At 38.4% G+C, this 65,458-nt stretch overlaps 3 protein-coding genes across 3 annotated transcripts; 2 read left to right on the top strand and 1 right to left on the bottom strand.

Annotated features, from left to right (window-relative positions):
- Nucleotides 1-5,306: 5,306 nt before the first annotated feature.
- On the bottom strand, nt 5,307-16,489 carry serinc2l (serine incorporator 2, like). Its single transcript, XM_026914023.3, has 10 exons — nt 16,332-16,489; nt 15,311-15,472; nt 15,041-15,228; nt 14,822-14,901; nt 12,514-12,651; nt 12,255-12,424; nt 11,544-11,634; nt 9,910-10,066; nt 8,591-8,800; nt 5,307-7,307 (listed from the first exon to the last, which is right to left on the bottom strand). Exons 1-10 carry the CDS (start codon nt 16,368-16,370, stop codon nt 7,169-7,171), a joined length of 1,374 nt encoding a protein of 457 aa, XP_026769824.1. The 5' UTR covers nt 16,371-16,489; the 3' UTR covers nt 5,307-7,168.
- Nucleotides 16,490-40,604: 24,115 nt separating this feature from the next.
- Nucleotides 40,605-45,876, top strand: stmn1b (stathmin 1b). The gene is made up of 5 exons (XM_026914367.3): nt 40,605-40,714; nt 43,316-43,361; nt 43,475-43,647; nt 43,874-44,065; nt 44,150-45,876. Exons 2-5 carry the CDS (start codon nt 43,346-43,348, stop codon nt 44,216-44,218), a joined length of 450 nt encoding a protein of 149 aa, XP_026770168.1. The 5' UTR covers nt 40,605-40,714; nt 43,316-43,345; the 3' UTR covers nt 44,219-45,876.
- Nucleotides 45,877-46,014: 138 nt separating this feature from the next.
- On the top strand, nt 46,015-54,622 carry paqr7b (progestin and adipoQ receptor family member VII, b). The gene is made up of 2 exons (XM_026914130.3): nt 46,015-47,075; nt 49,676-54,622. The coding sequence occupies exon 2, from the start codon at nt 49,709-49,711 to the stop codon at nt 50,774-50,776; it is 1,068 nt and encodes a 355-aa protein (XP_026769931.1). The 5' UTR covers nt 46,015-47,075; nt 49,676-49,708; the 3' UTR covers nt 50,777-54,622.
- The last annotated feature ends 10,836 nt before the right edge of the window (nt 54,623-65,458 follow it).

Below are 65,458 nucleotides of genomic sequence, written 5' to 3'. Positions count from 1 at the left end.
GCACTGTTTAGCTTCCTCAGTTGGAGATAAGGCTATTTAATGCAGCCCTACGTGATAAATAGCCCACATGGGAACTATTATATGGCATACCTTTTGTTTCAGTTAGCCCTGTATATGAATCGTTAATAAGTGGGGGATTTAGATGAGAGGATGATCTGAGGTACTTCAGTTACAATGAATATATGTCTCATTCCTTTCATCGAAATCCTCCATTTAATATGACATTAATGTTAACAAAGCATCCCTTAAAGACCCAGCTGTGTTAAGCACACTATTCATTCTTACTGATTCATGTAAACTATAATAGCGTGAAGAATTGAATGTCTTGTGTGATATTCTCTATACAATGTTGTTGCTTTTGATATTCTTGTATAGCAATGCTCTGTAGATCTAGGAATGGATAGTGATGATGATGATGATGGTGATCTAGTATTTTATATCCCATGTGCAGATCTATAAAAATGGATTTTTTTTTAAGGTTGGAAGACATAAATTGAGCAACACTCAAAGCAGGCTGAAGCAGTGAATTAATTACCTGTCATCTAAAACCTAAAGCCAAGCCAGTTCTACTGGGCCAACTGGTTGGGTGTCTTGTCATTTCAGGAGGTCAGATTTGTCTCTTCTGCTCTCAAATTATGCAGCATGGAGCCTGTCAGTTTACTTTGGCAGCATTGTACAGACACGACTGTTTCCTCTTTCTCTCTTGCTCTCCCATGGTCTGTTTGAGATGGAATTACTCACGCCCACACTCCCACTGTTTGGCATGGAGTTACTCACTCTGCCTGTAACACTCTCCAGAGACCCCTTTCCTCTCCACATATAACCTACTGTGAGACATCGGCCTGTTTAAATTGTTAAATGTAATAAAATACATAACTGTAGCACAGTCCATGATATACAGTATTTATAAGCAGGTTCTGAGGTTGTGTGTGTGTGTGTTTTTTTTTTTATTTTGTCAGTGACATCATGACGGTATTTATGACATGTGTCACACTCAAGTAGTATAACTGTGAGCAATGAGAGTTACTGGTTAAATTCAGCCAATTCAATTGAATATTCAAACATTATCATTGTAAGCTGCATCAGATTCATTTCTTATGGTGCTGAGATCATTTGGTTAGAGGGCAAACGTGCACATAAAGGATTCCTCATTGCTCACAGAGCAGAAAAATCATTGCATATTCATTGTCAGGAAATATATGCAAATGTGCAGACTTTATAGTGAAAAAAATGGTAAAGCGGTCGATAAAAAGTCTGTGGTTGTGTATCACTTGGCACTCTGAGTTGAAAAAGAGGTGACAGGCTTCTGGAGCTCCTGCAGCGCACAGTAAAGTTCACCTGGCACTCAGGTGATGAGTCACAGCTCTCCGGGCTCTGGCCTTGTCATCGGATGCCAGCACTGCTCAGACTCCCTGCAGAGAATGAGGGGGCGGCGTGTCTATCGTCATGGCAGCCACGGCGCGAGGCTGACTCACACATGGTGCTGCATGGAGGGTAAAGTGTGTAGGGGGAGAAGGGGATGTTATCTAAAATAGCTGTTCTGTTAGGTTCATTTTCATCTGCACTCAAGTATGTGTGTGTGTGTGTGTGTGTGTGTACCACAGAAACTCTTTGTACTCTACATGTAGTTATATTCTCTTTGGAAGGCATCAGTGTTGCTGTTTTATGTTCATATCCAACATGGTAAGCTTTGTACCCTGAAGGGGTGAGTGAGAGAGAGAGAGAGAGAGAGAGAGAGAGAAAAAGAAGAATGGACAGAGCAGCAGAGGGATCAGTACAGTGTGAGAGCGCCACACATTGACAATATGATCCTTGCAGGCTTATGTAATCCTGCTACCTGCCTGCATCTCTTCAAGCAGACGACCAGCACAGTGAGTATTATATAACTACATTAGTCTCCCCTCAGAGGCCTGCTGCACTTGCGCAGTGTACACTAAAGGAATAGTGAGAGAGAAACAGAGAGACTGTACTGCAGGCTACTGTGACACTAACATATTCAATAATGCTGCAGAGGGAGAAGGAAAAATAAGGCAGATATTGTTGTCCTAAAAAATGATGTTGAATCTCTCTCTCTCTCTCTCTCTCTCTCTCTTTTAGAGAATATGTACAAACGACTTAATCTAATATGCATTCGTGTTAGAATAAAAGCAAATCAACAATGTGTATTTTAGCTCTAATACGCTTTAGACCGTATCCAGCTCTTATCAGGCTTTTAAATTCAATGAATACTGCTAATATATGCAGTGCCTCATCTACAATAAATGTCACACCATTACTACATTATCATTAACACTGTGATCCTAGTGCTGTGGCACTTTAATAAGCTATAAATGCTCCTGCTTATATTAAAAGAGTATATACAGTATGTGCATATGTACATGTACAGTATATGCTTCTTACTGAACACTGCTGAACTACTCCTATCCATCAGGTTCAGGCTAATCAGACTGCTCCAACCTTACAAACCCACACTGGCATGCAGGCTCCATGTCCTAAAGAAACTAATAGTGTGGTAATGTCGGGTAGATGTTCTCAGTGCACATGTGCCAGCAGTGCCCAAACTCAATTAGCTGTGCTCCATACTGCACTGTAATCCAATGTGTCTGGGTCCTACACTTAGAATGCAATTACACCTCTGACAGGCACGCTCAGTCATTTCACAATTAGGGCATGGTTTGTGCAGTCCTTCTCAAAATGAATATTTTTGATGAAAACCTACCCTGGCAGGATAAATGAGCTGGTTTGGCAAGTTTGGATTAAGAACAAAGAGAATTACCGAGTGCAAAGGAAGGTCGGTACAAAGAACATTCATCATAAGTTCTGTTTGTTCCCCAGCTTGATTATTATTTCCGCCCTATGATGAAAGAGAAAGCTCTGTAATTGTTCCAGGTTAATATTAATGACGTGGCTTCAATGAATGTGAATGCTTATGTAAAGTGGTTACCACATGTAATTTCTACAATCATGACAAATTTCCTGTCCACCCACCAGCGATTCAAGCTTCATAAGGACATCATCTTCATGAAAGAGCCTCTTAAATTTAGCATCAGGTAACCAAAAATGATGCATATTTGCATAATTAAATGGTACATGCAGGATTATTTACAGGATACATTATGACTTCTCTGATATCCCTGACTGTGAAATGAAAATAGTTGCATTCAACATTAGAGAAGGAGAGAGTAGCCCTGCATAACCCTGTTTCTCATATAACAATTTGTCACTGTAAGCAAATTTAAACAACAAGAGAAAAGCAATAGACTCTTAGCTTTAAGACAAGTGCAGACGCTTATCTTCAAGACGGTGTTATTTTTAAATGTCTCTATGTGAGTAAAGTGAGACAGAGTGAAAATATTTTTGAGATGTATCACCTAAAGAATCACCAGCCTCGAGATGCTGTCTTCCCTAAAACGCTGCACTTCAATAAAGGATGTTAATGAGCATTTGGTAACACTGTATTTGGACTGATGATGAAAAGCAGATAATTAGTGTGTTTCATGGAATCGCACTGATTAATAATGTGTTAGACTGATCAAGCAGTCGGCTGAGTTACTCTTCCCAAGACCTTCCACCAGACAGTGTGGTGTTGATTTTGGCAACGCTAATACATGTTCAACAGCTGCAATAGTCTTTGACCTCATCTGATCTTTTTTGTAGTCAGTGCCAAAAACCGTTGGTTTTGCTGCGTCGTCTGAGTTCTGGTTTATTGGGTCACAGCCCAGCATAGGTCTGAGCTTCCAGGAAGTATAAACCCGTGAGTACAAGAAAATGAGGATGGAAGCCAAATGTAATGAATATGCCAGGGTAACTTTATTCTTCACCTGAGTGTTTGGAGCAGACTGGTGCAGAAGGAGTTTTTTTCCCTCTTCTGAGCCAGACAAAAATGGAGTGTTCAGCTACTTGGCAGCAATGAACTACTGACTCCTCGTTGTTGATTTTCTTCATATACTGTACACTGTGTTAGACTAATGCTCATAATGACATGACACTCCTTCATTTCTTCTCTAATTTTAGGAACCCATTTGTATTTTTGAAAAAGCAACTTGTCTTTAATTACACTTGCTAAACAGTCTGCTGAAAAGAACAAATTAACTTTCAACATTTAAATTGGAATACGTTCACATAGCAAATGAATAGCAACACTGAGCATGTTAAATGTAATAATGGTGTTCTTGGCTATGGTAAATGTTCTGATAAGATTCAGTTGGTGTTCATCAATCCTGGTCCTGGAGTGCTACCATCTTGCACATTCTGGTGTTTTCCCTCCTTTAACTCACCCAGTCCAACCTAATTTAGGCTTATTAATTAGCTGATTGGTTAAATTTGGACCAGAGAAAAGTTCACAGTGGTGGTACTTCCAAGGCTGAGATTGAGAAACACAAGTCTAACTGCTCACACAGATTTGACAAGAACAATGTAGTAGAACAAGAACTCATCACATTACACACTGCTGTGTTTCCAAAACCAGAGGGATGGACTGTACCATTTCACATGTGATGGGGTGAAAGTACCTGCAAACATGGACACTGTATTACTGTTTGATAAAAATAAGCAACAATTTGTTCAGTTATGTGGTTTAAATGTACACAATTTCAGATTGCACATTTTAAAGCAGTGAATATGTTTAATATCCTCTTTGTGTTCTAGCCACCTAAAACAAGCCCAGTTCCAAGCCTGTGGAATTTACCAAACATAATTATATTTTGTCTCGCTGCTTTGAAACGGAACCATTCCTAAAATTTATACGCCTGTGTTTTTCTTAGCCATGGACGGTTCATTTCAGCTGTGTATCACGCCAAACGCCTCAGAAGTGTGAGAGCGGTAATTGCTTGTAAATGAAAAACGGTTTTATGCTCAGTGGGGCCAAAGTGAGGTCCTGAGACCGAAAACGGATGAAGCCTAACAGCTTAAACACAAAAACACATTTAAAAAGGGCAAAGAGGAAAAGTGATAAGAAAGATATGCTTGTACATGGAGAACCCATTGTACACACCATTTCGTTACAAAAAAAAATCCACCACACTCTCGTTTAAAGTTCATCCTTGATTATCAAGATCAATGAAAAGCTTATTTGCTCATTAATTGAGCACAGTAGGCATTTTAACTGTGCCTTCTCTGTATAAATAATCATCACAGTATCTTGGATATCTTGGATATTTTGTGAAATTCTTCTTCCAGCTTCCTAACAGATATGAGCAGTACCTCAGTTCCACCTAGTGGACACATCAAATCTCATCTCTCCAAACAGACATAATGCATCATACCTGCTACACATCACAGAGGGAGGACAGACAGAAACACATTCATTAGCTGTAGAGCGGTTTTATTGAAGTATTCAGAATTGCCACATGCAGATCAAACTACAATAAATCACTATGTTTGAACAATGTGCAATGCCATAACTGTTCCTTTTGGATGGTATAAATCAAGCAAGGCACTTGTGTCTTCAGGTCTGGGTCCAGGCCTGGACGTTGTTGATAAGCCAGGTTATCAATTAAGGCACTTTTAGTGTTTCGACACCACTGAAAACCTTGCAGGTTGCTTCTAAATAAATACCATGAGTGCACTAGGATGCTTGTGTTAACTGGCTACTCTGGGCAAAATATACCAGATGCATTTACATGCTTATTTATTAATATTGCATTCTTTCCAATGTGACCATGAGGACGGTTCTGAATGCATCAATACATCTCACCATTTACAATACTTATGTAAAGAAAAAGAAAAAAAAACACCCAGAACACTCTGAAGTTAAATCGAGTTCATAGGATACTCCACAGATTCATGACAAGAAACCTTCAGTCACTGGACAATAGGATTCAAAATCTACAATATTTAAATCTAAAAAGTGCCATCACTTTCAACCACCAATATGTACTTGAACGAAAAACAGTGTACATACAGTGCAAAATATGTTTAAAAAAAAAAGAGGAAGGCCTTTCCATAAGTAATGATAAAAAATTACATGAAATTTGAACAGGAAATGTTTAACAAAAACACTTAACAAAAATCATATATCCACACACCTATTTCACAATATCAAAAGCAAACAAGAAGAAATGAATTAAAAAAAAGTGACTGCTCAGCAAATCTATGCATTGTAGTACCAAACTTCTAGGATAAAAGATCAGAGCATCTTGTTTAGTTGCCGTCAACAATGAAACCTTGGATTTAGAAGTGAAATGTTTTAGTGCATGCATAGTTTTACATAGTTAACCTTTAGAAATGAAACTTTACCACTACAGTCCACTACAAACATGGCCTACCAGCACTGATATAATGTATGAGTTATTGCGTGACACTCTATAGCACAGTTTTTGTTTGCATGTTGGATTATCTGTCCAAGATCTACTGCAACACAGGGTGAAAAAGCACCACTATCACCACCATGTTTGTAATACAGATCAGTGTTTAATATTACAGTTCTGAGCAAGTGTGATGCAGTATGTGTTGCAATAGTGTAGGGTGTGCTTATCTCTCCCACACACTGCCTCCATGGGGCTCCAGTAAGGGCCGGAAATAAACAACCCCTTCTGACAGCCCCATGGCCATCAGCAAGTTCTGTATCACATGTTCTCATCCATGCTGAAACTGCTTCAGGACAAAGTGCTTGACTAATGTGAAATATTCAACCCCGACAGAGAAATGAGCCTCCAGTAAAGACTGTTTTCACTTTAGGTAGAGAAGGTTTGTAGCAGCAGTAACATGCAGACTCATATTCGTGGCTAGATCACTAAAGGAAATGGACTGTTGAACAGTACCGCACCATCACCTTTTGTCTCAGGAGGGGGTTTGAGTTGTCCCTTTAAGAATACAAGTAACAAGAATATAAAGATACGAGCATAAAATTGCACCAGTAAAGAGTTTTGTTTGTTTGTAATTTAACACCATGCCAGCTACTATGGCTATTTTCATGACGGGAAACAAGTTCACCAGGAGAGAGACTTCATGAAATGCACTTACAATCCTAATGAAATCTGAAACCAAGTTAGAGAAGACCTGTTGGGACACAGATATATGAAGAACACATACTTCAACCATTTATCCTATAAGTATATACACTCTCTGTGTTGACGGCTACAACTCCACAACATTAAGAAGAGAAGTAGCACGCTCCACTATGATATACATGCACACACACACCCCCAATGTAAGGAAGAAACATGGCTCAGCTGAAATCTCGGTTGGGGAGGAGGACTGGGGCCAGAAGAGTCCAAAGGTACAGAGCCAGTCCCAACCAGCTGGAGCAGATCTTCACCCACACTGCAGGCATGCTGCTCTGCATGGCCTGGGTGGTAGTGTCAGGCCTGCGAGAAGAAAAGAGAAAGAACGATAATACACGTGCTTAATGCGTTGGAGCCGTATAGCATTTGAACTTGGGTATTAAATCATGAAAACATTTAGCTACTTATACATAGGGCAGCTTTACTGCAGTTCACTATTAGCATTATTTAAAAAAACTACCAGGTCACAGACACCCTTCATCCAACTGCACTGGGATAGATATTTCCAGTTCAACAAAGCCATTTGATTCCTTAGTTCCTTCACAATTACTCATTTCCTGGAAAGCAGACATTTTATCTTGACTCACCAACTGGCACAGTTTCACTCCATTTCACACCTCAAAACTTCAACAGTCACTTTTCCACTGCCAAACCTGGTCCTGGCCACATCTCACCAAACATATTACACTTCTATTTTATGTGATGTTTGAATCCATGGCAGCAGTGTGAGATGTACAGCTGGAAAAATGCTCCTCCATCTGTCCTGCTGCATTTTTTAAATACACTGTAGGTAAATGTTCTCACTTGTGTACATGAGCATAAATCCTCACACACACACACCTCTAATTTTCTATTCACAGTAAACTTTATTTAGAATTGTGTGGGCTGGAGCTGTTCAGCAAAGTTTGTACAGTAATACTCATCACTCCAACATGGCGAACAAAGAGCATATTCTGGTTCTCCATCCACTGTCTCATATTTTTTTTATTTTTAAGATTTTTAAGTGGACTGTTTGTATTTACAGCTAGCGCGTTTGTTACTAACTCCTGTCAATATGTTGTTTACTCCTACTGATATAATGATACATTTAACCTTTCACCTAACACGTGCCAACATTAAATATGGAAAAAAGCTCATTTCTGCACATATACAGCCATTCAACAGGTTCCAAATTTTATAAAAGACTTTCTTAAGGTCAGCACACAAAGATATAAAGCTTTAATTTTATGATTTTGAAAATCTAGATATAAATGTCACGTTTTCATGGTTTCAGCTCTGACTTTGGTGAAAGAGTCATAATGAAGACACACCCTAGGAACTGTCGCCCTATTGTTTCAGTTACAAACCAGATTTCCAAGGCTTCCACTCATGGAATATTTGGAAAGATGACCGATTAGTCATGTGACTAATTTTAATGACATCATACACAGCTGTATAAACACCAGGGAATTTCCTACCATTCAGCCGTTGCTCCTAGAATGTCCTCAAGAGCACAACACCTTCATTTCCTGCTACTAGCCATTACAGAAGGAGAATCACCTTCAAGTCTTTATCCGATACAATACAAGTACAACAGACCCACTTACTTGTACCAGTTGGTGAGGGTCATCATGATGTAGAGTGAGGCCAGGAAGAGGTGAAAGTGAAAGAATGAGTAACTATAGGTGACGCCATCCTCCTCGTTATCCACCACTCGCCGCAGGCCATCCTCTCCCACCGGTCCCTCCACATCTGAGCCGCGACCCTCCTCTGTTTGCATCAGCCTGTTCACCTGAGCATTACTGGATGAGCGGATACTGTGCACAGACAGAAGGAGTGCTTGGTCAGGAAAATGTTGACAACAGCACACTCAACCATCTCTTACTTTACACCAAATTAGAGGAGACTCAGACTAGCTGATTTGCTGACCAGTACATATGCTACAGGGATACGGGGAGCTCTCGACTAGTCAGGGAGGTGGAAAAAACAAAACAAAACAGCGAGGCTGATGGTAAAGAAATAAAGGCAGACAGTAAAGAAAGCAGGCTAAATGTAGTTTGTTAGCCTAAATATTTCAGACTAGATAAAATAAATTCTGCAGTCACATGTATATTGTGTAAGACTACGATAGAAGTCTCTTTTCCCCCCTTTGCTTTAAGGGAATATTAACACTTCCATGTCACGTTGAAGTGGAGATGTGCGCACAGAGATTTTTTTTTTAATTCCTCCCAGTTATTTTGTTGTCCTTAATATTTTAATTAGCCCTTAAGCTATATAAAAGCATGAGTGGTGACTTGGTACCACTGATACACAATGATACACAGATTGATTATTCTGCATGTTGCACTACGTATTCATGTTTGTCATTAAGTGTAGACTTAAAAAAAAAAAAGCACTGAAGCTAAATGTGATTGTAATTTGTCTATGGCTGTTAAGTGAAAGGTTCTTAGATATAAAGCTGCTGTATATTCACATTTCACTGCACTAATAAAAAAAAAAGCCACAAAAATAGCACCTTCCTGAATCAGTTGCTTTAACTTTGGAGATGATGATTAGTAGACTACTTTTTGAATTACTGGACAACTAGTAAAATTTGAATAGTCTTGCAACCCCTATACCAAAGACTGGGAGAAAGGTTAAAGGTCCATATTAACTGGGTGAGAGAGGGGACTCCTCTCTCAGCAGCAGATAGAAACACACAGCTTTTAGCATTTTCTTTCGTCGACTCATATTGTCTTAGAACTTGTGAAACATCTAGAAACATATCTGAAACATTCCCAACCAAAGCCACATCTTTGCATCAGAGGAACGGCATCTTTACCACAGCATCATAATGTTCACAGTAAAGGTTAATCAAGTGAATATGTGACACTAATGCATCATTAGAGGATTTGATCACATTAATTGATTGACTGGCATGTTGTACCTGGCATAAAAAGTGCAAAAGAGGAAGATGACGAGCCCCACTATGCCCTGAGCGTCCCACCACTGCACGATGCCCGGGGCACTGGTTGGTGTGGGCTGTGTAGTGCTGATGCTCACATTGGACACCAGGCTCAACAGGCTGGGGTTACACTCCCGATCTAAGAGAAATTCACACACGTCCCAAATCAAGAGGAGGCATAGAAACCTACAGCATAATCTGTATTATATGAACAGGAATAATGCATATAATAACACTGCTACATTAGGTTAACACATTTTTTTAAATTGAGGCTATACTATAACTATATAAGTATCTTTAATGAATTTGGTTAACTGTCTGTTCCAAGCACCTAACGTGCCAAACAGGGATATATTTGTTGAGCTAGGAATTGTACAAAGTATTAATAGATGATACACAATTGTCACAGAATTGTCCTGAGAAGAACTCCGGCTAGAACAGCTTTTCTACCAGACAGCATGGCACAGCAAATATCAGTAGTATAGCGACTGTCTGACAATGCTTCTTTCTCTTCTCAAATTAAAAGCTATTTACTTAATAGTTATTTTAACTCTTCTTACTTATGTAAAAATCACCATCTTAAACTTCAGTCTAATCCCAAAATGGCTTCACATTCACTGTGTGTACTCACTACATGAGGTATAATTAAAAGGCATTATAAAACATGTATATAAAACAGATTCAGAGCAGTAACACTGGAAAAGCACTATGACAGAGTTCCTACAGGAGGTTTCCTTACAAAAGCACTCCATTATATGCATTATTCCTGTTACTGTAATAAGGCTACATAGAAGTTCATAAAACAGCTCCTCCCATATATTCAGTATGTACAGTACTGTCCAAAAGTCTTAGGCACATGAGAAGTGCAGTAAACCAAAGATGCGTTCACAAATAATGAAATTAAAGATCTTCTACATAAAAATCTACTATTAAGAGCAGTAAACTTTAATACATGGCACTATCTGGTGTACCGTTGCCTTGAAAAATGAATCCGTAGTCTCAGGTACACTTTGTGCACTTTTAGGAGAATATTGGCAGGTAAGTTCTTCGAAGCATCTTGGAAAACCTGCTACAGTTCCTCTAGAGACTTGGACTGTCACACTTGCTTGTTTTTTCAGGTAATCCCTGACAGTCTTCATTATGTTTTTTTCTCTGATAAGTGGTCTGTTATGTTATACGTTACTTTCTTTACTGATGTACAAAAGTGTTTGTAACATTTAATTTTTGTTGGAAAAGAAACCTGTCCCAATAATTCAGAAGTCATAACAAAAACACCCAAGACAAAATCTGCATGAATAAAATCATGTTGCGTAAAACTTTTGCACAGTATTGTATATAAATCCTGTAGGAAGTCTTTGCGCATATGTATATGCATATGTTTACTGGGGGATAGCTAGAGCAAACTAGATAAACAAGCCCTTCTCTCAAGGCCATAAATTAACAGGACGCAACAGGATACATCCGGGGATCAGATCACAAGCCTACTCTACAGCATGATACTCACGTTCCCAAATCCATTAACCTGAGGAAGTTAAAGATTATAATTTTATATATAATATAAACACAGAACTTAAACAACCATGAAAAACACTACTGGTATCTTGTGAAGAACTTACTAGGGTTGTTGGTCATGGCAGACCAGGTGACGTACATGGTGTACAAACTGATGAGCGATGACTGGAGCAGACCAGATTGTGGAGAGGCATCCTGTGACACACAAGGTAAAGAAAAACCGAGACTAAACTATTTGACACAGTAAGGGGTCCCTGACTGCAAATAGTTTGAGAACCTATGCTCTATTTCAGACCAAAAGCAGTAAATGCTACAGTTTAGTAATTGTTTTGTAACTATAAGGTGCACACAACAAACAGCTGTCAGTTTCATCAGTTGTTGCAACCCTTGACAAATATTAACTGCAGGATTATTTATTAAGATTTTGATCTATGCACAATATTCTGGAGACTACTGAATCAATCTTCAAATTTGCAAGGTGTCAAAGCTGTGATCGAGGTGACTATCAAGCCTTACTGGCAGGAGATTTTGTGCCAGTCACAAAACTTTTCATGAATTCTTAATAACACAGAGTGTCTACATTCAAGAAACATCAGCAATAACTTGTATTTAGCAAAGGCAAATCGTCGGCGTGAAAGTACACTGCACGTTCATGTTCAAGTGCAAACAGCATATTAATTACGTCCACTTCTCCAAGCTGAAACTGTGAGGAACATGAAAACGGCATTCCTTACTACATCAAAGCCCATCTCATTAAAATAGCAGGATGTACATCCGATAAGGCCAATAGCGAGTGTAGTGTCCTATGATCATACCTGTACTTTGGGCAAAATGGACACCACAGAGACGATGATACAGAAGATGAGGTTCAGGCTGATGAAGACCTTGTGCTCGGTGCAGCCGTCAGGTTTGGTGTAGTACAGATAGAAAAGCACCACAGCAGCAAAAGCCAGGGCATAGTGCAGGATGGTAAAGAATAAGAGGCCTATACACAAACAAACCGCATTCTCAGTTTACACCTCAGGTATGGATACACCCTAAGAAATGCCATCAAAAGGAAATTCCCAGCCGTACCGAAATACCAGCCTTTGCTGTTGCCCTCCTCGGCGTTCCTTACCCACACCTCATTCCACGAGTGGGCAAAGTCAATCAGCAGGATCAGCTGGATCAGGATGAACATGAAGGAGCCCACAATGCCAAAGTAGAACCACACTGTATACACACACAGCAAGAAGAAAGGTCAAGATATATAAAATGACTTGGGAACATTAGTTATAAACAATGATTAACTAGATTGGTGGATCTTGGACCACATGCTCTACACACTTCTGTGCTTTTTTACATCTCATACACTGCTTTATTTATTTATTTATTTATTTATTTATTATCAGATGTGTTATTCTACATAAACCATACTCACAGAGGAACAGAAATAAAAACGAGAGAATTATTTGCTGACCTCATAAACAATAACTCACCAAGTAAAGCACTAAAAAGTTGTCACTACGGTGTAGTTTATATTTGAAAAGCAGCCGCCAAGTAATAAAACCCAGCTCTGAATTCTCTATAATGCGCCTGAGTTTCTTTAATTTCCCTCAGGATGAGTCATTTGTGCGTGAAATAGCAGGTACTAATACAATGAGGCACACAATAACATCTTGTCCTATTTCTAGGACCATATCCACAAATCTCAAAAACCTCATTAAAAATGATTACCTCCTAGCCACCTGAAAACATTTTCAAATCAGTCAAAATGCAACACCACTTCTCCACAATGGTTACCTAGTCTGTGATTACTGCCTGCTGAAGTAATGCTGCCATCTCCTGTTTTGTCACGGCATGCAGAATTTAGGAATATACTTTTTAAATACAATGATATGCAATAACTACATCACAGAGCAACTTCAGCATACGATCAGTAAACAAAACAATGAATGGCATAAGTATTTAGACCACCCCAACCCCAAATCCTTCTATATCTATATCTTGTGTTACAACCTCAACCTTTAATGGACTTAATTGGGATTATATGCCATGAATCTACACCAAATAGGCCATATAGATACATATGCTGTAGGGCCAAAGGTATGTGAACACCTGACCATCGTACCCAGATGTGCTTGTTGAACATGCTATTCTAAAGTCGGTCCCCCTTTTTCTGCTACAACAGCCTCCACTCTTCTAGGAAGGCTTTCCACTACATTATGGAAGTGTGGCTCTGGGGTTTTGTGCTCATTCATCAACAGGAGCATCAGTATGTTGGGCACTGATGTTGGATAAGAAGGCCTGGCGCACAGTGATCCAGTTCAAACACCAAAGGAGTTCAGTGGGGTTGAGGTCAGGGCTCTGTGCAGGACACTCGAGTTCTTCCACTCCAACCTTCACACACCATGTCTTCATGGAGCTCGCTTTGCGCACAGGCGTACTGTCATGCTGGAACAGGTTTGGGCCTCTTAGTTCCAATGAAAGGAAATCTTAATGCTACAGCATATAAAGACATTATAGACAACTGTGTGTTTTCGGAAGGACCGCATATGGGTGTAATGGTCAGGTGTCCACATACTTTTGGCCATACAGTGCATTCAGAAAGTATTCAGACCCCTTTGTTTTTTCATATTTTGTTATGTTGCAGCCTTGTACTAAAATTTTTTTTAAATCTACACTCCATACCCCATAATGACAAAGTAATAACCAGATTTGTGATAACTTTGCAAATTAAATTAAAAAACAAAACAAAACTGAAATATCACATTGACATAAGTATTCAGACCCTTTGCTATGCTAGTGCGTCCTATTTCTCTGGATCATCTCTGAGATGTTTCTACACTTTGACTGGAGTCCACATGTGGCAAATTCAATTGATTGGACATGATTTGGAAAGGCACACACCGGTCTATGTAAGGTCTAACAGCTAAAATGCATATCAGAGCAAAAACCAAGTCATGAGGTCAAAGGAACTGCCTGCAGAGCTCAGAGACAGGAGGCACAGATCTGGGGAACGCTACAAAAAAATTCTGCTGCACTGAAGGTTCCCAAGAGCACAACGGCCTCCATAATTCTTAAATGGAAGAAGTTTGGAACAACAAGGACTCTTCCTAGAGTTGGCCGCCCCGCCAAACTGAGCAATCGGGGGAGAAGAGTCTTGGTAAGAGAGGTGACTAAGAACCAGATGGTCCCTCTTGAAATCTTCAACTTCTAAAAGATGAAGAAAAATTCCAGTTTTGAACGCTAAAAACTGTGGAAAAGTTCAAGGGTGGTGAATACTACAGGCGATATCCTCATAATGCAGTTTCTGGTTCTATACAAACTTTCATTTGCCGTCTGAAGCTGTTTTGTGATGTAGATAATCTACTTCACAATATTTACACTCCACTAGACCTACCATTATGAAATGTTCCATCAGGAATAAAGAAGGCTCCAACAGTGATCCCCACCAAGATTAGAAACTTGAAGAACCAGAATCTGTAAACATAAAACCAACAGTGTTGATAAATTTAGACTACAATACTACACGATTATGGGAAATATGAGACGCTGCACTTTTCCACAACGCAATCATCATCTCAGACATCATACAAGGTGCAGTAATTCTACAGCTCACCCGTTCTGAATAGCAGCCCGAGGATCTTTGCTGTTCCGTACACGAATCATGATGGCAGCAAAGAAGAAGAAGAAACAAGCCATGGCAAAGCACATGCGGTACACGGATTTGTAGCCCACAATCACATCACAGTTAAACTGGTTCTCGAGCCCTGGTATAGTACTCCCACCTTGACAGAAACCAGGAATCTGGAGGAATATCACAAAAATAAGTAGGAAATATAAAATACCACCGCATCAAAAAGCACAGATGGGATGATGCCGTTCTCACCTTACGAAGCTGAGTCTCCATGCCAGGAAGTATCATAATTATAGACACGAGCGTGCCCAGCAACAGGAAGAAGGAGAAGATCAGCCGCGTGACTGTAGAGTTGTTGGATGATGGACAGCACCCACAGAGAATACATGGGGCTGAGCCACACAAACATGATGCCTAGAGAATTATAGATAAAAAAATAATAATCACATTTCAATAAACTCACATCAGCATTCTCTAATGTTTACATGGACAACAATGACAAACAGGTCAGCCTACAATGAATCACTTCCTGACTCAGGAGGCAGAGGTGGAGGAGTGGAACAAAGTGCACTGTATTCTTAATCTACTGACACGGTTCACAGCAATTCTCACAAAATCTTCACCGTGCTGTATATAAATACGCTCTGAGATTTCATCTGGAGTGTAATTCACACGCCTGTCTGAGTTACAGGCCTGTCTTATGATAGCAAGAGGACAGTTTTATGCAGAAACCCAAAAGCAGCCATTCAGGATTGTCTCGGATTTACAGTGACAGTGAAAGAGATGTATAGCAATTAATTACAGAATATATATTTAACAAATAAAAATAGTTAACTGTGTATAAAGGGGTTGAAAAAAAATCAGTGGGGCTCTGTTCAAAATCTTTATAAACACAGAAGAAACAGGAGGAAAGCTGAATCCTAAATGGACACACACACACACACACACACACACATTTTATATATATATATATATATATATATATATATATATATATACCCCTTTTCTATAGAGCTATAAAGTAAACAGGAAGCCATTTCGGATGAACCCTCTAGCTAACCCTGTCACATGTAAACAAACTACTAATCATGCTAGAAATGTTACGCTGTTACACAGTAAACACTGTGTTTAACTAGTTAAACTCGTTAAAAGTTACATGAACCAGTTAAATTAAACCAAATACTAGCTAAGTCAGTAAACAATACATTTCTACAGAGCTGCCTCTTAGCAAAGCTAGTCAGCTACCTTCCGTCTGAGTAAACAAAACACTTACACAGCTTGCCAGTGAACATAACGCCATACAAGCCCCCATTTTCGAAACCAGAACCAGGTCTTTGTCACTTCAGTGTTCAGCCAACGCTAACTTATTAACTAACTAGCAGCTATCTGACGGTCCACAAGCTGAAGGGTGAAGCTGTGAAAAATAACCCACTCATACAAACCCATATAATAAAAGTCCAAGGCCAGGACGCTATACTCTACACTCTGTGCCAGCGGTTTTGGCAAGCCAGATCCATTCCCTAATAAATTCCACATTAATTCCTTAAATGTAATCATTTAATGGCAATTCAAATATTAGGAAAATATGGATCATCATATTTATTTACTGGTGCCATCAAAGCTTTTTATCTTCCATTCAAAACCCAAACCACTCACACTGAGTAACTGTTCTTGTGTTTGTAGAGTTTAAAAATAAAATTGTAACATAGTCCTATTAAAAGACCCATTCCTAAGTTTATTAAAATCACAATAATTCTTGTTGCTAAGAGCTTTTTATTAAGAACACAGACATGAAACATGAGTGTGTCTGGCACTGGTTTAATCACATTTATTTAAAGTGACCAGATATTATTTACTCATTACTTTTTAATAACAGCTTCATTTTCAGTAATCCAGGACAGGATTTCAGTGGATCATTGGATCAGTGTCAGTAACCACTTTATCCTGGACAGGGTTGCAGTGGATCATGTGATCAAGTTCAGTAACCACTTGATCCTGGACAGGATTGCAGAGGATCATGTGATCAAGTTCAGTAACCACTTTATCCTGGACTGGATTGCAGTGGATCATGTGATCAAGTTCAGTAACCACTTTATCCTGGACAGGGTTGCAGTGGATCATGTGATCAAGTTCAGTAACCACTTTATCCTGGATAAGATTGCAGAGGATCATGTGATCAAGTTCAGTAACCACTTTATCCTGGATAAGATTGCAGTGGATCATGTGATCAAGTTCAGTAACCACTTTATCCTGGACTGGATTGCAGTGGATCATGTGATCAAGTTCAGTAACCACTTTATCCTGGACAGGGTTGCAGTGGATCATGTGATCAAGTTCAGTAACCACTTTATCCTGGACTGGATTGCAGTGGATCATGTGATCAAGTTCAGTAACCACTTTATCCTGGACAGGGTTGCAGTGGATCATGTGATCAAGTTCAGTAACCACTTTATCTTAGACTGGGTTGCAGTGGATCATTGGATCAGTGTCAGTAACCACTTTATCCTGGACAGGTTTGCAGTTGATCATGTAATCAAGTTCAGTAACCACTTTATCCTGGACAGGATTGCAAAGGATCATGTGATCAAGTTCAGTAACCACTTTATCCTGGACAGGGTTGCAGTGGATCATTGGATCAGTGTCAGTAACCACTTTATCCTGGACTGGGTTGCAGAGGATCATGTGATCAAGTTCAGTAACCACTTTATCTTGGACAGGGTTGCAGTGGATCATGTAATAGAGAGTACTTTATTGATCCCTAAGGGGAAATTTGGTGTCACAACAGCCACAAAACAAGAGCGACAGTGAGGACTAAGACTTAACAGCTCATTATCACTAAAATTCTACAAAGCTTTGACACCTGCATAAATATATCTTATCAAACCAATGTGGAAATTTATTTCCCTCACCTTGTAAGCTGGGAAAAGCTCATGGCTCAAACTGAACCACTTTACTAAACGCAGCAGTAAATGTTCAGTCTGTCTGAACCCTTGCTAGATAAGTGTGATCTCCTCACACACTGAATGCCAGGCTTTAAGAAAGTTGTTGTATAAGCTATATGGCATATCCTGATCAATTGTGTTTGTAATCAGATCCTGAATCTTGAAATGTATGCAATGTTCCTGCACTGTCACCTCATCTACAAAACAGAGAAGAGAGCTCTGTACACTCTGTACAGATGACAGCGGAAAAAATTAGAAAATATTTAAATGACCTAATAAATGACATTAACAAAAAGATGTTTAGTCAACATAACAGAACTGACTGAAATAATCAGTGATTATTATAAATAGGAACAGAGATCAGTCAAGTGACTCAATGATGATAAGGGCCGTGTTTAAATGCCAGACTGCGGACAGTGCTGATAATCGACGCGATAACTCATTTCTCACACTAAACTTACAATTCTTTAAAATTTGTCAGTAATGTTGTAAGTAGATTAGGTTTTACATGTATATGTGAAGCATCTTTCAGTGAAATTCGATTGAAATCTGTAAATTAGATTTTCTCCTTTTTTACTTTTGAGGATGCGCAGATTTTAAAATGCTACAACTTTAAATATGGTAGTGATAGACACAAATAAGACACCAATTTCAGTTTCTCAATTTCAATTGCACACACCAATTTTCATTATCACTAACAGTAATCCGGATGTAGATTTATATTTACATCCCTAATGAGCAAGCCAAAGGTCATGGTGGCAAGGAAAAACTCCCTGAGACAATAACAGGAAGAAACCTTGAGAGGAACCGGACTCAAAAGGGAACCTCTTTTTTATATTACACTTAGCGGTGGTTCATTGTTATCACTTTAACCCTTTCTAGCAGTACATATACACTGGAAATTAACTTATCAGACATTTTCAATCAGTATAAATGAATTACTTTATCACCGCCAGTCTGTTATCAGATTAGTCAGGATACTGTTGGGTTTCTGTGTATAGAGTATCGTGACTGTGTTTAGCTGCTGGTGAACAGGGCGATGGGAAATGGGAGGGGTGTGAGCCCCCTGCTGGGCAAACAATTCACACCTCTCCACAATGACATGTGGTACAGAGATAAAACAGGCAGCACAACTAAAGCCTGTTTTCGTAGTAAAAAGTTGTATACACCTGCCACAATAAAATTCTAACATTTAAACCTAGTAAATCCTAGTAAAACATGCAAATTCCTAAAGCCCTTTCATGAAAGCTACTTTCCTGTGAGCCATTAACCACATTAACCACTACTGTGGAGTGTGACATCTCAAATAAATTCAATATGAACACAAACACAACCAGGTGGAAATTCCATTTTTTTGGCCTCGGATCCTTGCTGAAAAAAACAGTAGAAACCCTTATAGAATTTGTAATGGTTTTAATGGTTATAATGGGGATTGTATTATTTCTAATGGTCCCTGTGGGTCTCTACTGGTAATTTGTTGCCTCCTATTGGTGACATGTTCTGTCTAGTGGATACCATTAAGGTATATTAAACTGATAATGGTAAAGGTTTTAATGGTTAGCTGATGGTTTGTACTGGTATTTGTAGTGGAAACCATTAGAATTTCTGCGATTGTTTTTTTTTCAGCAGGTGTAAAAGGTGTTAAAATCAGTGCACAGGATTTTGGATTGGATCTTGTGGTTTGGTGTTGGTATTACTGAGCTGCTTTTGGGTTGATTTTGTGCGCATACTTGGCAACCTCGCTCCTAGACCTCTGTATTGTTTGACTGGAAGCGCCAACCTAATGAAGGCATCCTCCCTTTTCTCACACCCAGGTTCCTGTATGTAATGGTACAGTCCTGTTTGCTTGGCAGGGTCTATATCTATACACACCCCCTCACTCGCAGTGTGCTAGCTCGCGACTGAGAGAGAGAGAGAGAGAGAGAGAGAGAGGTGAAATCATATCACACATCAGAGGCAGGTGGTCCTTTAACACCATGTCTGTCATCAGTGTGTGTGTGTTGTAGGGGACACGTAGCTCCTGAATACCTCCCTCACCGGTAAGCTGGTCTCCTGTCTCTTTTTCTTCGTTTCCCCAGGATGTTTCAGTGCTAGCTTGCTTTAATTAGGCCTGCGCTCTGTATTCCGACATATTACACACCATTACACGACACGGGCTCAACGGATTGCAGAATGATACCAAACACAGCCGTTATGTAAGAGATCGAGTACAGCCTGCTGGTCAGTTCTGCCCTGACAGCCTGGGGCATTTAAATAGACTACTGCTCTTGCATCGTCTTATACAGGTCTATTTATATTAATAACAGACAAGTAGAAGTCGTGTAATAATGCACTATACTGTAAGCAGATAATAAGATACATTAATAACATTAATAACGAGTAAAAGTCGTGTAATAATGCACTATACTGTAAACTGTAAGCAGATAATAAGATACATTAATAACATTAATAACAAGAAGAAGTCGTGTAATAATGGACTACACTGTAAGCAGACAATAAGATACAATAACATTAATAACAAATAAAAGTTGTGTAATAATGCACTATACTGTAAACTGTAAGCAGTCAATAATAGATACAATAACATTAATAACAAATAAAAGTCGTGTAATAATGGACTCTACTGTAAGCAGATAATAAGATACATTAATAACATTAATAACGAGTAAAAGTCGTGTAATAATGCACTATACTGTAAACTGTAAACAGACAATAATAGAGACAATAACATTAATAACAAGTAAAACTCGTGTACTGTAATAAGATACAATAACATTAATAACAAATAAAAGTTGTGTAATAATGCACTATACTGTAAGCAGATAATAAGATACATTAATAACATTAATAACGAGTAGAAGTCGTGTAATAATGCACTATACTGTAAACTGCAAACAGATAATAAGATACAATAACATTAATAACAAGTAAAATTTGTGTAATAATGGACTCTACTGTAAACTGTAAGCAGATAATAAGATACAATAACATTAATAACAAGAAGAAGTCGTGTAATAATGGACTACACTGTAAGCAGATAATAAGATACATTAATAACATTAATAACAAGAAGAAGTCGTGTAATAATGGACTATACTGTAAGCAGATAATAAGATACAATAACATTAATAACAAGTAAAAGTCGTGTAATAATGGACTATACTGTAAACTGTAAACAGACAATAATAGATACAATAACATTAATAACAAGTAAAAGTCGTGTAATAATGGACTCTACTGTAAGCAGATAATAACAGATACAGTAACGTTAATAACAAGTAAAAGTCGTGTAGTAATGGACTATAAGTGTATAAGACTGAATATCTCTAGTTATTCTGTGTTACTCCACCACAATCAGAAAACAAAATGCACTTGTGATCCTAACAAAAGCGATGTTATTTTGTACTAAAATTGTTTCCAATGTGAACAGATCAGAACTGAGAAACGCCGCTGGCCGTGTGTTTTGAACAAGGCTGAGGTCTTCTACTGCTTCACACACTGCATACTTTTTAGGTGTTGTATTACATTAATACTAAAAGCCAACCAACACAAATCTGAAATGACTTTTTACTCTGTTGTATTTGATGTACTAATGGCGGTCAGCTTTCAGGCAATTTAATCAGTTTCTCTTCTAAGGAATTTGTTGGACACAGACATTGTAACACTGTTACATGAATAGGGCAAGTATGAAAAATCAGAGTACAAAATACAAAATGTACAGTTTGTACTGATTGTACTGATAGTATTGTAAGAATAAAATACTTAGAAAAAAGGAGCGTACACCTCACAGCACTTAATAGCTTGTACAGGACTCAGCAAGCTTAGTATATTAAATATCTAATAATAGTAACACTTGAGTAAATGAATACATGCTTTGCCTGTGGTGCAGTGCTGTACTCCAGTGATTGAAGTACCTCTGCTTTCAGTGTCGCTACCAGTTAAGGGACATACGTTATTAAGATTGTGTGCTGTCCTTGATTGATGATTGATAATGAAAGGAAGGCCACAGTGGATTTGTGATGGTCAAGCGAGGACACTTGAAGAGATCTGGCTCCTGAGGCCTCTGTGCTCTGTGTTTACTTCCACCGTGTCATCTAGGGTTTGTCACATCCCTTACATCTTATGCAACACACTCCCTGAGCCTGTGTGGACACACTCTGACACAGATGATGAGCATCAAGTGTTTTTGCTCGTTAAGCAGAGAATGATAGATCTCAATGAAACAAAAACACTCTCAGTGTGTTGTAAGAGCAGATACTATCCATTGTTATTTCTGAGCCCTTTCAAGGCATGGCCCAGCATCTGTACCTGACATCTGTGTTTATCTAAGTGATGGAGACTAATCTTTCTGTAGCCTGTATGTGTGTTGTCTTGGAAAACCCTTCACATGTTGAAATTTTGATATTTTCTACTATACACTGTTCTAAAAACTCCAGGCATCTCTAAACTGAAATATCATTCTCTTTTGCTTGTATCTCAATCACAAGTCAAGTTATAGCATTTTAAATTTTGATTACCTGCAAAAGTGGAAAAGGAGAAAGTGGCATTTAAAGATTTAATTCCGACTGTCAGGATCATTGCAGACAATTTGACAGTCGGGATCTGATTATAAACTGAATTGCTTAGCCTTATGTCCATTTCACTATGGCATGTAGCTATCCAACAACTGGCTCAAAGCATGACGTTGAAGTATGAGGAAATCACATTTAGCTATGAAGGATTTAGACATCATTAACCAGACTGACTGTTTTTACCACCTCGCTCCTTACACATGATCTAAACATGAACTTTGCAAGAGGATAGCCAGGGAAAAGTTAGAAAGTAAATAAATACATTTTATTTACATAATTATGGTAAAATATATGTATGGTTTCTTAAAGTCGAGATGTCAAAATATATCATAGGCAGGAAAAAAAATTAGCCGAAACCCTGTTTTCTCTCTTTTCTGGATATTTTTAGCCACAGCGATATCCGTTGGGTTTTTCCACTCCACCTTACATTTTTTTTTGTCGAAACAGATATCTGTTATATGTGTATTAAGTGTCCTTTGGCTGATATGACAGATGTATGCTCTATAAGGTAGGTGAACATATATATGAATATATTTGTATAGAGTTTTTTCTAAGATTGCTATATTATATTGGCGCATCGTTTAGCTTCACCTTTGTCACAATTTACTGTTTAGACATTACAAAGAAATAAGACATTAGGCATGACATAAGGGAGCCAGTTTAGCGTACTCCAGCTTGTGGATTGGGCATTATACCCTTTAGCGTTCTGACAAACATGCTGTGCATGATATAAGTGATGGATATAATTTTTTTGTATGAGGTGTGGGTGACACAGTGGTGCAACAGGTAGCATTGTCACTTCTCAGTTCCAGGGTTCTGGGTCCAATCCTGTCTGTACAGAGGTCACTGTTGGTTCACTAAAATGGAGAAGTGGTGGCTCAGTAGTTAATGCTTTGGGCTACTGATCAGAAAGTTGTGAGTTCAAATCCGAGCACCACCAAGCTGCCACTGCTGAGTCCTTGAGCAAGACTCTTAACGCTCAGTTGTAACTCACTTTTGGCCAAAAGCATCCACCAAATGAGTAACAGTAAATGTAAATGTCAAAGTTTGACAATGTGGGTTTTCTCCAGGTTCTCTAATTTCCTCCCAATAACATGCCGATAGGTGGACTGGCTACACAGAATTGCCCCTAGGCCCCTGTGAGTGTGTGTGAATATGTGTGCATGGTAGACAAACATATCACGCTTTTATAAAGGATTCCTCTTATGCTATATTCTAAATAGAGTGTACCATCATGATAGTGGAACCCAAAATACCGAGGTTATACTGATAATCTGTCAGTGTGTGATTCCTACAGGTCAGGGTTTCTTCACATACAGCATATATAAGGCTGATACAAAAATACATTTATCAGTTCACATAGTTTTCTTCAGGTTTTACAAGAAACACTCTTTTCAGCAGTCAGTCATGACAACCTGCCTCCAGAAACATATTCTCTCAGGGGTTGTTACTCAGCGGAGCAGTACATTCACACACATGGGGAAGTCATAGTGCTGGTTGTTATCAGACGAGCTCAGTTTGAGCTGGGTCCTGTTCAGGGAAGAATCCGAATTTAATAGCATGCGTTTTGGGAATGTTTAAATATTATACTGCAGATAGTAGCATACTTGTAATATGTATTTGTAATGTTGCATCTAGGTTACGACATTGCAATGGTTTGGTAATAACATATTCACCTAACACAGCCTCTGTCTCTTGTGGTTTCAGGACGGTCCCTACAGAGTGTTTCCCTTTGTGTTAACTCATTGTAACTTTCTAGCTATTTGGGAACAATAAAGTCCATGAAGCCAATATTTTCATAATTAAATGATTACTTTCGTTAGAACATCAAGTGCAATTCAACCAGTGGGACGTACTTTTCAGAATGAAAATCAATGAATAACAGGATTATGAGGTGGAATACAAGACTTTGCTCACCTACTGTAGTTTAGTAAACACTTAATATAGACTAACACATAGGATGAGAAAAATATTTGTTAGTTTTTGATGTATAATCTGTGTGCCTTATAGTTTATTGCTGACAATATTCTAGTTTTTTTTTTTTACTTGACTCACCAGTATATCATCTCAGATACTCTGATTACTTGCCCATTTATCAATCGTACTTTAATCTTTTTTCTTTACCTTAATTTTTAGTCAGGAGCAGCTGTGCTTGTTTTAGTGCTGGTTTATGGATACCTCTGTTTGCATAGGACAGACACGCCTGGTATACATTTCTAACAATTTAAGGGTAAATCATATCTTTTTGATGTACTAGAGGAAAGGAAGGAATTATGAGGAGTCTCAGTCTCTTCTACAGAGCAGGGGATGCACTCTGCAACATCGTCTGCTCCATAATCCTCCAGCTTCATACAAAATGGATTAGAAAGCTTCCTGAATCACAGCAAGACAGCAGGCAGGCTGGAGGAAAAGAGATTTTGGGAGGAGAAACAGAAATGAGAATAGAAAAAGCCATGATGATGAGGGCAAATGTTAATTGTGCTAGTACTGAATTATTCATCATGTGATACAGTGACCTGATAAATGAATGTATTAAAAGTATATGGGGAAGTGGCACAAAGCAAGGGTTTAACCTGAAAAGAGGTAGTTTAGGACGTACTGTTAATTCTGTTCAAACACTTGATTTGCCGTTAGTTTTACTAAAGAAGACGTTCACGTTCGTATTTCAAAGTCAGTTTTTTTTCATTTATGTAATCAGTGTGTGCAATCTGACTATATTGGAAGAGGTTATAAGTTTTAAGTTATGAATTTTACATGAAATTCATATTAACGGATGAGGGAGCACTAGTGGAAGATGTAAACATGTTAGAGTTTAACTAACAGAAATAGAAACCCGAATTAATGAAAAGAGAATATAGACATAGAATATAGACAGAATATAGAAAAGAGAATATATCTATAGAGAACAGATATACAGTTTGTGTACTAGTCAATATATTATATACTGTACTCTACTGAAACCTCATAGACTGTAGTTAATGTTCGGTTATAATCGTACAGGGATGAAACTGCAGGAAAGGTCAGAGAGAAAGAAGGGAAGGAATGATGATGTGAGAGCTGTTGATGAGATGGACACACACACACCTCATATTGCATATTTTGTAATTGGCACTGTCTAAACGTAGTGAAAGAGATTTAGTGATGCACCTTATTAAAAATGCTTATATAGTGTATGAAGAAGATACCGATTGGTCCATATGGTAGGTATGGATACAAATACTAATTCTTATAGGGGCTTTTTTATATAGCTCAACTTCCTAAATAGCTCTTACATGACAGGGGCAAGGAAGAATTTTATCTCACAATTAAATCTCACAATACTTAATCCTCTTTCTCCATAGTTTCCAGTTTTGTGCAAAACAAAAAGCTTAGTCCTTAAGGACTCCAAGACGGTACACGTTTTTCCCCTCTAAGCCGCCTCACCCACCTGAACCAAGTAAATACCAGATACAGCTTTGGTGGCCACATCTACCAATCAGCACTAACATGTCAACCATGCATTATTAATGGAATGAAGCATAAATTTAGACTGTCTGACCCCTGTATTGGGAAACACTGGAATAACATGATTAACTGAGCAATTAATTATAAATTATTACAACGTTCTATTTATGTTTGCCTTCACCCAATGTCCATGTTTGGTTTTAGTGAGTATTTGGTTGCTGTTTCTGGCTGCACCTTAGGATGAGAGTGTACTAAGTGAACCATGAACATATTACACAGTGTCTGGGATTTATTTTTGATGACTGCACTGGGAAAGCAGTGATTATTTTAATGACCTGTAGCAGAAACAGGGCACACAGACTGTAGTCCAGACATTTCTGCTAAAACGACAAAAATAAAACACAGCCAATGGAGAAAATGGAATCAAACTGCAACCTGGGAGCAATTTGTCAAAAGAGATTACCTGTTGCCATGCAGTAGCTGATAGGTGATTCCATGTTGTTGCCATGGTTACTGCTGGCTGACAGAGACAGAAAGCAGAGGGTGATTAGATACATTAAGCTACGTTATACTATATTATAAAAGACCTGTTTAGTGAGCTGCGTTATGCAATATTTTAATAGGACCTTATCCTAGGCCTGTTTAAACAGGGAAAGACATTAGCATGGGTCAAGCAAAAAAGGAATGCTACTGTATGTGACAGGATGTGTAACAATTCAAGTGCTCTGTCTCCCTCTGGTGACTGGCTAGGTGTGCTGATTACTGTGACTGGGATAAACACAGGAAAATGTGCCATGTACTGGCAATGCATTTTGTCCTTGTAATATTTCTGTAATGATTTTCTTCTGTTCTCTCTCTCTCTCTCTCTCTCTCTCTCTCTGTGTTAGAGATGACAGAGCTGGAGCCAGTGTTGGACTTCGCCTCATCAGGCCGATCTGGCCGCCGCAATGCACTGCCTGATATCTTGGGTTCTCCTGCTGGAGTCCCCCCTGACCTGTCACTCAAACTGGCTGAACTGTCCCTCACTGGTAATATCAATGAATCTAAAGCAAGAGATAAATAAGTAGTAACACTATCAGCGTTGTAGTCACCTATCTTTCTTTCAGTTTTTGCAGTAGTGTTTTTTTTGTCATATCCATTTGCAAAAGACTAGTAGCTTTGAGGTTAAACATAAAGGGACATGTACTGTATATTTTAATTTAAAGCTGATTTCTTCTTGCTGATTTCTTCTTGCAAAAACTAATTTAAAATTTTTCAGCACCCTTACAATAAATATTTTATGATGCCTGCTCTGGAGAGAATAACATCACCGAGGCCGTTCCTGTAATGTAACAAAGCTGAAGCACTTGTTTCACTCCTCCATGCAGAATATTTAAGCTCATTTATATTCTTTTGTGTGTGTGGTCTTATTCTGCTACCAGAACATTTTTCTTTTTTCTAGAAATAAATGCTTAAAATAGTACACCTCTCCCATTCTATTCCTTTTTCTCTTTCTAAGATGGGCCAGCAGGAGCTCAGTCTCCCAGCACGGATGAGCCGCCTACACCCACAGAGAGTCCAGAGGGAAAGGAGGGCTCATAGACGAGAGCAGTGTGTGTCAAGCCTTTAGCTCAGAGATGGAGCTGTGGCATCACTGCTGTCCTCCCTGCACGAATGCAGATTTCTTCCACTGGGCTTAAGAGTCTTCAGACTGTTACGGCATGGAAAGTAAGCAGTGGACAGGAGAAAGGACGTGAAAACCAGGTCTTGTAGGGGACAGTGCAATGAGTATGTCCAAAGATAGGAGCTGAACTTTGAAAGAGGGCAAACTCCAAAGAGCAACTCTGAAATTTTACCAATAGACACACCAAATCACGGGAGGACACCACTAACGAGTGCTTTAATGAATTTTACCTGTTGTTTGACCTGATGCTGTTCTTTTATGAGTTTTGTATATTCCAACACCTATTGTGAAGAGTGGATTTGTATTGTGTGATAGTAGTGTACATAAAAAAATCAGCTTGAAAAGAGATTTCATATGTCTTTGTTATAATGTGTATGTTTATGAAAGAGAGGCAGAAAGTATGTGTGTGTGTGTGTGTGTGTATATGTGTGTGTTTCAGAGAGAGAGAGAGAGAGAGAGAGAGAGAGAGAGAGAGAGATAGTAAAACACACACATCAGAGCATTATGTAGCATTATCCTGTATCCAGCATTCTAAAGCCATGAAATTCACAAAATGTTAAAAAAAAAAAATCACTTGTCAGTTAATAAATGAACTAAATCCAGCACTACATTGATAATCTTCTATGCATAAAGTCAAGACACTGAGCCAATTAGATTAGGTAATGTACTGTAAAACACTTCAGAGGCTCAGATTGCTTGCCAGACGTCGATTAGGAAAAAATTAGTAAAGGTACTTAACACACTAGCCAATAAAGTTGGCTTATAGTATTATCAATTCTCCATCTTCCTGTTATCGAGTTTAAAAACTGTTTAATGACTTTTACTATTAACACAGGGAAATGCAGTAAGCCAGCAACTGTTCAGCAACGAGGGGAAAAGATCTTTTTCTCTATACTCTTTCTCTGCTTGAGAGTTATTGTGTTCATATTTTGTGAGTATTCCTATTTTTTATGTCAAATTCAAGTTTGATTATTTAAGCAATTCAATCTGTCTCGGCTTTATCAAAGCCATAGTCTTTTTGTGGTATGCCATATTAACAATGTTCAGGGGGTATATTCCTGGTTTTGAAAGAAGAACATGTCACTGATAAGACTGTTGATGTTAATCATGATGTATTATGGATATTATCCATTTCCTCCCTTTATAATTGTCCTAAGAATTTTGCAGTGCTGTCTTACTTACAGTATACAATAAATTGTTAAATGTATGTGTATAAAAATATTATCAATGCCAACTGGATATACACATTATTTTTAAAATGGCAATAACCCACATTACGATAAATGTGAGTGTAAGTGGAAGTGCACATCAATAAAGCCATAGAGTATGTGGATTATATTGTATTCTGTTCAGTAACACTAAGATGCCAATCTGTCAAACATGACAATGTCAACATCAACATCAGTAAAGTTTAGTGTTTATTATAAATGCAGTATATCATGCACATACTGGATATATCTTATCCACTGCTTCTTCTAAAACAATGTGTGTTGTTTATAAGATATGATTTAGTTGTGTTGACGCTCTGCTCTGACACACTGGATTAGAAATGAAAAAACTATGAGATTAAAACAGATTAATACCAATTTTAATTCAAGGCTTTTTGTTTTTATAAGACTGACTTATAGACATTGTTTATTTTCAAATCCATTGTGCTGGAAAAACGTCACTATCTAATTACTTATGAACAGAACTGTAATACTGCCGTGTTGTGGCAGTATGGAGTAAAAGGAGGAATCCTCCCTGAAAAAATTTAATCTTAATAATTAAAATTTGTGATCTTCAGTGTATAATTAACTTGTGATCTATTTTTTAAAGAAATTCTGAGTTCTAGTAGTTAAACATTGTTTAATAATTTCCTATATTACCCACAATATCATTCAACTTCCTTCTGATAGCAGTGCCAGAAGGATGTAGTCCTAGCTTCATCTCTACCTGAAGAGACTGATGCAGCAGCGCTTTAATCTTTTAGTCTGTGAAGCTCTCTGTCCTCATCTGTGCACTCTGCTCACACTGATCAAGTTCCACAGCTTCAACATTCATGCTAATACTGCCATCAACGCCGTTGTGCATGTCATCTCGTAGATCACTAACTATGTGCGCCGGGTCTCTGCTGTAACTCAGTGCAACTGCATCATGTATCTGCATTTGCTGTCTCCTCTACTTCTACGCTGAATTTCACATTAATATGACATTGAACTTCTCTGGAAAATGTGAAGTAAAGAAGCTCTTGCCCTTGTTTAGGAGCCTACAGAGAAATCTGATTATCTGTTAAGTTTCAGATGTTTGAAATTGTTTCCGCTGTAAAACACCATCGTACATGTGCCAGTGTACCTCAGCATAGCAGGCACCTGCTAATTTCTCAGAGCAGTACCAAAAATACAGCACTACCCAACAAATAAGCACCAGAATTGTTAAGCGTATCACAATTACTTCAACATAAATATATTTAATATGTTTCAGAGTGGAGTTTTCCTTAAGGACAATGATCGCCTTAGGATATGGTTTATGTTTCTATTAAATCTTACCACCAGATGGAGCTAAGAGTCCCAGCAATGTAGCTTTTTTACTTTCCAACCCAAGACAAAGAAAAGACAATAATGAAGTGGATCTCTACTAAATGGATTATATAGGCTATGCTTTATCCATAACAGCAACCTCACAATGTCTTAAAATAGTTTCAATCTAGTTTCTCATTCATTCATTCATTCATTCATTCACCTAGTCTTCACTCACTCACTTTCAGTAACTGCTTTATCCTGGTCAGGGTTGCTGTGGGTCCGGAGCCTGTCCCAGAAACACTGGGCATGAGGTGGGAATACACCCTGGATGAGAAGTACATGCTAACATTCTCTCACTCATTCACACCTAGAGACAATTTAATCACAGCCAGTCCACCTATCAGCATGTTTTGGGGAGGTGGAAGGAAACCAGAGAAGCTTGAGTAAACCAACAAGGACATGGGAGATAATGTGAAACTCCACACAGGCAGAAACTCGAGGATCAAACCGGGGACCCTGAAACTGTGAGGCAGCAGTGCTACTAGTCTTGTTTACTGTAATATGGTGAAAAACAGGAGAGATGAATTATAACAGCACACTGATATTTGGTGCCATTTACCTTTTTTAAAGTTCTTTTCCTGATGACAGATCTGAAGACCGGCATGTTCATCATTCTGTTAAAGTCCTTCACCCATTTTCTCAGGCTGTTTGCTCCTGTTTAACATGCATGGCCATGTGTGTCATATCTCAAGTTCTACAGCTAGTTCACAGTTTTTAACACTCTGTAGCATGAAATACTTATTAATACATATTTTTCACATTCCGGACTTACAGATTCATTTCTTTTTCATTTATTTTCAGTCCTCATTCATTTTTTAAACCAACTCCCATTAAACGTGTGTTTCCTTTTCACAGAACAATTTGTTACGCCTCCATCTGTCACACTGACTTGGTAAGATTAGAGGGACTTTAATCATGTTAAGACCAATTCTTTAACATCTGCTCAGCTCACCTTCATACCCTAGTTTTCAACTCCCCAGAAAACTGCACTGCTTTGGCCGGCTTTGATCAAATACTCTGTGTTCTTTATGTGACTCTTATTCACAAATAGGAGCATAATTCATGGCACTGTCAAGCATATGCTTCCTGTACTCAGTTTCTCATTGTTATCTGAATCTGCATTCAATTCCAAGCAAACTCCTAACTGTTTCCCTCCTGCCTTGCCCATATTCTGCAACTTCCAATTCAAGCTGCCTGTGTAGTATTATAATGAAACTTGACCTCCTGTTCCAGCTGGACTGCAGGCAGCCAGGAACTCAGGCTGCTTGCATCCATCACATCACAACAATGCACAAAGAAACTTGAACCAAACTGCACTGTATTTATCTTAATGTGGATTCTTAAAGATTCCCAGAATCATATTTTAAAATGTTCTATTTCTTGATACCTCCTTGTTCTTTATTAATAAATTATTAGAAAAGCATCGGTTGTACTGGACCCTGTGTAAGATTTATTTGACTGCTCTGGAAAGGCCCTGCTGCCTCTGAAACAATCCTGACTGTTTAACAGACACATCATGCATTGTTTTTTTTTTTTTCTCCATCATGGTAAAAAAAGTTGCTTGAACTTCATAACTAATCAGTTGACTTGATATATAATACAGATGAGATATGCTTTATTGTGGATCAGCTACATGGACATGTCTGTAAAAACAAAGCAGCTACACAGCAGCTCCACATCTCCTACCATACAGTATTACCTACTAGGCTAATACATTACCAATATCTTTTGCTCAGACTTGGGACCAAATATTTGTGAAACATAATGAAAATAAACGCCTAATAAAAAGCCTAATTAGCTAAACTTTAGGAAATCTAGCTACCTAGCTAAGTCGCAAGGCTAATCCTAAATGGCTTCCTCTTGGCCTCATAGTGTAATGACTGTTTGATAATAATACCTGCTAGCTAGCATTAACCTACCAGATGACACGCCACCAAATTACTAATTTTAATTTGCTGTATTCTGATGTATGCCTTGTGATAAATGCACTTACTAGAGTATTGTTGTATATATCTCTATGAGGGAGCTGCTGCATGCTGGATACACAGTTGTAGCTGTGTGATGTTTTTTTTAGCCACCGCAGTGAATAACTTTCCTGTAGCCAACACACATCAGAGAAGGAGAAAGGTTTTGGGAAGCCAGTGGTAGATTCGTAAAGTGATATCTGGTGTTCCATTCAAGAGAGAAATCATAGAAAATGAATGCATTCGTGTTTGCGAAATTTAAAATGGGGAAATTTGAGTATAAAAACTGAAGCCTTTAGTCTTCACCCAAATGAGGATGGTTCCCTTTTGAGTCTGGTTCCTCTCAAGGTTTCTTCCTCATATCATCTAAGGGAGTTTTTCCTCTCCACAGTCGCCTCAGGCTTGCTCACTAGGGATAATTTTGTCTAACATCTAGGACTGTTTGCATGCTTTTTGTTTCTTATGTTCTGTAAAGCTGCTTTGAGACAATGTTCATTGTTAAAAGCGCTATACGAATTTAATTAAACTATTCAATTTTAATGGATGGAAATTCCTGTAGTAAAATTACACTAAAGCTAAAAAGTACAAAATGACTAATATTTGATTAAAACTTCTGTTTAGACTAAAACTAAATCCAAATTAGCTGTCAGAATTAACAGAGACATAATGCAACATTTAATAGCATTTTATAAACTGTGTAATTCAAGTGAATTTCTTTTTTCTCATTATAGGAAATCATAGAGCACCACAGAGCTCCATTTCAAACCCCAGAGCCCTCTAAATAAGATCAATAACAAATTCTGATTCATTTTCACATAACGATTTGAAATCCACTACTGCTCTAATCTAAAAATGAGGAATGTTTTCTGCCCCTTCACTCCATTCGACTGATGCTAGGCTTGCACAGCATGTTGCCATAGATACCGAGTACAGTGTCGGCCCAAATGTTTCCACCCAAAAGTCATAGTAGCATGTTTGGCCCTCCCCAAACCTCACACTCCAGGAAGGGAACTACTGATGCTATTGCCATAGTAACATGTTGCTGAGGAAACCATCGTCGATGAAACACATTGCTGAAAATACTTTTATCAGCGTTATGAAATCTTGAATATTTTATGCGGAAGAATGCCTTTAGCTAAACTATCTGCTATGGGTGAAAGATTTTACAGCATAATCATCAAGGAATAGCAGGAATCAGGAATGTAACGGTTGTATTAACAGTATCACAGCTGTGATATTTGCAGAAAGTCAGAGAGTGCATGGAGAGGGGCAGGGGAGTGGAGGCAGGAGGGTGGGTGATGCATGAAGCAAGGCTAAAAATATGAAAGCATCATCCTCACAGTAAGAAACTAGTCACTGTCTAGTCACACACATAAGGGAAACTACGTGGCCACATTTCATCAGTCAATATCTGCATCTCACATCAAAACATGGCTGGTCCAAGACCCTGAAGCGGTGAGCATGCGCTACAGCTCACTCAGATCTAACATGGCCATAAAAACCAGTAAGCCAACAACTTAATCTGATGGTTGACCTTTGGTGAGTGTCACCCGGTGGTTTCAGAACGCAATGAGTGTTGGCATGTGTAACATTATTTCAGAGCGCCATTATATTCAATGTTCCTGAAAGCTCAGCTCCACTGGGGCAGAAGTGCTGGCTGCCCCACAATGGTGTAGCAAATGATATGCATCGAGCCGTGCCAATAAAATGTAATTAGAATGGTGCTGGTGTGCTTCAGGAAAGGGAGGGGTGGGAGTGAGCAGTGCACACGGCATTTAACATGCCACTCGGCCAGCTTGCCTTCCACTGAGAGAGAAAGAGAGAGAGAGAGAGAGAGAGAGAGAGAGAGAGAGACCAAAACACAAGGGTCCTCAAACTTTTTTTGCAGCCAGATTCCCCTTTAAATGCAAAATAAATTTCACAGACCCCCTCAGCTGTGAACTTTAAACGAACACAGTCCAACATTAGGCTCATTATGTCTCAATGGTTCCAATAATATTTTGTCTATTTAAAACTATTTATTCCTGAACTTTCCATTGAAGTTCCGTTGAAGTAATATCTATAAGATATTACTTGTAGATGAATATAATAGCTTTGATAATGGTGGAGTGCATTTCCACACGGTAACAAAATAAAAAATATCACAGACCCCTGGAGGTCCCCAGACTCCACTTTGAGAACCACTGCCATAACAACTGATTCCTCTGAGTATCACCACAGTGAACTTCTTCTAATACAGTTATTATAATATGAGCTGTAATAGAAGTTAGAAATGACACAGATAGAAACTTTCACAGAGAAAAGACCTCACAGAACATGCAGTAGAAACAGAACATAAAAAAGACTGGAATCTCAGGAGTCCTCCTATAGTATAATAACAATAATACTAAAATAGTATAGCTTATGTAAAGCGAAAATTTTATTCAGAGTGTAAAACAGTGGTGTGTAGTGCTTGAGTATGGTGAGATGAGCCCCAAAATGTCTTATGCTGCAAAAAAAGCCCAATTAAAAATAGCAATTAGAGATCTGGAGGCTAAAATTTGCGGATTTGCAGAGCCCAAGCAGGACAACTCCTACAGCATGCCATCCAGAGTGCACAGAGATGTTTGATGGGAAATGGGGAAGAGGCATGATGTATCACTGATGATCTAATCCTGAAGATGATGATGATGATGATGATGATGATTACATTTATATATGATTAAACCTATAAAATCTGACTCCAGTTATTGTGATCCTGATTGATTTGAGACTGGACATGCTCGATCATCGATTTGTTGGTCAGTCACTGATGTTTTGATGGACAGAAAGCAAAAAACAAACAACAACAACAACAAAAAAAAAACCCAACAAAACAACGTGTCACCCTTATGGAAAAATCACATACATTTTACACGAGATCAAACACAAATATAATAGTGAGTCATATCTGATCACCTGTGAAAAACATATGAAGGTGTTATATCCTGCTCATACGAACTCAAGCAAATGCATGTGACATCGTTTGAGTAATACGTAATAAAGCCACACGTGAAAAACTACCATGTCGAAATAAATGAATTGTGTTTAAAAAAAAATCACATAAGAATAATGTCTGAATTATTTGTAAACAATCACATGTGTAGATGAATGAATTATGTGAAAATAAATTTATAATCTAAAACAATTACATGTGAAAATAAATCAATCCTGTGTAAATAAATCATGAAAATAAATTAAACATTTAAAAACTCATATGTGAAGCATGTGCAAAAAAAAAATCATGTATAAATAAATGAATCATCTGTAAAAAAAAAATCATGCGGTAAAATCCCACATGAATTACACGTGAAAATTCACATGTGAAAATACGTGAAACTAAAAATATTTCGACGTTGTGTAGAACCCAGTGACCCTTCTTGAGAGTCTGGTTAGAAAACATTTGGTGTCATTACTCACTGGGATGAAAGGCAAGGGGACAGATTTAACCGAAATGTCCCCCTCTCCTGTGAGCCACTGGGTGCTTATTCAGTCCGATTCAGCCCATTATAATCAGATCTTTTGTTTAGATGTTGGTGGGTTCCTCTGGCCGGGAGAGGCCTGGGCAGCTGATATCTGCCTCTCCATTGTACTGTTTGCACGAGGCTGCTGCCAGGATTACAACTTATACTGGCGCAACCGTCACTCTTTCAGTCCTCCCTCCAAGGAGACGCTGGTATTTTTCCACTTGAGTGCCGTTGAGAGATTCAAATAAAGCGCTGCAGCGAGAGAGAGGAAAGAAAGCATGGTAAGGGGATAATTATACACACTAGAGGCAAACAGGAAATGGCACTAACACTTAGTGAATATACCAAGCAAACTTGCACTTTTTAGCACCATTACAAGCAAATTATAATTTGCCTCCACCCACATTTTGCAGACTAGACAAGTCTAGACAGAGGTCACATATCAGTCTGGAAATTGTCTACATGAGTGTTGCTTCTGTTTACTGCAGAAGGAATGTGGATTTAATATATCATTGTAGTGTGCAGCTCTGTGGTGCAAATACAGATTAAAATACATGGTGATCATACAAAACCCATACCACGTTTTTAAAAAAACAGTGACTCTGTATTCTCTTACCAACATTTGTTGGCAAAAAATGCTGTAAAGTCATACGTGTGCTATCTGGCCAGACGCGGTGTTGAGATTAGCCAAGTCATGAATGTTTGCTAATGAGAATGAAAGTGTAAAGATGTATGTCGTGCCTGAATTAATTCCCTTTCCACTATATAGTGCACTATTTGAGATGCAGCCATTTTTTTGCGTCCATTTTGTTTAAATAAGACAAAAAAAAAAAAAAAACAGAAATGTCAAAGTCCTCTGTCCTGAAGACTCTCCTGTGGTGGAAAACTTACTAAAGTGCTGACACTTGATCAAGGATTCAAAGGATCCAGTGGATCCTCGAGAGACTCCATCAATAAACGTCATATAAACTCTTAATTGAAAGGTTCATGTTTATATTTATTTATTTATTTATTTGTTCATTTGTTCGTTAGTTTATTGTTGTTGTTGCTGTTGTTATGTCGAGCATCTGCCATACAAGTCCCTGTGAACTAGTTGTTGCTATAGATGTGCTATATACTCAATTTAAACCTGTGATTTGAGTTACAGCTGGCACTACTACAGAGCCGTGATGTTATAGAAAACTAATCAACACCTTCTTAACAATCAGATTCAAAAGAGCACTGTCACACATATTGCTTTACATCAGATCTTAGAATGCTTTCAGTGGTTTTGAACACAAAGAACAAATCCATTCGTACAGAACAGAACATATTTTGCTAATGAACTGTATGATGATATGACGTTCAGAATCACATGATCATGTTATGTAGGTCTTGCTCAGAATTATTGCTCCATCTCACATATAAATGAAGTACATGCTTCCAAGATAAACTCTGCTTCATATATGAGTCTGTATACAATTTAAAACTAATGGATGTTGGGGAGACTTTATAAATATAAATTATGTTTTGATGTTTTGATGGTAAACTCATGGTTTACACTACGTTAAAATTTCAATATCATCCCATGACCATAACACAGATTTTTTTTTTTTTTGGAGTGGTGAAGTGGAGTTTCTGACTTTTGCTGTTCTTTTTCCATGATTGTTCTTCATATGATGAAAACTGAGACATGCTTTTCCTAGGAACAATTGTCCTTAAAGAGTGGGAGAGAGAACGTTTTTAAGGAGAGAAGTAAGAAGAGGGAATGATGTATCATATAATGCAGCATGTACAGGACATGTGAATGTGTGTCATGCTTGGCAGGGTGGGGGAAGGGAACATTTCTTCTAAGGGAGGAAGAGAGGCTGCGTATTACATAACACCGTGATGTCACTCAGTATGATATCACCCAATGAACCAAATGAAGCTTCAAAGTGTACAAAGTGTTGAAGCGTCTATGTTAAATCTGCTTCCTCAGTTGAGTTTAGGAATTTAGGTGCTGCATGTGATTCACAATTACAGGAGCTTCAGATGGTCCTCTGTCCTATCATGCATTACAGCCTGCAAGTGGGTCATTTGCAAATGCTCATGGTACATACACTCATGTGTGTGTGTGTGTGTGTGTGTGTGTGTACCATGAGTATTTGCAAATGACCCACTTTGTGCCCAGGGACAGGGTGGCATTTGATCTAGAATCCAGCCTGCAAATTTGGGCATTTGTGCTTTCAATATCCACAATGCTCTTTTTGGCTGAGAACTGATTTTGTCTGTTTGAATTAAATCAAGAGTCAGCACAATATTTCCAGTACATTGTTATAGAGATTATCTGGAATAAAATAATGTAATCTTCTGGTTTAATCTTCAGATCTAAAAGGAAGACGACACTGCAGACTGAGTGACATCACGTCTCATTGTTATAGCTCACATGACCAGACATGTGCACTAGCATACAAAGCTAGATGCTGATTTCAGCTTCACACATCCGATTGTACCGCAAAATATTCACACCTGTGGACAACAGAGCTGTTGATAGTAATACTTAACAAAAATAATCATAAGAATATGAATGTGAATGCTCGTACATGTGAATTTGCTGCTACAAGTCTGAATCATTAGATGCAAATAATGACGTTTGACAAGAGAGTCTCTAAGTGTACGGCAAAGACCCTAGCTTTGTCTGAATGCTCCTTATTTTAAACAGATGACTTAATGATCTGGCACCGCAGGAAAACATTATGTCTGTTGGGGAGAGTACTAGACTCAGCAAGGAATATCTCTGTCTATGCTTTTTTCTTGTGTCTTTGAACATGCAGCAGTGACCCCAGGGGGGAGAATCAGCCTGTACCATCTGCTCTCCTCTCCTGGGATTGTCTGCTATTACTAAATCTAGCAAAAAACAATACCAGTCCCATCAGATACACTGCTTCAATGATACAGTAAAGTCATATACCTATTTTAGAGATTTTTTTTTTGACCATACTTCTCCAGGAATTTACATTGAGGGGAATGCTTTAAATGATTGGAGTTTAAAATTTTATTTACTGAACTTACGCTTATACTCTGCATGTTACCGCTCTAATATATGCTGAAATGTAAGCTTTCTGTGATAACAATAACAGCCAGAAGACCCTGTTAAATAATCAACAAATTAAATGCCAAGTGGATCTGGTTTGCCCAAGTTGCAATGTTGTTGCATGCAGCTTCTATCAGAAAAGTGTTCACACTTTGGCGTTGTCAGGATTTGAACTTCCGATCTCCTGACCCTGTGTCTCTAAAATACTCAGTGTGTCCTGATTAATATGATGAACAGAGGAATCTGCATTCATTATAAGAAAGTGCTATGACAATATAATATGTTAGACAGTTGTTTTGGGTGGGACGGTGGTGCAGCAGGTAGCATTGCCGTCTCACAGCTACAGGATACTGGCTCGATTCTTAACTTGGGTCTGTGTGGAGTTTCACATGTTCTTCCTGTGTATGCAGTGGTTTCCTCCAGGTTCTCCAGTTTTCCTCCCACCTCCCAAAAACATTCCAATAGGTGGATTGGCAATGCTAAACTTCCCCCTGTGTGTGAATGAGTGAATGAGTGTGTGAATTTATATCCGAATCCTGGGCGTTTTCCTGCCTCAAGCCCAGCGTTCCCTGGAAAAACTCTGAATTCTCCAGGGCCCTGACCCTGATAAAGCAGTTACTGAAGATTAGATGGATTGATGAAGAATTATTTCATCAGTGGAAAAGTCTTTATAAGAGTATAATTATAAATTCATGTCTAACTAAAGGAAAAGTGGCAAATGTCTATACTATTAGACAAAGAGTTGTTCTTTGAGGTTAGATTTGCGAACCTGGAAAAAGATTTATAGTATAATACATTAAAATAAAACAGTTCGTCTGTGATTCATAGCTGTAACAATACATATTATATTATATTATATTATATTATATTATATTATATTATATTATATTATATTATATTATATTATTAATATACTGTATATAAATCATGTATGAGTTCTGGCAATATTTTTGATAGATTATAAAGTTGTTTTTTACTTTGCAGCCACTGTTTAGTTGAATTTAATTGATAATTAGCTCAAAACAGGTTCATGCAATTGGTGTCAGTGTAATACGGGTGTATTTAAAGTTCAGGATGTACAAATCACAAGAATAAAATAAACGTACACTAACTGGCCACTTTACTTCTAACACCCGTATACCTGCTTATACAGTTGAAGATTTAAAAAAGACCAGTTAATATTTTTACAAACTTCAGCTGTCTATTTTCACTGAACCTGGGCCTCGATCCTGTCCTGTTCCTGACTGACAGGAGAGGAACCTAATCAGGTTTTCTGCTCTTGTAGCCCAGTGTTTGACATGTTGTGTGTTCTGAGATGCTTTTCTGCTTACCATGGTTGTAAAGAGTGGTTATTTAAGTTGCCACAGCCTTCCTGTCAGCTCAGGCCGCTCTGGCCACTCCCCTCTGACCTCTCTAATCAACAAAGTGCTTCCTCTTGCAGAGCTGCAGCTCACTGGATGGGTTTGTTTTTCGCATCATTCGGTGTAAATTCTACAGATTGTTGTATACGAAAATCCCAGGAGATCAGCTGTTTCTGAAACCACCAACATCCATGCCAAGTCCCTGAGATCACATTTTCCACCCATTCTGATGCTTGTATCTGTATGTAAACATATATATATATATATATATATATATATATATATATATATATAAGCATTTTAAGTAAGTAAGCATGTATTCTGCTTGGATGAAGTCCTTTAAAATCACTTTAAAATACAGATTTATCATAAACAACAAACCTTGAATTGATTATAAAGAAGTTATAGACGCATTAACTACATATCCCAAAATTCTCACAAACACGCCTGCTTTGTTCAAGCGTCCGGTTCAACCAATCAGGCTTGGCTTCGCCCGTGACGTCAGGCGCGTTGGTCCTTTTTTGCGCGAGCGAGCGCGCGGTGCTGATGCAGAGCGGAGCCTCAGCGCGTGAGGAGTCACACAGGAGCTGCTTTTCCTACAGCATCCAAGGTGGGTGTGTTATAGAGTTCTTGTGTTGCTTTGTTGTGTGTGCATTTGCTGCCATTATCTAAAAAAAAAACAAAACAAAAACACGTTGTTAAACCTGTTGCATGAAATGTGTTTCCATAAAACCCTAAAATGTGAATTTGTGTCCAAATCAAGCGTTAGAAGCAGACAATAGGCATGCATGCAGCATCGCTTACAGTGCTGCTGTAAAGAGAGCCTCCTGGGGGATTGCACTGCTAGTTATAAAGTTACTGCTTTATCGTTGAATGCTGTTATTAATTCAGGCTAGAGAGGCAATAGAGGCTTTGGATTTGTACAGGTTTTACCTTGATGTTGCAGGTTGGTGGCAGCGAATTCCACAGGTATGAATTGTCAGTCCAAACTTGCTAATTTATTAAAAGAATTTGTGTAAAAGATGGTAAATGAGAATAGATTTTGACGTGCTTGGTTAGGGGTCAGTCAGTCTTTCATTCATAGCTGGCCACGTTTTCAAAAAGGCTTGGCTGCTGAGTCTCTGGCAAAAGGAACAAATGTTGCTTTCACACGATCAGATGCCTTTATTAACACAAAATCAAGACTGATCTGATGATTTATCAAGCTGTTTCTGTGACGTCTCGAGCCATGGTCAGAGGAAGTCTGCTCACATGGCAGGCAGCAGTGTCTTTGTGTCTGCAGCCTTTCACTGAACACACTCCCTGTTCTCACAATAAACGCAATGGAGAGCTAGTAATAGCTGTTTAAGTCAAATAGTGTATCTCTTACAAGTTTATACTTTAGACATTTTGGAATTTTTAATGCCATTTTACATGCAACAGCATCGAGTGATACTGGGTGTGACAGCTTGTACCACGTGACACAGTATTTATCCGGACTGATTATGAAACACATTGTTATCCGTTTTGTTGGGAATGATGCATGGATTATTTTGCTGCAGTTGTAGAATTGGATTAATGAGCTCTACCTTGCAATTTATCACACACACTAATATCCTGTTTTTTTTTTTTTTTTTTTGCATTGTCTTTGCTCAGATTGTCTATTCATTAAAAATACTATTGTTATCATGTGACATGGCACACACAGATTCCCAGAGCTCATTCAGGGTTTTATATCAGATCCAGTCTGATCTTCAGTCGGTCATGCTGAGTGAGCTTGGACATGTGTGAAATGGACTGGAGGAGAACGCCGCCGTCGCCTTTGTTCCTTACAGACACAGAATCTCCTTTGTTTCCGTCCTTGAGCTGCCGCCCAGTTCACCTAACCCTGCTGAACAGGCTCGATGTTTATGAGCTGAGTTCAGTCCGACAGCTCTGATTTTAGCTCACACTCATTAGATCTAATGCCTCCTCTCAGTGCCGTTCGCATGTGATGGGGTGTTGAGCTTTACTTAATTCTCGTCTCTCACAGAACAGCAGGACAATCTCAATTTCAAGGAACAATACACACACCAGCTTACTGTCTTTTTTCTTTCTTGAGTGCCAACTTTATCAGTCAGTGTACACAATGTCTGTAAACATGTACACAATGTCAGTAAACATGTACACAATGTCAAAATAGCTGTGTTTGAAATAGAAACTGAAAAAAGATGCTAATCAGAAGCCACCACTCCCAAATCCCACTGACTCTATAGTCAAGGGACAGTATCACAGAAATACACATGTAATTGCACACACACACACACACACACACACACACACACACACACATAAATAACAACAACAACAATAATAATAATAATAATCATTTTTGTTTGTATGTGTGTGTCTGTGTGTGTGTGTGTGTGTGTGTGTAGCCAAGGGACAGTATCACAGAAATACACATGTAATTGCACACACACACATACACACACACACACACACACACACACATAAACAACAACAACAACAATAACAATAATAATAATAATTTTTTTTTTTGTGTATATGCATGCAATTACATGTGAATTTCTGTGATATTGTCCCTTGGCTATACAAACACACACACACACACACACACTCACAAATAATAATAATAATAATAATAATAATAATAATAATAATTTGTGTGTGTGTGTGTGTGTGCATGAACTTCTGTGATATTGTCTCTTGGATACACACACACACACACACAAACAAATAATAGTTTGTGTGTGTGTGTGTGTGTGTGCACGCAATTAGATGTGAATTTCTGTGATATTGTCCCTTGGCCCCACACACACACACACACACAAACACACACACACACAAATAATAATTTCATGAATTCCTTCTTTATACAGTTTTCCAGCATGCTAAGAGACGGAAACAGACAAAAGACACGAATAAATAGTATGAAATAGACAATAAAAAGAACACTGCAGTCGTGTCCCAGTTGTACTGCTGTATATTTACATCTGAAGCTTTGTTATAATAACAGAGTATTGAGGAGAACGTGCTGCTTGGGTAGGCGATGCTGTCAGACTGCTGTTGTTTACAGGAGAACAGGGCTGTTAAAGAACATGTTGTTCCTCTGTCATTGACAGACTGTTGGTTTGGGTTATACGGAGAGAAAGAAGTGGGCTTTCTGTCATGCAAGATGATGATGATGATATATTTTTTAACAAATTGTTTATTTGCATGTATTCTGTAGGTATTTGAAACCCTCAAGTTTAAGAGTGCAATGGCGTCCTCTGGAGGTAATCTGGAAAACTAACACAGACAGCATATTTTATTTCATCTTAATGAAGTCATTGTCCACATGGGACATCATACTGTATAGTTATTATTATCAGTGTCTTATCGTTCACAGACATGCACGTTAAGGAGCTGGACAAGCGTGCTTCTGGACAAGCATTTGAGGTCATTCTGAGTCCCTCGGCACCAGACGCCAAGGGAGAATTCCCTCTGTCCACCCCAAAAAAGAAGGAGGTGTCTTTGGATGAGATCCAAAAGAAACTGGATGCAGCAGAGGAGAGACGTAAAGTAATAACATGATTGTAAATACACAGTTATTTATGCATAAATATGGAGTTGCAGGAGAGAGAATTTAAATTAAATTAAATTTTAATTACTCTAATATTAGTCACATATAAATTTTCATATAACGTCTTCTTGAACAGTAGACTCTTATTGACTATTAAGAGTAGACTATTTAGCTAGTTTGGACATATGATGTAGTGATAATGATTATTTATACAATTCTCTTCAGAATCATGAGGCAGAGGTCCTGAAGCACTTGGCTGAAAAGCGAGAGCATGAGAAGGAGGTTCTCCAGAAAGCGATGGAGGAGAACAACAACTTCAGCAAGATGGCAGAGGAGAAACTCAACCAGAAAATGGAAGCAAACAAAGAAAACCGTACAAAACAGATGGCAGCGATGAATGAGAAATTTAAGGAGAAGGTAAGCCTTCATGGCTGAAATCTCTTATGTATAAGTCACAAAGCTTGGAATTAATCCTGTTAATCACTTTGAGTCTCATTTTAGGACAAGAAAATCGAAGAAGTCCGAAAGAACAAAGAAACAAAAGATGGAGGCGAGGGTGAAGAGAACTGAGGGTTTTTTTCTTTCTTCTTTTGTGCTACTCAGTTTTAGGGATGGTATATGTTTTTTTTTTTTTTGTTTTTTTTTTTACTTATCCAAAGATTTATTTTTGCTCCATTATATGGCCAGTATTATGTGTTTGTTTTGACACTTTTTAGCTAAAAGTTAGGGGAGAAGCAGGTGCATAATTATCTTTTTATCTTCCCGTGCTCAGACCTACTTTATATCTCCATCACCTGTAGAGTTGTCTACTTGCAGCTTTTGGCCTGTTAAATAAGCAGTCTTTTATCCTATTGGGAAGCATGCCTGTGTTACACATAGGTCTCTGGCTTTGTTTATTGCATTGTGCAAGTTGACCCGTACCTGTGTATGTCAAACCTGCAGTTCTTTGAGCTTAATAAAGTTGCACAGTTGCTTGTTATGTTTTAGACTTTAACAGTTTTAGATCTGCCCTTTTTGTAGATGTTCATTTATGAACAAATAATAATAATGATCTGTCTGCTTGTCTGTGTAACTCTCTTTCCATCTGGTTAACAAGCACATTCCTGCATTTACCTTGTCATTGGTAAACTTGTTAATATTTTTGGAGAAACACAGATCCGTACTAATATCACACTGCAGACAAATATGTGCATTGACAATATGACCTGTATTTGATATTGATAAACACACTGTCTGTATTGGATGTACTTTATCTCTAAAGAAGGGAACCAAAAAAGAGCATTCACTTACACATGCGTGAACATTTCCAGTAATGTTGAGCAGTGAGATCTAATCTGTTTTGTACGTGTTGCTGACAGAGTAAAGAACAAAGTGAATTGTCACCAGAGGATCTGTACATCTCAAAGGCTGTCATTTTTTTGCATGTTGCAGTGTTTTTCCTCATCTGTTTACCTGGTAAAGTGCATTAGCTAGAACATTCTCCAGTAATTCAGCCCGTATCTATAGCTTTCCTACTCGAGGGTGTGGAGAACCGTGGCCTGCTGTCGGATGCCGTTACTAAACGATTCAGAAAATATAACCTGTATTTGATATTCATAAACACACTTTCTATATTGGATGTACTTTATCTCTAAAGAGGGGAACCAAAAAAGAGCATTCACTTAAACATGTGTGAACATTTGCAGTAATGTCAGGCAGTAAGGTCTAGTCTGTTTTGTAGGTGTTGACACCTAGTGGCCCATTTGAAGGCATGGCACTTTTTCATTCTTGAAATTTTTTTCTAAGAGGTTGCTGGGAAAGACGTGATCTGCAACTGAAACATCAACTGAAAGAGGGTTTTTGATCAGCTTATACCCATGCAAAGCAAATCCGAGCTCATTTGACTGTCTTCAATAAAATAAGTTGTATGTTTCCACAATGTAAATACACTTTCATTTTTAAATACCATGCAATGAGATTTTTTTTTTTATTTTTATTTTTACAAACCCAACATTCCAAATCCAATTTCCAACACAATTAATCTTTACCTTGAATCTCTTGTTATGACTACAAAAATATTACATTTAATAAGGTTTTACATTACCACTTAGGCCTTTTTGTCTAAGTAGGACAATTTTTCAATTTAGTAACGTAAAATGACTTAATCCTTTTCCAATTTCATGTACTCCTTTCTAGCACTGTCCATTTCCAGCATGAAGAATTAAAAAATGATTATGTCTGTGCTTGAAGTGTTGACGTGTAAGTGTGGTTATTCAAATGTGGTGATGTTTTTGTTTCTGAACACATACTTCGTCCTGCTACGGATTTCAGTAATTTCCTCTTGCGAGATAAAGGCTTATTCTTATTCTGATCAGTGAAAGGGCCAGATCGCACAAGACATTTGTGGTCATTCGAATTATGTAAGATTGGCTATATTAGCACTAGCTTTTAGCCATAACCACAAAATCTGCCCACTTATGTCAAACCAACCTCCAGGTCAGCATGGCTGAAGATCCCATGCAGTACATATTACGATGTATCATAAATGGCACGGTTACAGAAGGAATAGAAAGTGGAGAAAGGCTTCATGGACTTGCTGTTTGTAAGATTTTGATGAAGGAGCTCTATTCACACACAGAGGCCTACAAAGCCACATTGTTAACATCATCCGCCTGTGTGTGGGCAAACAGCACATTTCCACACAAGCCCCAAACCAAGAGGGACAAAATACACCAGAGAAACACCTGCTCCTACTCTAGACCTACAAAAAGCAAGAAATAGACACATAAATAAATAAATAAATAAATAAAAATATGAATCTTCTAGAACACTGTCTGCATTTGAGCAAAAAAAAAAAAAAAGTAAATAATTAAACACTTGTGTAACTAACACTTTATACACACATCCATCCACTATCACTGCATAGGTCTATTCTGCATGTCACATATAAACACTTGATAGTGTGTTAGACTGAGACACATTTCACAATATCGTGTGAATATGACATAAATTCATATCATATCATGACCTATGGCAAGTTTTTGACGTTAATAAACGCACTTCCGCCCTGAATTCCGCATCTTTATTCCTGCTTGCTGCTACAAAGCGACGTTAATAGGAAGTGGGCGGGTCCTTTTCACCCTCTTCATACATTGTAGCCTAGACCTAAAGGCTGCAGTCTATTAAGCCTCTCTCCCATTGGTGGATTAGCACCGCACGCGCTTGCGTTAGACACAGCGCGCTGTTCTGATTGGCTGAGCCGCTTGTCTTTCTTTCAACGTTGTGGACGACTCGGCCGTCTGGTTCTGCAGGGCGCTGACAGGAGCCTCACCCGCTGGAAGATTTATCAACAAATATTTAGCTTTCATCATGTGTGTGTTTCAGGGCTTCAGCAGAACGTGTAGAAGGTCGTACATAAATCCGTTTTCGCTGATTGGCTCGTGAAAAGGTAAGTTTCCATCCATGCAGACGAGTGAGAGAAAATACCTAATGTTAATTATCCTTATTGTGTCTCATTAAGATGAAGCGCGTTTTTATTATTATTATTATTATTGCTATAATAAATGTTTTTCATGTAGCATGAAAGAGTAAGTGTCTGCTCCAAGGGTAAGGAACACACTGAATTGTCATCAGAGGAACTGTCATTTCCCCCTGATCTGTCAGTGTGCTGAAGTGCAGTAGCTAGAACATTCTGCACTCATTCAGCCTGGAGCTGCAGCTTTCCTGCTGGAGGCTGTGGAGAAGCCTGGCCTGCTGGTCTGCTGGTCTGCACACGCCAGCATTCAGAGCTTCACTGCTCATGGTGGCAGATTTTTAAACCTTACAGCTAATTTACACACACTTCACTTCTCTACTGCCTCTGACTCTCTAACAGGCGAATTTCACCACATTTAGTGCCAGCTTGTGACAAAACACAGTTCAGTGTTGAGAAATTACACACTTACCTTCACTCACATTAGCTATTTATCCTTTCTCCAAGGATTGTTCTACATATCTGTCTTATTTTATTCAGTTACTATTTACTAGTTTCTGCTTGGTAGTGTCATTTATCATTTATGACCGTCCAGATTGGAAGTATCAGCATAAAATTCGCTTAATCCAGGTTTACACAGTACGATTTTCAGATAGATTTTGCTGTTGCAGGTTGCCAACCTATCGCAGGGCACAATCTCTCTCTCTCTCACCTCTCTCTCTCTCTCTCACACACTCACTATGGACAATTTAGAAATACCAGTCAGCCTACAAAGCATGTCTTTGGACTGGGGGAGGAAACCACAGAAGCACAAGCAAGCTCCGCAAACACAGGGTGGAGGTGGGAATCAAACCCACAACCTCGGAGGTGTGAGGCAAGCGTGCTAAACACTAAGCCACCATGCCCCCAGACAGACGGGGGGGGAAAAAAAAAAAAAAAAAAAAAAAAAAACCTACATCTTAAAAGAATTCTTGGGTTGTGAGTTGAGCTGATTTAGTGCCAATGCAAACAAAGACAGCAGCTGACAACATTGTTCAGGCAGGGTCACAAGTTTTTGTTTAAAATCTCAGAACGTGACCGCTGTCACGATCTGAAAGCCACGAATAAGAGAGTAGCACGGGATCAGGCGAAATGTAGAGAACAGCTACGAACACGTTGGTGACACTGGACAATGAAAACATAAACGAAATACGTAAATGGACAAGTTATTATCTCAAGCTCACTTTGAAGAACATTTCTTTTTTCACGCTCTCTTTTTCTGCATGAGCCCAGATCGCACTTTGACTGATGACGTGAGCAGAATGTAGTCATTTGCTTCAATCACTGGTCTATCTTTAGTGGAGATTCATCATATAATACGACATGGAAAACACATGCTATCTCACGGTCTGTTATAGAATTCAGCCCAGGTTTTTACTGGGATTGGGATTGTAAGGTGTAACAAGTCATAGTCTTAAAAGAGTGCTGAAAAACAGGTTTACACTTGCAAATTTTCCATGACTAAATTTGTCTGAAAAGCTACAAAGATTATGTTTAGTGTTAGGGGCTTGGGTACTGCTTATTTCAACCGAGTCCAAACTTCTCATGAGATCAGATTTCATAACGACATGTTTTTGATAGATTTACTGAAAATGCTCACTCAAACCACTCCAGGATGTCTGACATGTACTTTACAGGCTGAGTTGTTCAAAGACCATTTTTGGCAGCTTGTAGAAGAAAGGAATGCTACGTCATAGGCAAGTCATTTTTAAGAAAATGACAGCAGAAAGGCAATTAGAATATCTCTAACTTTTATTGATCATGGCTTAGTTTCCCAAAAACCTGGCAGTACGAGTTCATTGTTACATGGTAGAGCGAGCATCATGCTGAACACTCTCTCTACCAGTTAGGGTTATATTAACTATGGATTAATTATATATTAACCCTGATATTAACTTGACAGTGCTTTTGGAAACGTCAACACAGTTGAGCCAAGTAATTAGGAAGCTGGAAAATAACTTACCAGCTGGCAAAGATGGCCTACCAGTTTGACCAGCATGGCCTGTCTTTTGACAACTGATCAGCCAGGTAGCAAGATGTTTTACATGTGTAAATGTCTACGTCTTTCCAAGCCACAGTTGACAATAAACGCCCCTCCTAATACATGAAGACATAATGAATGCGGTCCATGACTGCCTATGTTGAAGCTTTAAGGAGAAAAACCACATGCAAAATTGTAGTTTGTGATCTGAAAGCAGTCATTTGCATACAACAACTGGAAACGAGGTAACCGCAGGATGTTGGTGGTCACTTGTTATGGGCTGATTTTCATATTATATGGTACAGTAAACAGATTTCATCTGAACTAGATCTGCATTGGATTACAAGTGAATTGTACTGATAAGATTGTTAAAATCTTATCAGTATACAAGACCAGATCTAAACATCCTCACTGGCACGCACTTTTCTAAATCTGCTTTGTGTTAAAAGTGTTATACAAATAAAATTAAGTACATTGAACACTGGGCAATACTTCAAAGACCAACAGAACAAGAGTGATCGTTCACTATGATGTTTTTTGCTTTTACACACTACAGATCCCAGGGTGTGCAGCTTTATTCACCTTCACTATGGCGACCGTGGTGATGGAGCAGATTGGCCGTTTGTTTATAAATGTGCAGCAACTGCGTCAGATCCCCCAACTGCTCGAGTCTGCCTTTCCCACTCTGCCATGCACTGTGAGCATCAGCGATGTGCCCCGCGTCTTCAGGGAGTCGCACATCCTCACGGGCTACCGACCACCTGACCACAGCTGGCGCTATTACTTCCTCTCGCTCTTCCAGCGGCATAACGAGACGGTAAATGTGTGGACGCACTTGCTAGCCTCGCTTGTCATACTCGTCAAGTTCCAGGAAGTGTCAGAGACGGTGGACTTCCTGCGTGACCCACATGCGCAGCCGCTCTTCATCGGTCTCCTGACTGCGTTCACCTATCTGGCCTGCAGCACTCTCGCCCACCTGCTCTCTGCCAAGTCTGAGCTCTCCAATTACACTTTCTTCTTCCTGGACTATGTGGGCGTAGCCGTGTACCAGTATGGCAGCGCCCTGGTGCATTTCTACTATGCAGTGGAAGAAACGTGGCATGCTCACATTCGAGGCTTCTTCTTGCCCACTGCTGCTTTCATGGCATGGCTCTCGTGCGCTGGTTGCTGCTATGGCAAGTATGCCAGTCAGCGCCTGCCCAGGTTTGGCCACAAGTTCTGTCAGATGGTGCCCTCAGCCCTGGCGTACTGCCTAGATATCAGCCCAGTGGTGCATCGCATTTACACGTGCTACAGCTCACAGCAGGGTTGCACTGACCCAGCTGTAACTTTCCACTTTTATCAGATCCTCTTCTTTCTGGTCAGTGCCTTCTTCTTCTCTTACCCTCATCCAGAGTGCTGGTTCCCTGGGCGCTGCGACTTTATCGGCCAGGGCCACCAGATCTTTCACGTGTTTCTTGTGTTGTGCACCCTGATGCAGATTGAGGCTGTGCGCTTCGACTACACTGAGCGAAGGCCCTTGTATGAGCACCTGCACGGTGACACATTGGCTCATGATGCTGCGGCTCTCTTCGTCTTCACAACGTGCTGCAGTGCCCTCACCGCCTTCTACGTGCGGAAGCGAGTGAAAGCCTACCTTGAGGAGAAACAAGAATAACCTGCCACCATTAAAAAGCAGGAGTGAGGAGACTTGAGCAGGAGACCTGGAGCAAATGATCGCACTGGTATACTAGTTATGGATGTTATGCAGGTTATGGACCCTCTGTCATTTAATCACATTTTTGAGGGTGGGGAAAGGAATTGGAGTGTGAGCCTTGTATTGTTTGTTGGACTACCAAAATGTATTTTTAATCAGTGATGTACTGTACACAACATTTATTGTTTAAAACAAGAAACTAAAGGAAACGAGTAGAGAGATTTTACTCTGATAGAATCTACTCTAAAGGCTTCTGAAAGTCCCGTTTCATGAATGTGTGATCTGGTTTGTGGGTGCAAAGGCACTGTGGACTGAATTGCAAAAATGTTGATGGACTAAAATTCTGACCTCAGCTCAGATGGCGTACTATGCATATTTTATTGTGAGTAATGTGTTCACATTGTGAAACCTGAGATGTAGTAAACTGTTAATACCCTGCTAATGGACTACAACCTCTCAAAAAGGTGTGGGCACTTTTTGCCCACCAGGGGGTGCTGTAGTTTATGTTTTACTGAAAAGCAGACATAATTGAGAACACTGCTAAACACATACTTAAACGAGACATTTTGTTTTTTATACAAAAATTTAGCTGTTCTGGTGTAGTTTTAATGATGTGAGGTACTGCATGGCAAAGGCAGCCCTTACTGTCACATATACAAGTACAGTACAGTAAAATTCTTTCTTGCTAGGGACCTGGGGGCAGAGCGCAAGATCAGTCACTGATAAGACACCTCTGGAGCAGGCAGGGTTAAAGACCTTGCTCAAGGGCGAGGAGTGGGAGCTTGCCAGTGCTGGGATATGAAATCAGTACCTTCTTATCAGTTGGCCAGAACCTTAACCACTGAGCCACCACTGCCTCCACAAGTTAGTGTTTGACTTGAGATGTTATATCCTTGCAAAAATTAAGTACTACTTATGTAGTGTATAGTAGAGATGTTTGCAGGACATCTAAAACTCCCACCCTGCAGAAATGAACTAAGTTGTAGAACCTCCCATCCTGCTCTTGCAGAAAGTTTGACCAGTCCCGCCTGTTCCTGCGGTTTGTCTCTGCTTACTGTATTTACTAATGAACTTAGTTGCATATGTTTCCCAAATTGTAAATAAATAAGTAACTGGAACCACAGTACCCCTGGCCAGATAAAGCAGTTACAGCAAATGAATGACTGAACATGGTGAATGCATTACACGGTGTCCTGACGCACACCTCTAATGTATAGTGTATAGAACATATTGCATAGTACGCCATTCGAGACACAGCTCTAGTGTCAAAAAAGCCAATCAAATTTTGTACACCATCCATGTTCTTCTTGTAAAACATTCTCAGTGTAATGCTCCTGATCACGTTTGTACAGCAATAGGGAAGGAGCATGAGAAATGGGATCTGTAATGAGTTTGACTCAAAGAAAGTCACTTTATTGGTGCTTTAAAGGCATTTAGGGCATAGTTGCTAGAAGGGACTTTATAAATCAATTTTTACGTCCTTAGATTGGCAGAAAATAATGATACCATTCTGCTTTAGTGCATTATATATTTGTAAGCTACAAAACAGCTTGAAGCTGACTGGTGACTTGCCTTCATTCACCAACTGTTACTCATAAGTATCTCTAAACCAGGAAATGGTCCATAATTGTGTGAATGCAATCACTGAGAGTTATTTGTGTGTCTCTAAAAACTGCCACTTGATGTTGCCCTGACAGATTGAAATCAATATGCCTGTTCTTTTCAGAAGGCACGTGCCAACATGCTTTACACGGCTGACGGAGTTCTACTTCGCACTGCAGTAAACCAAGATAGTTTTCATAATGTATGTTTTTTTTTTGAGAATGAAAGAATTGAGAATGAAAGAATTGAAGAGAAAAAACATCACGTAAAGTTGAAAGTCCATCCAATGTTGATTGAATTGAATCAGTACTGATGTTTACTTTATGATGTCAATTATTAACATCTGTTCACAGGGGCTTTAGAGAGATGGATTGCATGCCCTTGATAAGTAAAGAAGTGATGCCTGCTTTTGTCTTCAAGATGTTAATTTGGAACCCAAAGGGCTACAGTGTTGAGTTTTGCCTTTTAACACTTCATGATGTCAATGCCATTGTGCATATTGTTACCTGGTTGAAGTGTTTAGTGTTGTAGTGTGTGTTAATGTGCCTGAATGTGTGCATGCATCTATGTGGGCCAGTGAACGTACAGGTGTGGTGAGTGTGTGCAGCTTCTAGCTTCTACACCACTTAGCTGCTTGTGATAAGAAATGGAGTATGAGTGCATAATGGTTATTAGAGACCTACCTTATTCCTACACTCATTGCCTTTTTGTTAATCACACTAGCCTGCACTTTGTAGATATACCACTGACTGAGGTGCATGTGTTTTTCAGTCTGACTCTACTGCTATCACTGGAAAGGGACCACAACAGGACCATGGACTTTCTTAGGCTAGACTAAATTTTATTTGGGTGCCAGATTATTCTCAGCACAGCAGGGGCACTGACATGTTGGTGGCACTGATATGAGTGTATAAGGGGCAGGAGTGTTGTGTTGAGAAAGGGCTTGATTCAGAAGACATTCTTCTACACTTGCAAGTGCATGTAGCTAATAAAATGGCCAGTGAGTGTAGTTACAATGTAGTTGCGCTTAATAAACTGGCAAGTACGTGCTAGAAGGCTTTTTACCTTAATTAGACTTAGTTTTGCTTTTAGTTTTAGCACAAAAAGTGTAAAAGTTTTTTTTTTTTGGTTGGCTTAGTCTCCCAAAGTTAGTTCCAAAAAAAAAAAAAAAAATCGTAGCACAAAGAAGTGCAAGATGAAGCATCGCTTTGAACACTCCATAACAGGGATTTGCAACTCTGCAGTGCTTTTGGGAAATGTTTGGAGTGTTTTTGGTATATGAATTGTGTGTTACGTGGCATATCTGCACCAGCGGAGTACAATAAGTATGAAGTCACTGATGGATGGACTCATGGACTGATGATGTCATTGACTGTCTCATGAAGTCTAATGAAGTGACTGACTGTTGGACCAGTGATGATTTCTGTGGCAAGAATATGACTGCAGCCTTTTCCTTATTAACTGAAATAATTGTTTTACCAGGTTTATTAGTTATTGGGACTAATTTGTACTACTTAATATTAACAGAAGGAAAGTGTGTGTTGTTATTACAAAAACTGCACAGTTCATTTTTTTTTCTTTAAATGCAGCTTATTTAGCCTGCGTGTGTGTGAGAAGCTATATGTTTCAGGACTTTATTAAATATTAAAAGGAACATGTACATGTTAAGGGGAAGCAGAAAGCTGGCACCATGTCAGTGTGGATACAACAGCGATGAAGTCGTTGCCAGGCACGAGCAGGCTCGAAACAGCCTGTCAGAATCTAGCTTAATGTTTTTAATGGGAAAAACCCACTACGTATGACTGACACAGCTAAACTGTGAAATTGATTTTACATTTAATCTAGCTGAGAAAAGAATCGAAGCAGATTTGAAAAATACTTCTGTCTTAATAAATTAATACATTAAATTCAAGGGTTTGTGTTATGGCCCGGACCAGACATGCATCATGAGAAAGGTTTGCCAGGAAAGTGTTTAGTGTCTCACTGAGGTTAGCACTGATTTGTGCTCCTGGAGCTCAGTGATAAAGTCTCTGCTCTCACTCTGACTAACACTCATACGTCATACTGCAGAGACACGAGGGGGAGTAAAATCTGAGTCTATTTAAAACAGAGCAACAACAACAACAACAACAACAAAACCAACAATGTATAAAATGACATGTTGCATTGTGGAATTAAAATAAATAAACACGTGTTGTCCTGTCATTGTGTCCCTGTAAATTGTGAACACATGATATTTTAATGGTATTTTATTTTACTCTGTTAATAGTTAAAGTTAAACCTTATGGATAATTGAAAATGATCAAAACATCAAAAGTATAATTGTGTTAGAATTTATACAAATTAACTAGAAATTTTTACTTATTGTTCCCTTTAATTAAAAATAATCTAAAATTAACTTGTGGGATGGTGATACAGGTAACGTTGCCACCTCACAGCTCGGGTTACTTCCTGTATTCAGTTTCACATGTTCTCTCCATGTCGTGTAGGTTTCCTCCAGGTTCTCCAGTTTCCTCCCACCTCCCAAAAATCCAGAGTTATTCCTACCTCACGCCAGTATTACCAGGATGGGATCCAGATCCGGCACGACCCTGACCAGGATAAAGCGGTTACTGAAGCTGAATGAATAAAATTAAAACAAATTTTAATTTAGAAAGTATTAAAAGTAATAACTCTGGAATAAAAACAGATTCTTCACAAAAACATGTAGTATGACCTTTAGTTTCAGCAGCTATTTCAGTTCCAGAGTTTTTATTAGGCTCTCTCAGCTATACTGTTTAATCCTTTTATTGACAGTTGCTGCACTCTTATTAAAAGTCAGACTGCAAATAGATGATAGTGGAGAGGGAGTAAAGAAAGTTAAATTAGAAGTCACTATAAAATAGTGAAAGCAATTCCTTTTGATTCTTGATTGCTTGTGTACCTTTATGAGCAGAATTACTACTCAGATATTAAGCCCTTTGTTCAGTGATGTTACAATATTCAATAAATGATAAAATTGATCTTTCTTGACAGGAGATAGTGGTGATATCTCTGTGCTGACAGTGAACAATTTCTTGTATGCTATATCATTAATAATAATAATAATAATAATTCTGTCCTTGTACTCCCTATGAGACATGAATAAAATGAATAAAGTATTGTACATAATATAAAACAATTGTACATACTGTGAATATATGATGATTGATCATAAAGTTGAGCTCTGTCATGTTAATAACCTTGCCTTGGGGCATAAAACTCTTAGCATGCATATTAATGCAGCTATAAATAAATTATGAAAAAAAACTAGAAAGAACAATGAATCTAATAACAATGTTGAGAACATCAGTGGAGGGGATTATGTAGCTTATACAAATGTAAACCTTGCACAGGGAACTTTATCTCAGTAATAGCTACGGTGTCAATTATATCTGACACTCTACAGCATATTGTATCTGCAACAAGGTGCTGACAACAGCAGAGATGACCACAAGGTGGCAGTCTTGCCAAAGCCTGGAAACATTCAATCCCTCTCAGCCCACATTTTTCTTCTTACTGAAAGAACACAGGATTAGAGTAGTACATAATATTGCCAGCTAATACAAATATATAAGTCCTTGCATAGCCTCAGTAATTAGATTTTAATGTGAATTTGAATATATGAACCTGTTTCCCAGGAATGCCTTTCTTCTGCTGGTGCAGATGCATGAGATGTGTTACTTTTCCCTGTGAGAAAGGGCAGGATGACTTCAGATTAGAGCTCTGTGTGCTTCACTGCCTATCTTAGCCTTCCATTTCCTGCCCATTCAAGCTCTTGAGCTGTTGTATAAAAAAAAAACGGGAGGTCTGATACCTGCGCTCCGACTGCTGCGTCTTAGCAGGATTTAATATGTGTTCTAAAAAGACCACCTTGTTCCGTTCTCACAGTCGTTCTGCTTGAAATCTGACTGACATGGCTGCTGGGTTTGGTAATCTTTGCGTATGTATTTGCTTTCACCTTTAAACATCATCCAAATTCATCCCAGTAATGCATCTGGTTATTGGCTGACACAAATATAACACATGTCCATGAAATTTCCCACTCGAGCTTTGCACCAGAACCAAGGCAAAAGAAAGCCAATTCCTTACTGAAGAGTATTCAGAATTCTAAACACACTCATTTCCTTTTAAAACAGCACACACCCTTTTATTTTATAAACGAGTCCAGAAAATCTGTTTGCACTTTTCACCCTGCAGGTCTCGGGGATTTTTTTTTTTCTGGGTGAGTAATAGATGGTGAGTGTTCTATAAATCTTAAGCTAAGCAGAGACTGATGGTGAGAGTGTGAAGGACCACATGCTGTTACGCAGCCTGACTCATGAGAGACTGGGTTCTGGATTGCCTCATTGGGAACACAGCTGAAAAGTCACTTCTTGCTGAGGAAACCATGCTGCTCACACCATCATAGCTTCTGCGTCCCACCACTGGCAGTGAGGAGTGATATGTACTGCAGCTGCATGTGAGGATTGCATCATATTTACATAAGAAAACAGAACGAACAGAGAAGGAATGGGAATAAATAACAAGTGAAAGTTGTTTATTTTTAGGGAAGTGATTCATTCCTTATGCTAAATTTAATTGTGCATTTATTCATTTGTCTCAAACTCTTACAACAATCAATACAAGAACCCATGATGTAAACTGAGGTGTGTGACGCATGGTCAGTGGGTCTGTGATTTTAAAAACTAATTTTGTTGCAGTGGTGGAAATCACAGCTCACCATTATTACACCAAATTATTACAGTTATTACTTAGTTTTAGAGTTATTAGCTCAGTGGTCACTTGAATTGAATGCTTAATTCAAACCTCTAACTCAAAAACACCTTTTAAATAATTCATTTCAGTAACTGCTTTATCCTGGTCAGAAAACATTGAGTTTCACCTTGAATGGGATGCCAACTAACTGCAGGGCATTGTACACACATATTCACACCTAGAGGGCCAATTTCTAGTTATCAGTCCACCTACCAGTATGTTTTTGAGAGAATCTAATGACAGTTTTAATAAAAAATGGAAGTTTCAGAAATAAAAAGGTTATTTGGCTTCAGTAAATAGGCAAAAAAATAGAATACATTTAAATAATGTGCCTAATTTTTGAATAGATGGATTATTTTATAAAATACTGAGGGGGTCTGTAGGATTTATTTTACAGTTACAGGGGTCCCTGGCCAAAATTATGAAATCTAAAGAATTTTTACCTTTAAGTGGAACATGTAATCTCGCTAAATAAATACTAACACTAACAATTTAGTGTCTTGTATGTTAGGAGCGTTTTAAGAACAGCAATTATTCCTATAAGTAGGTGTGAGGATAGTGTGAGTGCACATGCACATGCATACACGTCTCTTGTTTTAGACCTTTTAGTTATGCTTTTGAAAAGATGAATGGCTGAATGGTTGAAGGCCCTGTGGGCAGGTGATAATTAAGTGCAGCTTAAGGATAATTATACCTTTGTTAATTCTGCCCACGTAGAGGATCCAGACAAGTGGTGCACACACTCAACCTTAAGAGAGCTATGTCAGCAGAAGGCTTGCTGTCTGCAGGTGTGTGTGTGTGTATGAGAGAGAGAAAATGCATGTATATGTACTATATATACTCTCACTCAAACAGATGTATGTGACAGCAGATAGTATATTAAGCTCTTAAATTCACCACACTCTACACTCCACATCACACTCTACACCTCATAGAAGTGTATTTACTACAGACAGTTTCTCTGATACATAAGGAAAGTGCAAACTGGTACTTCTGCTCTGATTAATTCCTTGTGTTGTGTTATTTGGTTAGAGGCCTCTGCATCACACAGGCAAGACAGCAATAATCACCTTGCCGGCTGCTTCCTATCCTCAAACTATCAATTCCTTCTCTCGTCTCCATCAATTTTTCAATCTGTAACTTGTAATGACGCTCCACCAGTCCACGTTTCCTCTCGCCATCATTCCAGAGCATAGCCTCTCTCCACATTTGCATGTCTTTTTCTAAACGTTTCATTTGCTCTGCTAGAACATGATTTGTATCAAGGTTGGTGAAGTAATATCAGGCGGCCTGCGTCTCTGATCATGCAGGGTAATTAAAATTTGGACTTACTGGAAGGCTCAGCTTTGTTCAGAGTTATTAAATTGCCCTATCCTTTCACCGTGACCGCAAACTCCACTCTCTTTCCTCTTCAATCTTTCTGGCTCCTGAATAAGTTAAAATTTTTTCTACCTTCTCTTTGTCAGTTATCTATTAGTTTCATCTCCTTCAGAAATGTAAAATATAATATATATATATATATATATATATTTAGCTGCATGTGTATATATATATATATATACACACACACACACACACACACACACACACACATATATATATATATATATATATATATATATATATATATATATATATATATATATATATATATATACATACCTCCACCACTAGGTGGCGGAGACATTATGTTTTTGGGTTGTCCTTCTGTGCATCTATCTGAGATTCTTTGTATTATCATTATCATATGTTATTACTGTAAGCAGCAGATGAAATGATTAGATTTTGGCATTGATCGAAACAAGATCAAGGTCACAGCATGGTCAAATGTCTGAAATAGTTTTTCTTTAATAGCTTACATCCTGATTGTTATACAAAGATGGTCATACAAAGATGGTACTTCATGTCCAAGAACCCAAAGCTCATTTTATCTACATTTTTTCCCCATCATTTTGTCCATGTGTCTGTCCGTGTATCTGTCCAAGATTCTTATAGTAACCAGCTGATGAACTGATTAGATTTTGGAATTGATCCAAACAGTGTAATGGTCACAGCAAGGTCAAATGTCTGAAATAGTTTTTCTTCAATATCTTTGTTTGAAGTAAGGATATTTCAGACATGCAAATTAGTAACAAGAAGTACTAGACTTGTTGGTGGTGGAGGCATCTCTGTCGACACTGCTGGCGCTGAGTTCTACTTGTTTAACTTCTACAATATGTCATGCTAATGCTCAGCTGTAGAAGATACTTACTTGATACTGATTTGTCATCTTAAAAAACATGAAATGTAATCATTGATGACACTTCAATTTGCCAAATAACTAAATAATCCCACAATGTTGTCAGTGTACAGACTCACAGTAAAAAAGATCCTTAATATATACGCACGAACCGTTCATGCAATATTTATATTTATTTAATTTAATTTCTGTTGGCATTGGTGCTTATTTTCTGAAAATTTAACAAAAAACTTTCTGCACATGCAATACACCATCGCTTCAATTAGAAGTTTTTTAATATATATAAGAATATAGCGTAATATTCCTTGCAGACAGCTGTAGAGACTCAACACTGGAAGCCATGAATACCTTTGGCTCAAGATTTCTCAGCAACATATCAAAACCTTCTGCAGCTCAAATGAAGCAAAATATCAGGATATCAGTTCTCTCTTTTAAATGGCTTTAAGCGATTTAATATCCACAGCAGGATCAATGTAAAAGGGATAAAGTGCTTTCAGCTGACTACATGGTTCAATAGATCAACATAAACATTATGGGCATTTAGACGGCTAATGAGTGTGCAAGAAGGTGTATTTTAGCTTGGCTGTGAGAGGTGCTCTGTCTACCTTGACTTAACTGACGTAAATGGCCTCATTAAGAAGGAGTAATAGCTTTGTGGCAGAGGCCATGTGCTAAGAACTTTTTCTTTCCAATTTCTGATTTCCATGGAGAGAGTTAATAACAAAATTTTCTGTCAGAAAGTGAAAGTTCAGTTAAAAAATGTTGTCCTCACTTTCATATCATTAATCAAATGAGTCACTTTGTATTTATTGAAGGTAAAATAATGGAAAATGTAATATAAAGCTAGGATTGGTATTCCATCCTGGGTGTGTGCGCCTGATGTCCAGTGTTCCAGGGATAGGTTCCTGATCCATTGTGACCCTGACCTGGATAAAATGTTTACTGAAGATGAATGAACAGCAATGGCTTGTGACCATAGATTTTGGTGAGGCAGGGCAACATTAATAATGACTTAACTTAAGCGGAGAGACTGTCACACTATAAAGCTTCTGCCTTGTGAATTTTTAGAGTAACCCAATAATATGCAGTTGAGAGTTGACAACATAAAGCCTTCCAGCATACAGTCTACGTAGCAGCTCATATTGTGCGGTTTAAGAAATCCCTTTGTTCAACTGTTTTCATCACAGAAAGTATGCAAGCGCAGAACAGCTAATGTCCTTAACCAGGGATGCCAGGTTTCAGAAAAATTTCTAAATCCCAAAAACTACATCCAAAAAAACCACAAAATAGACCTGAAACTAGCCCAGAGAATTCAGGCATTGGAAAATAGTCACAAGTATTTCATTATTTTCTCAGCCTTTTGCGTGGGAAACAAGGTCATCGTGGTGCACATGCATTTCTGATGTACGGACATTGTCCACTTCATACTTCAACTTTCTCTTTTCCAGTCTTTGCAATATTCGTGCATCATAGACACACTACATGCACTTAGACATTTGTAGAAATGTATTAGATTTAATTCTGATTATTTGTATAAAACAAGATCTTGGCGACACCAGAATATTTTAAAACTAGGCCGGTTTGGTGTAAAAAGAGCAACCCTGACAGCCCTGTCATTAACTATCCTGCGATCTGCTTCTCCATCACTGAAAATGTTCATAGACTGGGCATGGGGCAGCGTGATTCCTGTCCCACTCGGCCTGCGCTTGTTGTAGGTTGTAGTTACCATTTTTGACCAGTAGGTGCAATAATAGCTCTATGGAGTTAAGTGGAGCATCCACAAATATATATATTTTTTGAAAATGCCAGCAAGAGTCACTGACATGTCAGAGCAAGAGAAGAAACGCTTACTGTTCAGAGGAGAAAGTTCAGAGTATATGTATTTTCATTTTTGATTTTTGTTTCGGTTTTATGAAGGGGTTAAGGCAGGTTGGCTGATAGGGTAAAGCTACTGTTCAGTTTCACCTTAATTTAACCTCAGTTCTTAGCTAATGGACTTAATATTTTGCTAGGTCATGTGCAGTTCGCTAAGGTTAGTGAGGTGATTGGATTGGATTTGTGATTGAGTACCATTGATTTAGTTTGTGTGGCAGGCTGTTTAATGGTGTATCCAAGCTAGCTTGAGGCATCTGTCATATTAGCATTAGCTAACAAATTACTCAATCATTTTATGATAAATATGTTGCTGTAAAGGTTACATTAAGTGTCTACTTTGTGATTTTATTTAATCGTTCCTGGAATCATGCTCATTCCTGTGATATGAATAAAAATAACTATTGGGACCTCTACTTTGATTTATTATTAGTAGGCAATTTTTTTCTAGTTATGTTTAATAAATGTGTATTAGATTTAAAATAATTATTAGAAATATAACATGGTTTTAACAATAGCAGATGTTCATGGTTCATGATCATTTCTGTCTAATCGTGGATACAGTGATTGGACTGAATTCTGTTTCACTTAAAAAGATAAGTGCAAACTATAAATCCAGGCAATTGCAAAGACAGGAGAGCAAAAGATTAATTAAAGATGTCAGTGAATAGTAAAAAATACGGTTGGTAACTTATTAAAAAGTTGAATCTGTGAAAGATAGGTTGGCAGGAGGCTTATGAAAAATTCATTTTGTTAAAAAAAAAACATATGCAAACATAAATGAAACTGATTGGCAGGGGAGCTATATGGAGCGTTTCAACATATTAGCTTAAAAAGCATGGGGTCAAGCTGTGTTCACTTTGACATTAGGTAATTTTCTTTTCTGTGAGTAATTACCCTCCTCTAGGGTGGCTGAAGGAAGGTTAATTTGGAGAAATCACTGTAGTGGAGCAGGTTGGCAGGAAGCTAATATCTACTCGAAAGGCCCTCAGCTAGGTGGAAAATGTCAGCAAAGTGTTTAGACACAGCATGCATCTTAAATCAATCCTATTAATTCCAAAAGGAGAACAGTAGGACAGCAGTGTACAAGGACATATCACATGCTAGAGCAACTGTCAGCAGATCCAACAAGACCATGTTCATGTTTATTTTATATATAACTCTATGGACAATTACAGACTGGAAAACAACTTCTCCTAGTCTTTTCCCAAGTTTCAAATATCCAGTTTCGGTGATCTTGTGCCCACTATAGCCTCATGAAACCTGTGCTCTGCCGCTGTTATAGCATTATCAGCTTTAAGGCTCGAGATACAGTATTTGTTCTGAGATGCTTTTCTGTTGATCATGGCTGTAAAGAGTGGTTTTTTGAGTTACTGTAGCTCGAACCAGTCTGGCTATTCTCCTCTGACTTCTCTCATAAAGGTGTTTCTGCACACAAAACTGCCATTCATGTGATTTTTTTGTTTGTTTTTCGCACCATTCTGTGTAAACTCTACAGACTGTTGAGTGAGAAAATCCCAGATCAACAGCCCATCTGGCACTAACAACCATGCCAAAGTACCTGAAATGACATCTTTCCCCATTCTGATGTTTGATGGAATAATAACTGAAGCTCTTGACCTGTGTCTGCATGATTTTATGCCCTGCTGCCACATGATTGGTTGGTTCGTTATTTAATAAGGATGTAAATATAAACACAGCCTCTGTTACAGTACATGAGTATTTCGTCAACTGATCAAAGGCTACAGAAATGGTACATTGACCTAGAAATGTTCTTGGTTCAAATTCAGCTTAATGATAAACCAAATAAAAACCATTCTAACCTTGCAGGTTCAGGCAAGTTTACACATCCAAGTAAAGTGCTTGCAGTTTTGAATTGCTTTTTCACTGTGGCTGGGGTTCTGTTTCACCAATTCAATTACCATTATGTTCATTTGCAAATAAGACAATTACCATACTTACAGAGTTGAAGAGTTTGCAGTGTCTTTCCTTTACTCTGGCAAATGATTCATGCAATTTTAAGCAGTTCTGTAACAAAGAAATCCTAATCAGCAGCAATAATAATGCTTATGCACTCTAGAATTTCTCTTCCTTTTACAGAATAAAAAGTAGAAGCTCAGAAAGGAACCTTGCCCCAGTCTTTACACAAAACACAACACTGTGTTGCAAATATCTTGACAAAATCTAAATGGAAGTGTCTGAGAGAACTCAAGGAATGAGCAGGTAGTTGCTGAAAGCTTGAAAGGTCTTGTCTTTGGATCAGCACATTCATATAGATAGAGTTAGTGGTGACACTTTGGCACATGGCCTTAAATCATGAAGAGCAAGAGCAGAGAATAAAGTTGATAAGAATTCTGGAATTGCTAGATAACTACTGATACAAAGCTCAATCCAAATTGCTCTGCAACACTCTTCAAGCTTTGAGATATCTTTAAGTACTTAAGAGAGATATTTAGCACCTCAGAATTTCAGCCAATATTTTCCATAAATGAAGTATTTGCTTTGAAGCCTTATCAGGACCCATTTTGTCTTGTTAAGCTGCATATTGGTATCTCAGAGCTCAGAATTATAGATGGGTATGAACTATTCTCTAAGATCAAGGTTTATTTTCTTAATTAAATAAGGAGAAATACAATATCATTGCTTTAAACATACAGAGACAAATATTCTCTCAAGTGTCTTTTAATACCTTGAGCTGCAATCAACTGAACCATTTTCATTTCTCTTCTCAATATGGCTTAAGGTTAGACAGAATTCTTATGATAGTGGTCTATTCAGATAAAAAATTTCTTCTACTTAAAATATTACACAGGTGCACTCACAGGCCATTTAAAATTCTCCCCAAGTGGCATTCTCTGCTTCAATATGGATATCTCACCTAAATAAACACATTAAAAAGAGCCAGTGATTGATTAAAGAGAAATATTTGCAGTATTAATCTGTACCCTCTTGATGAAAATCGCAGTCCTTTCTTGATATTTAAAGGTCCTTGGCTTTGCATTTGTATTTGTCAGCCCCAGCTAGTTTGGCTGTAAATATTTATAGAGGGACTGGCAGAAGGCGATAAGGAATTGGGGTCTTCTGATGATAACACCTGGGAATATGAGAAAGAATATTTAATTAAACGCTTTCTGCATCTGTTGGACTGGTTCCATGGCTTCAGTAAAGGTTAAGATGGGTTTATTAGAGGCTTAATTGACCCTCTTCTGCTCCATAGTGGCATGTAAATAACAAAAATATCACTCTAATTTACTATTTACAATTCCATCTGATCATACAGTTTATTTTTTCTAAAGTGTGGTGTAACTGGAACAAAAGAATTTCTGTTATATGTGTGGGGGAAAGTTGTGGCTTTAATATATTTGACCAAATTGTTGATGTGGCCACTCCTAAAGTTTCTGCTCTCTCTCTGATGTATCTGTTTTGTTTTTTCAGCCTAATGATGACCTCCTTCACTTGCATCTACACCTTTTGGACCACATAGTGAACAGCTACCAAATGCAAATTCAACACTTGGAATCAACTCCAGACCTTTTATCTCCTTAATTGGTCATGAAATAACGAGGAAACAGGCCACACCTGGCCATGACACTGATTATCAGTCAATTGTCCAATTACATTTGAGCCTGTGAAAATGGAGGGACTCTAAAAAATGGCTGTAATTCCTGAACAGTTAATGCAATATTTTTGCATCAGGTCCATAAGTGTTTGGAAGGTGATATAATTTTCATAATTTTGCCTCAGTACATCACCACAAGGGATTTGAAAGTGTAGACGTTTAATTCAAGGGGTTTAACAAAAATATTGCATAAATCAGTTAGGAATTACAGACATTTTTTACAGAGTCCCTCCATTTTCACGGACTCACAAGTAACTGGACAACCTAACAATCATATATATAATTTCAAAAAAAGAATAAAACACACACAGAGATAAAAAAACAACAACAACAACAAAAAAAATCTCATGAAAATGACATACCACTGCTGTTCATTCACGCTAACTAATATTCACAAATCCATATATTTCACAGGCATAAGCTCAGGCAGTTTGTATGATCCTGCAGTGTTTTTATTCCAGGTGACTATGTTTCTACCTCATGATTTTCACAAGCATAGAGGCAGGAAGGCGATTCTTTCAAAATGTTCATTTCA

Source organism: Pangasianodon hypophthalmus, chromosome 1 (assembly GCF_027358585.1).
Source record: "Pangasianodon hypophthalmus isolate fPanHyp1 chromosome 1, fPanHyp1.pri, whole genome shotgun sequence".
Lineage (NCBI taxonomy): Eukaryota > Metazoa > Chordata > Actinopteri > Siluriformes > Pangasiidae > Pangasianodon > Pangasianodon hypophthalmus.
The sequence above is the reverse complement of the archived record's forward strand: the minus strand, read 5'-3'. Positions and strand labels throughout refer to the sequence as shown.

Excerpts from the sequence above, each read along its gene's own strand:
- serinc2l (XM_026914023.3), bottom strand. The coding sequence starts at position 16,370 with ATGGGGGCTTGTATGGCGTTATGTTCACTGGCAAGCTGT. Across the intron at positions 14,902-15,040 it reads CGGGCTGCTATTCAGAACGG|ATTCTGGTTCTTCAAGTTTC; the intron begins GTGAGCTGTAGA and ends TTATGTTTACAG. Across the intron at positions 8,801-9,909 it reads TTTTGCACTTTTTATGCCAG|TATCCGCTCATCCAGTAATG; the intron begins GTACAACATGCC and ends GTCTGTGCACAG.
- stmn1b (XM_026914367.3), top strand. Across the intron at positions 43,648-43,873 it reads CAGCAGAGGAGAGACGTAAA|AATCATGAGGCAGAGGTCCT; the intron begins GTAATAACATGA and ends AATTCTCTTCAG. Across the intron at positions 44,066-44,149 it reads ATGAGAAATTTAAGGAGAAG|GACAAGAAAATCGAAGAAGT; the intron begins GTAAGCCTTCAT and ends GTCTCATTTTAG.
- paqr7b (XM_026914130.3), top strand. The coding sequence starts at position 49,709 with ATGGCGACCGTGGTGATGGAGCAGATTGGCCGTTTGTTTATAAATGTG.